Raw genomic sequence first — 72,089 nt, forward strand, 5'->3', positions numbered from 1 at the left:
AATATGCTATTAGGCCACATGTCCTAGCTTCTGCATTATTGAGTAATATTGATCCATGAAACAATGTAATTATAGGTTGGAGCTACTGATCTAAAGTTGATTGCGGTATTGACAAGTAGTAAGTGACCATGCCAGAGAAAAGTTCAAAAAGATCCCAGACAACCATTTACTCCACTTTTTAACATCTTTTATATGAGTAGAAAACAGTCATGATAGTTAAAAGTTGACTGATGTTAAATATTTCAGTGCATTCTGATGCTGATAAGTTTTAATGCATGCCCAGTGCTCAATTTTCTGTGAAGTAACATAGAGCCAGTAGTATAACTTAACCATGATAGCTCCTACTGCTCTAAAGCAGGTACCGGTGGCAAGCCTTAACCTACAACATGAAGACAGCATTACATTTCTTAAACATGGACCAGTTGATAGTTAATTTACCTACAACCTAGGAAGAACAATTTGTCTCAGAGAATATATTGCATAATGAGCGTTATTCTATCTCAATGTGAAATTATCTCACAATTTTGCAACTGAAGAAATAATGATTATTATTTTTTGAGCTTCTGTTTTCACAAGGTCGATTTATATTACCGTTCCAGCAGGTTGGCATTCATTTTGAATCTAGATTATCCAAATGAATAGAAGCTTCCAAATTTTATGCTGAACGTTGCCTTATTTACTAATACACTATTAGTTTCACTCATGGCCTAGCCACTGTGAGTTTCATTGATATTTAATAATTTTATACACTTACATCTTAAGACATAAAGAATTGTGAAATGAAACATTACATTTTCTCTCAAACTCAGCTCCCTCCAACTGAGCATGTATAATTTGAAATTATTAAATTCAGTTAGTCTTTTTAGTCATTAGAATGAGGGGAATTTATCCTTTCCCAATCTCTAATCCTCTGTTCTGTTTCCTTTCTGGATTCATTGTTTTCTTTTTGGATTCATTGTTTTCTTTCTGGATTCATTGTTCTGTGTGCTTTTGAAGGAGCATGGCTATTTGGATTCATTTTTTTGTCCCCAAGTTCAAACAGCAAAATTTGCACAGTAAGTGGTTGTCTGGGATCTTTTTGAACTTTTCTCTGGCATGGTCATAATTTCTATGAGCTAAAAATCTTGTTTGAAAACTTCTAAATGGTACCGGTATGGTATTGGGATCAATTGGTGACCCTTCCATGCAGCAAGAGATCAAGACATGAGCAAGATGCAATGGTGGTGATGTTGGTGGTGGAGTGGGGGCTGGAGTAGGGGTGGGGAGGCATGGTAGTGTAGTGGGCAGAAGAGAAGGAGGAAAGTAAGTGGCATGGGAGGAAGATAAAAACAAAAAACTACTGCGGATGCTGGAAATCCAAAACAAAAACAGAATTACCTGGAAAAACTCAAGATAGTCTGGCAGCATCGGCGGAGAAGAAAAAAGTTGATGTTTTGAGTCCTCATGACCCTTCGGCAGAACTGAGTGAAGTTAGGAGAGGGGTGAAATATAAGCTGGTTTAAGGTTGGTGGGGGGGGTGTGGGGTGGGGGGAGAGAGAAGTTGGGGGGGGGTGGTTGTAGGGACAAGCAAGCAGTGATAGGAGCAGATAATCAAAAGTTGTCACAGACAAAAGGAACAAAGGGGTGTTAAAGGTGGTGATATTATCTAAGAAAATGTGCTAATTAAGAATGGATGGCAGGACACTCAAGGTACAGCTCTAGTGGGGGTGGGGTGGAAAGACTGACGACAGGGTATTACAGTTATAGATTTAAAAATAATGAAAATAGGTGGGAAAAGAAAAATCTATATAAATTATTGGAAAAAACAAAGGGGAGGGGGAAGAAACGGGAAGTGGGTGGGGATGGGGGAGGGAGTTTCAGATCTAAAGTTGTTGAATTCAATATTCAGCCTGGAAGGCTGTAAAGTGCCTAGTCAGAAGATGAGGTGCTGACCTCATGAGGTGCAGACCGATCGTGTCAGCCTGTTCCTGCCCCACGGAACTCATTTCTCGTTATCTTGATCCCTTCTCTCTCCCCTTGTCCAGTCCCTTCCCACCGACATCCATGATTCCTCTGACACCTTACGTCACATCAACAATTTCCAGTTCCCTGGCCCCAACCGCTTCCTCTTCACCATGGACATCCAATCCCTCTACACCTCCATCCCCCACCAGGATGGTCTGAGGGCCCTTGGCTTCTTCCTTGAACAGAGGCCCGAACAATCCCCATCCACCACTACTCTCCTCCGTCTGGCTGAACTTGTTCTCACGTTGAACAATTTCTCCTTTAACTCTTCTCACTTCCTCCAAATAAAAGGTGTGGCTATGGGTACCCGCATGAGCCCCAGCTATGCCTGTCTCTTTATGGGGTAAGTGGAACATTCCTTGTTCCAGTCCTACTCCGGCCCCCTCCCACAACTCTTTCTCCGGTACATCGATGATTACTTCGGTGCGGCTTCATGCTCTCGTCGGGACCTGGAAAAATTTTATTAATTTTGCTTCCAATCTCCACCCCTCCATCATTTTCACATGGTCCATCTCTGACACTTCCCTTCCCTTCCTTGACCTCTCTGTCTCAATTTCTGATGACAGACTGTCCACCAATATCCATTACAAGCCTACCGACTCCCACAGCTACCTCGACTACAGCTCCTGACACCCCGCTTCCTGTAAGGACTCCATCCCATTCTCTCAGTTCCTTCACCTCCGTCGCATCTGTTCTGATGATGCTACCTTCAAAAACAGTTCCTCTGACATGTCCTCCTTCTTCCTTAAACGAGGTTTTCCACCCACGGTCGTTGACAGGGCCCTCAACCGTGTCCGGCCCATCTCCCGCACATCCGCCCTCACGCCTTCTCCTCCCTCCCAGAAACATGATAGGGTCCCCCTTATCACCCCACCAGCCTCCGCATTCAAAGGATCATCCTCCGCCATTTCTGCCAACTCCAACATGATGCCACCACTAAACACATCTTCCTTTCACCCCCCCGGTGGCATTCCGTAGGGATCGTTCCCTCCGGGACACCCTGGTCCACTCCTCCATCACCCCCTACTCCTCAACCCCCACCTATGGCACCTCCCCATGCCCACGCAGAAGATGCAACACCTGCCCCTTCACTTCCTCTCTCCTCACCGTCCAAGGGCCCAAACACTCCTTTCAAGTGAAGCAGCATTTCACTTGCATTTCCCCTAACTTAGTTTACTGCATTCATTGCTCCCAATGCGGTCTCCTCTACATTGGAGAGACCAAACGCAAACTGGGCGACCGCTTTGCAGAACACCTGCGGTCTGTCTGCAAGAAAGACCCAAACCTCCCTGTCGCTTGCCATTTTAATACGCCACTCTGCTCTCTTGCCCACATGTCTGTCCTTGGCTTGCTGCATTGTTCCAGTGAAGCCCAACGCAAACTGGAGGAACAGCACCTCATCTTCCGACTAGGCACTTTACAGCCTTCCGGGCTGAATATTGAATTCAACAACTTTAGATCTTAAACTCCCTCCCCCATCCCCACCCCCTTCCCGTTTCTTCCCCCTCCCCTTTGTTTTTTCCAATAATTTATATAGATTTTTCTTTTCCCACCTATTTCCATTATTTTTAAATCTATAACTGTAATACCCTGTCGTCAGTCTTTCCACCCCACCCCCACTAGAGCTGTACCTTGAGTGTCCTGCCATCCATTCTTAATTAGCACATTTTCTTAGATAATATCACCACCTTTAACACCCCTTTGTTCCTTTTGTCTGTGACATATTTTGATTACCTGCTCCTATCACTGCTTGCTTGTCCCTACAACCACCCCCCACCCCCAACTTCTCTCTCCCCCCCACCCCACACCTCCCCCCCCGCCCCTAACCTTAAACCAGCTTATATTTCACCCCTCTCCTAACTTCACTCAGTTCTGCCGAAGGGTCATGAGGACTCGAAACGTCAACTTTTTTCTTCTCCGCCGATGCTGCCAGACTTGCTGAGTTTTTCCAGGTAATTCTGTTTTTGTTTTGGGAGGAAGATACATGGATTCCTCACTTAACATTGATTCGGTCAATGTTGCTGAGACAGTAGGGAACATGTATCCTTTTAATGTTGTGACCTTTTGCTCTCCTTTTGTTCTCATGTCAGAAGAAGTGGTAGGCCTGACAGGATGCATCACCCACCAGAAATCCTGTCAATTCTGCCCTCCTGAAAATCCATGGAAAATGTACCTGCAAGGTGCAGGTGTGCTTATAAGATTATGGAGAGGGCATTCCACAATCATAACCTCATAGAAACTTTAAACCTTATATCTCATAAACTTTGGCCTCCATTAGGCCAGATGGTCCCTACACCAACCCAACCCCACCAAACTACTGAGCAGAAAAGTGCCAATTTAGAATTACCCCTTTATGTTAATAGCCCTGTCCCAGATACTTGGGATGGATTCAGGACCAAGCCTGACTGGTGGTCAGAAGTCCCGCCCACCACGCTTTAGTGTGCCTTCAGGAATTTTAGGCCCCTAAATTGAAGATAAAACTTAGCTAGCAGATCTATTTTAGCCACAACTTACAGCTATCTTCGATGCTGCCAATAGCAACATTCAGCTGGCAAGCTAGATAAAAAAGCTGCAAATGCCTTTTCAGCAGTTTTGTGTTCAAATCTTGTTTTATCTGATACAATCTTCAAATCAGAATGGAAGTTAACTCATTTTGTTGACATTCTGCAGTTTCAGTCCTCCCCGATGATAACCTGTGGTGCTGATGCACTTGTCAGGGAAAGGATGAAAGTAGAGTTGCACAGAAGCACCAAGCATGGTTCAGATTCTAAGAGATCACTGAGTAAAACAAAATAGATGTTACTCTGTTATCAGCTATTAAATCTATTAACTGCCCTTTATAATAGTAATTAATATTTTTGTGCTTGTGACTTTAATCTATTATTTTCCCTTCACTTCCATTCACACCAGCCTTGAACCCTCCCCACATTAGCACTCTCGCTTATCGCACCATCTCCATGGAATATTATCTGAATAAGGAATCACTAACTTCAAAGGGAGAGGATCAAACCATTGGGAAAAATAACTAGCTTTAATCTCGCTTATTGTTAACCCATCCTTGTTCTTTTTTGCTCTACTGTTGAAAGAAAAAAAAAATCATCAGCCCTTACAAACTTTAACTAATAACAGAAATTGCTGGAATTACACAATTATGCAAAGTAACTATCAGAACCAGAACTTGAATGTTTTTTCTATCCTGTACCCAGAGGTATTGAAGTTATTTGTGGTGTTCCAATGCTATTCTCTAGCTCAGCATGATTTGAGTTAAATTGTGGATTTTGAGGGATCCCATAGCTCTTTTTCTGTGCTTTCCTATCCTTATTTACTATGAACAGTCATCATAGAAAATGCATGACGTTGAATGGGGGAGTGTCCCTTCTTTGTAAACAACAGCAGTATTGCTGAGGTGACCCTTTCTCTGGCAGTCTGAATGGAGCTCTTCATCTTAAACACGTCTGCAGAGCTTTGCTTAGGCTCAGGATTGTGTGAAACCATCAGTTTCATTTTGTGCTCCTGCCATTTTAAATTAGGTGACAACTATTAATTGAATTTGATAATAACTGATCTTCATAGAGGATAATTGTAAGATCAAATTAAGAAGATTATTACATAGTTGTCCAAGGACATGGGTAAAGTATTTGACCCTGAATTTTTTTTTAGAGATACTCCATGTTCACCTGCCATAACTTTTTAAAGCTGCTGTTTCTTAGATGGGGGGAGGAGAGTGATCAGGGGTGCCTGACATCCCACCAAAGTGGGAGACGAAGAGGATCCTGTGAAGAACTTCAGGGCTTATATCCAAGACATACAAATTGGGAAAATTTCTGCCGGGTACAGAATTATACAAACATTTGAAATAGGAGCAGAAGTAGGCCATTCGGCTCCTCGAGCCTGCTCCGCCATTCAATAAGATCATGGCTGACCTGTTTCTGTTCTGAATTCCACATTCCCATCCACCTCTGATAAGCTCTGATTCCCTTGCTTAACAAGAATCTATCTTCTTCTGCCTTAAAACTATTCAATAGCCCCGCCTCCGCCCCTTTTGAAGGCAAAGAGTTCCAAAGCCACACAACTCTCAGAGAAAAAAATTCTCCTCATCTCCTTCCTAACAGGGCAACCCCTAATTTTAAAACAGTGCCCCCTAGTTCTGGACTCACCCACCAGAGGAAACATCCTTTTCACATCCACCTTGCCAATACCATTCAGGATCTTATATGTTTCAATCAAGTCACCCCTCACCCTTCTAAACTCCAGTGGAAATAAGCCCGGCCTAACATTTCCTCATAAGACAACCCACTCATTCCAGGTATCAACTAGTAAACCTTCTCTGAACCGCCTCCAACACATTTACATCCTTCCTTAAATAAGGAGACCAAAACTGCACAGAATATTCAAGATGTGGTCTCACCAATGCCCTATATAACTGACGCATAACATCCTTACTTTTATGTTCAATTCCTCTCGTAATAAAGGATAACATTCCATTAGCCTGCTTAATTACTTGCTGTACCTGCATACTAACATTTTGTGATTCATGCACGAGGACACCTAGATCGTTCTGCACCTCGGAATTCTGCAGACGTTCTCCATTTAAGTAATACTCTGCTCTTTTATTCTTCCTGCCAAAGTTAACATCTTCACATTTTCCCACATTATACTCCATCTGCCAGATTTTTGCCCACTCAACCTCCGTCTGCAACCTCCTTATGTCCTCTTCACAACATATTTTCCTACATATCTTTCTGGCATCTGCAAATTTAGCTAGCATGCCTTCACTCCCCTCAGCTAAGTCATTGGCATAAATTGTAAAAAGTTGAGGCTCCAGACTCTACTCGTCACATCCTGCCAATCAGAAAAAGACCCATTTATGCATACTCTCTGTTTTCTGCCAGCTAGCCAATCTTCTATCCATGCTAATATGTTACCCCCTACATCATGAGTTTTTATTTTCTGCAATAACCTTTGACGTGGCACCTTATCAAATGCCTTCCTTAAATCCAAGTACAGCATGTCTACTGGCTCCCCCTTATCCACAGCGCATGTTACTCCTTCAAAGAACTCCAATAAATTTATTAAACATAATTTCCCTTTTACAAAACCATGCTGACTCTTCCCAATTACCTTGAGTTTTTCTAAGTGCCCAGCTATAGCCTCCTTAATGACTGATTCTAACACCTTCCCCACAACGGGCGTCAAGCTAACTGGCCTATAGTTTCCTGTTTTTTTGCCCTCCCTCCCTTCTTGAATAGAGGGGTTATTTTTGTTACTTTCCAGTCTGATGGAACCTTTCCCAAATCTAGCGAATTTTGGAAAATTAATACCAATGCATCTATTACCTCATTAGCCACCTCTTTTAGGGCCCTAGGACGAAGTCCACCAGGATCTAGAGACTTGTCAGCCCGCAGCTCCCTCAGTTTGCTCTGTACCACTTCCCTAGTGATTATAATTTCACCAAGTTCCCCTCTCCCTTCCACTTTCTGATTTACAGCAATTACATTATGTCAGCTGGAGAAACAGTAGGGACATGCCAATTAACTGCAGCAGTCCTGCATAAGGAGAAAAAAATTGGCCAGGAGCCTTACAGTTGATATCTATATGATGGTCTCTGCTGTAACTGTACATCTGTGAACACTGGGTAAGGATAAGATTGGGCTTGGTTGTAATGCCCTCCATTGGTTGGATAGCATGTTGGCTGTCACTATGTAGACTTTTGCATGAATATTGGCTGGTTGGACAAGGAACTGGAGGACAAATGGCACCTTTGAAACCAAATACCAGTGAAGAGGCATTCAATAAATCCAGGCAAGGAGAAAATCGGGGATGTTCTTAAAAATCCTAATAACCTGTGGAGTCTTGAATCTTGTTTTGTTGATAGTTATACTGAATACAGGGACAAGGCACACAATAGTCATGGCTAATTAATAATGCCCTACCTTGGACCAAGTGATATTTTATGAAGCCCATTAGGAGCTGAAAGTGCTATTATCTTTTTATTAACATTCAAAATATGAAGATGGTCAAACAGGCCTTTTGAAGTCAGCTTTGAAGTCTGAAAAAGTAGGGCTTTTCACTGCCTTATAGTATAACTGCAATTATGGAAAAGCCAAGTACTGATATTGCTTCAGATAAAGATTTGGAACCTGTGAATTGTTGCCCATAGTTTGCATTGCACTACTGGTTCTTATTATGCTCATTGGAGGCTCAAAAGGATCGAAGCCCATTTTTGTTTTGCAGTCCCTGTGATTATAAACTCTGAGCCCACGAAAGTTTGGTCCTTGGATGTTACCCGAGTAGTAGAATTTGTCTCTCTGTTGCTGCGTCCCACCAAGATTAATTCGGCAGCCTTCTTTGCCAACCCTGCTTCCTCCACCCAATCCACCCCGCAAATTAGATCAGTGAACAGGGGAATATTTTTGCCTTCGAATCATACACCATATTGACTCCGACATACATTGTTGTTCCTGCTTTGTCACGGGTTCAATATCCTGCACATCTTCCCTAAGGCTATTGGGGGAGAACCATCACCACAACAACTGCAGTAAGAGGGCAGGGAAACTAGGGGAGGGTCATAAATGCAGCTGTGCCAGCAATGCCTAAATCCTGAGATCAAATTAATGAAGGTCAAGAGAGGATGTTACAGTTTCCTTTCTGGGTTATGCAACCTTGCAAGCGACTGCAGACCAATATGTGTCAACTCCCATAAAACATGCTCAGGTCACTTAAGATATGGACTGAAGCCACTGAAATTCAGAAGGTGTCTCTTGGCAGGCCTGAATTTGTAACAGACAAGGTTATGGCTTTTCCTGTGTACATTTACCAGAAACATCATATTCCATCTCTGTTTTGCACAGGTGTTAACTCACCTGCTTTCTATTATCCAGAAATATCTGATCAATGTGCGGAAAAAACTTCAAGGTAGGGTGGTAGAGACAAGTAATCAACAATGCTCTATCCAGGTAGCTGAGGCAGAATGGTCATAATTCCGTGCTCCTCCTTTAACATGTCTCTCCCTGGTATTCACGTCCCTTGCCAAGCAATAATATGACACCACAGTTATCCAGCACTTGCTGCTTTAATGCAATGCGAAAGCCATATCCAGAGAAACTGCAGTGAGACCAGCCCCCTCGGCCTGTGTATTCCCTCTGTTCGCATTTGTACTTTAGTAATTGGGTTCCTTCTCGCCTCTTCAAGCCCCAGCTCTCCTCGGAGCTATTAACCAGGTCAAACAGGCTTGTCCCACTCCCGCAGTTCGCTTAATTGCCTTTTTAAAGTATATTATCGGACGCTTTATTATCCTGTCATATTTCGCTCTCGGGCTCTCTGGGGGGAACAAAACTGAATAAAATTCAACGTTTGCAGCTCCGTCCACCTGCCAGTCTGGCGGAAGCAGTGTTTGCTATGGGTGCTCAGCCATTTAGGGGGATTCAAACTGGTTGTGCAAAAGGCCCTAGGCTTCCTTTCTGCTTTAAATCGATGGCGTTTTTTTAAAAATAATATTCAACAACATTAATAGTTAACCGGCAATATTAATGGTAAGAAACACAAGCTCTCAGCTGGTGGTGCCAGACCGTTTTCACTGGCTGAAATTGTTGAGTTGAGCACAGTTTCCAACTGACTACCTCACTCACAACAGAGGGAACCTCGCAGTAAATCAGGCCTTTGATAAACCTGAGAAGGAAGCATTTAGTGCAAACGGGTTTACAGTAACCAGCTACTTAGCTCATCCGCACAAAGTAAGAAAGGCGTAGGATCTCTCTCAAATGTATTTGCATAAAGTACCCCCCTCCCCAAAAAAAAAGACCCAGGCTCCCAAGATAAAAGCAAAATATTGCGGATGCTGGAAATCTGAAACAACTGCAAAAACTGCTGGAAAACCTCAGCAGGTCTGACAGCATCTGTGGAGAGAGAGAGAGAGAGACAGGGTTAACGTTTCCAGTCCGTTTGACTGGACCCAGATTCCTGCTGTTTGTCAGGTAAAGGTGGATATTTCCCCAGGGGACGCAATGTCCTTTAAATGCACCGCAATTTCTGAAAGAATGATCGTTTTGAACAGATTGGAAGATATAGTTCCCGCCTGTCCTCGCCGCTAGAAGCAATTTTTTTTTCTCCCAATGCCTCTCGACAGAAGGTTTCTCAGCTGGTTAAAGATGCAGGATTAGAAGGGGATTTCCTCCACCCACCCCCTCCCTTTACACTGGTCGAAGTTTACAGAAAGTGCGTCTCATTGACTGGACCAGGCGTCTAAATGAGGGAGGTAGTGAACCACGTATAAAGGTGAGAGCCGAGAGCAGAGTGAAAGTTGGGTACGGATCAGGAGGAAAAGCTTGCGCACGTATTGAATGTTTCTCCACCCTGGCTCTGCTCTGTTGTGTGTGAAGATTAGCTGAGGGACAAGCAGGTGAGCATTGAACACAGTACGCGATAAAATCCATTCAAACGTTGCGATTATCTGCTGTCTTGTGCCTTCGTCAAGCTTCCATTGGTTTAAAATAGCCTCTTTCAGAAGAAATTATTGCAAATAAGCGACTTCAAAAGGGTTACCAGCAGATTTCAGTTTTCTGTACATGTTTTAAAAATACTTGCATTTATATGGCACATTTCACGGCGTTAGGACAAACCAAAGCTCTTTGCAGCCAATGTAGTACTTCTGAAGTGTATTCTGTTGTAATGTAGCCAATTTGCACTCGGCTAACACCAATGTAATGAAGACCAGAAAGACATTTCAATACACTGCTAACCAGAATTAATGGACACACTTTGAAACAATTTATAGGAAAGGTTATGCTATAAAAACAGAATGCTGGAAATACTCATTGGGGCAGGCAACATTTGTGGAAGAACAGAATGAATGCTTCAGGAGTATGGCAGATGGTCAGAATCCAGAGGTTGCCTGACCAGCTGAGTATTTGCAGCATTTTCTGTTTTTATTTCAGATTTCCAGTAGCTGCAGTATTTTGCTACTATATTAATAGTGCATTCACACTCCAAGTTCAGCATTGGTGCCAAGCTACTACTTAGCGAATAACTTGGAAGCTAAGGCCTGCACTGACTGATGTATAACAAACCAAATCTCAATCTCCCCCTTTAGCCTGACACAGGATACAGACTGTATTCACAATGGCCCAGATCTTCCGGTCAGCAAAGATGTCTGCAACCCAACCTTTTTGCACATTTTCAGCTGGGACTTCTGATCCAACGGTGGTATCAAACCAGGTGCAAGAAATGCTCAGGCACTCTTTTGACATGCAGCTAATTAGAACTAATTCAAATTCCTTCCCAACTTTTTAAATTCATTATCAGTTTCAACGTCCCATTCACACAGGCATCACCAAAATCTAACCTGAATCCCTTTGGAATTAGTTGCATTGTGTTGTGATCAGAGTGCTTACTGCAACATCAATTTAGTTGATTAGTTTTAATTGTTTAAATTCTTTCAAACTCTATGCACACGATGGACAGCCAAGTGTCGAAAGATGTATTTCTTAATGACCCTGTTAAACTTTGCCTTTTGAAGTCTACACTGCAGAAGGCTGTTTATGCCGTGGCCCATGACCATCATGTCAGGTGTGGAACCATTTGGTGTTAGGGTTTGGTCTGCAGATTAATTGGGTCTGCCATTAACCCTAATCATACACCAACAAACGCTAATACATGTGTGTAAACATCCCTAGTAGTTTAGATGTGGACCTTACCACCAGACCTGTGCAATCATTTCAAACCTAACTCCTGAGTAGTTTCAACAGCCTGTATAAATATAAACAGACCTGTTCTGATGAATTGTACTTTCTGCACAGATGCTGCACTTTTGTTGTGCATTTCTGGCATTATGTTTATATAAGAGTATAAACAAACCCGTGGGTAAACCCATAGTGCCGCTGCCTGTCTCTGAACGTATTGCAAAGGTACCAACTTTAATGCTGCAGTAAAGCGCTTTCTAAATTGACACTCAAATTAGTGTGTAAATATCAATTCACCCTGCAATCTCATGCCCAAAGGACAGTATTCGAACAGTACTAGTGAAAGGTCCATCACACCCAAGATTTCACAGCCGGACTACAGATGTCACAAAAAGCATGAATGCAGTCTTCTGAAATTTGAGGACAAAAGTGCAGTGGGTCGATTCCTGGAACACCATGACACCAGTCACACATGAATGCCAATTGATTTCATGTGGATTTCAAAATTCAGGAAGTTATCCCAGGTTTGGAAGAGCCCACATAAATCAACAGCAGCACTTTATATTTACATAGTGCCTTTAGCTGAATGAAATGTCCTAAGGCGCTTCACAGGAGTATCATAAAACAAAGTATGGCAGGAGCAGCATAAGGAGATATTAGGTCAAATGGCCAAAATCTTGGTTAAAGAGGCAGGTTTTGAGGATTGTCTCAAAGGAAGAAAGCAAGGTGGAGAGGTGTAGAGAAGGAATTCCAGAGCTTGGGCTGGAGGCGACTGAAGGCACGGCCACCAATGGTGGAGCCATTATAATTGAGAACGCACAAGAGGCTAGAATTAAGGGTGTACCGATATCTTGGAGAGTTATGAAGCTGTAGGAGATTACAGCCATTGAGGGGAGCGAGGTTATGGGGGATTTGAAAACAAGTCGAGAATTTAGCTTTTAGTTTGCTTTGTGAAGTGTAAATGTAACCTTGTATCTAAAATGTGCAAAATGTCATATAACAACAAAACCCACTATGTCAGATATTTGCTGAAGCTCTATCTTCAATTTATTTGTCCTTCTAAAGTCTGTAATACTCACACTACAGTGCCAGAATCGGCACACACAAAAGCAAACTCTAAGAAAACCGAATTTCAGCTGCAGTGTAGCAGGGACTCCAAGGGCAATCTAATCATTTTTTCAGGAACAAACAATAACACAGTCATATCGCAGAACAACTTCAGTGACTGCATCTTCATCTTTGGCAAGGGAAAAGAGCAAATAAATGTCTCATCTCAAAGCACCGAGATAGGGTAAGATTGAATCTTATCCCAGTAAACTCGTGTCTTGCAGGATAAATAAAGCCATGCGTCACAAGTCCTATATTTAACCATCTGGCCTAGTTATTTCACCAGATGCCAGCAAATCTTGAATCTGTAATGGACAATAACTGCGACATTTGGCCATTTGGACCTTGCACGGTCTGTGCACAAACACATTTCTAGGTCCTGTTGCAGAGATCCAGCAGTCATTGACCTTGGCAGACGGATGCTGACTATCTGATGCTGCTGCTTACCAAGAGACAGGGTTGATTTCATTACCCGCTCATGTTAGCTATTAAATGCACCAGGGGCTTTTTTTTTATGCCTTTAGGAAGTCGCTTCCAGCCAGATGTGCCGCCAAAGCCATTGCTTTACATCAGCTGCAGCATGCTGTGCGATAACATTAGCAAACGTGAGACCCTTAACTCGTCACATGGAAGTGTGCCTTCCCCCTTTTCTGTCGCGTCCCGCGCAATCTTTATTCAATTCTAGCAGAAGGTCCTCCGCTACACCTACATTTTCCGTTTCAAAGTCGAGATCTTTGAACAAAAAGCTGAATTCCCAACAAGGTTTCAAAAACGCAAAAAAAAGGTCAACGGCCTTGTGTTTCTCCACACCACAGATGCTTCGTGACCCGCTGATAGTCCCCAACATTTTCTGTTTCTATATCGAGGTAGTTGGACTCGGATTCACTGCGGGAGAAATGAGCCGAAGAAAACACCAGCTTTCAGTGTAATGTGCCTTGCAGGAATTGCCTGTCCCGCCTGATAAACACATTGCAAACTAATAGCTGGTATGTGTCACGCCATGATTAATCGTTAATCAGAGGTGTAGGAATATAACCAGTGCAGTGAGGTTGCATTGCCATTACACGGGTGGGTGTCAGGAAGGATTTATGCAACACAACACCAAGTTAACATTGGTGCGAAGCAGAAATTGAGTTCTACCAAGGCTGGGTGTAAATGCAATAAAAACAGAAAGTGCTGGGGCAGATCAGCCATGATCTTATTGAATGACGGGGCAGGCTTGAGGGGCCGAATGGTCTACCCCTATTTCTTATGTTTTTCTCTGTGGAGAGAGAAACAGAGTTAACGTTTTGAGTCTGTATGACTCTTTTCATCTGAAGAAGCGTTAACTCAGTTTCTCTCTCCACAGATGCTGTTAGACTTGCTGAGTTTTTTTAAACCAGCATTTCCTGTTTTTATTTCAGATTTCCAGCCTCCGCAGTATTTTGCTTTTATCTGGGTGTAAATGCAACCTGGAGACAAATTCGGTGGCGGAGAGGCAATCTCATAATCGCCCACCTCGCATGTCCTGGTGTGTAAATTCAGCGTTTGCAAACCCGGTGTAATAAGTATCTCGGGCATTGTGCACTTGCTTTAAAGCAGAGCGGCATTCAATTCCCTAAAGTACTTAGATTGCGCTGCATCTGTAATGTCTTAACGATTAACATGTAACTACTGAGAGAGGAGTTTTGGATCTATGCGTAAACCGTACACAATAGGAACTTTTAAAAGGGGATTGGATAAACACTATACCAGAGCGTTATATCAGACAGCAGCGTCAGCCGGACGCTGTACCCAGTGTGAGATTAGTCGGCGTTCTGTGAATTTTTATTCTGAGATTCGCCGATTGTAAACGCGGAAACTTGTGTTCAAATTCCATGCAGAATGATTATGATCCATATTGATGCTTTCCCCATATTGAACAACCTTTCCTTATGTACCGAGTCAAGGAATATTAAAGAACACCTGCACAAAATTGCGCTTTAGAGAAGTTGAAGGTCGGAACCTTAAATTATTTTCACATTTGTTTCGTTTTCTTCTTAAAAGCAAAACACTTGATCCCAGTCCTATCCAGAGAATGTGGTTCATTTTTGCTCCGCTTCAGTGTTTTGAAGTTCAGCGCAATGTTAGAGTCAGTCACTTCCCAAGCCCAGCCCTTGTAATTTAAAGAACCGTTCGGCCAAGGCTTTCCAGTGATAGTATTGGCTTAGAAGTGTCAACCCGTAAGGTTGGACAAGGAGCCTGTGGGCGATCAGGGAAGCTTTCTCTGGTTATTACTGTCGTTTACTATGAAGTCTCGAGGTGACGAGCTAAAGCTGGGCTCCAGTAACCAACATCTAAAGTAGAGTTGTCCATTTAAAAGGTGATATGTACCTTATTTACACTTGTAGCTAAAGCAGCTCAGTACTTTTGTCCATATCTGCTACCGCATGCTGGATCTACAGATGACACAAATGTGATTCTCAAATACAGCAGTGACTTATGCGGCGTGGAACAATGATGTGATTGACAGTTGCAGTTTAAAAGCTGTGAAGAAAAAAAAATGCAACTTAAATTGAAACAAATGCAAGTAAGCGTGACTAAGTCGTATTAAAATTCGCCCGCTCGACGTTTGGGTCGCATTAAAAATAACCTTGGTAAATCACCCTCAGAGCAGCGCTTGAGACGACAAGATTCTCAGCTTTAGGTTATTATTTGACTGTTTGATTTGCCTCACGTTTATGGACCAGTTCAGTCAAAAAAAGTGACCATTTTGTAGATTGGTAAGAGTGATGAGTCTGAAACATATGTGTTCCTTGTTGTTTGTAGGTACAGTAATTATGCAAGATGCATGGGAGAGGGCAGGGCTGCTCGGATCGCTATGTGTAGCAATATAGAAATTGCACTATTTTAGATTAATTGAGGATGTCGCTATCCAAAACAAGATCATTTTTTGACTTTGAAGTGCATTAAAACTGGCATTGTTTCATAAAGTAGTTACAATAATTGATTATTTTATTGGAAGCGGTTTATGCGTTGAACTATTTGAACAATATGCAATATAAAGTTATCGCATTGCACAATACTGCGATGCCTACATTACTCTCAAACTTTTAGATTGAGAATGCTTTTTCCAAAAAGTTTAGCAGGCATTTAAGTGAGGGGCTGCATCCCCATGTGATGAATAAAGTTTGGTTTCATACCAGAGTTTTCAGTGCTTACAGTCAGATTGTAAAGCGACTGATTTTTTTTTACACACATTTTGCTTCCAGTTAAGCATCTTAATGACAGGCAAAGGCAGATTTGCTTTAACGTTAGGTGATGTCTCAGTACAGTTACCTGGATTTTAAGCAAGTTTAGTCATTGGGTAAATCATTTTGACAAGATTTTAGCAAAGCTCGATTAACAAAAAAATATTACAAGTATGATGAACAATGCTTCCTGTTCAAGTTTCATTTTTATTGTCCCTGTTGAAATATTTATTTTTGAATTTATCTAACCTCAGTGAGACATCTCTACATCATTGAAATCCTTTTAGAATCAATGAAGAACCTGTCAGTACAATTAATTGCACTGAACTGTTATCAGTCAGAATTTAATGCAGGGAAAATCTATAACACCATAAAATCTTACAAGAAAAATAATCATCTCCTCACCTGCATTCGGTCTTTATTTTGGATATCAGTACAAAAGGAAAATTCCTCATAAAACATTAGATTATATTGGAGAAAGTTTAGTGAGCAGTAAAGAGCAGAACTCCGATCATGCACAGCCAGTTTTTGGAACACTTACTCTAGGGCATGGTAGGACACTAATAGAAACTATAACTAGAAATTTGCTGCAGAAATCAAAATACAAATAGGTCCAAATATTTCACAAATCAAAGAGATAGAATTGAAATCCTTAAATATCTTACTGGGAAATTGAGCATAACTAGACACATAAAGGGAAAATGACAGCCCTCCAACCTAAAACTCTTGTTAGTTCTATTTACCTCTTCACAGATGCTCCCTAGCCTGCCAAGTATTCCCAATGCATTCTGTTTCAATTTCAGTTTCCAGCCTTTGTATTAGTGCTTAAGTCAAATGAAAGACTCAATTTTCACCTGCCTACTCATAATTTCCAGTGCATTGTAGTTGGCAATGCATTATTATGAAGTCTAAAAACTAAACAAATGTTGAATGGAAATCATTGCATTTTAAAAAGGATGTGCTTTCATTAAGACTAGAAGAAACTCATGCAATTTGTAATTAATTACAGGAGACTTACACTGTGGCTTGTGACCATGAGAAGTAATGTGGTAGTTAATTCAATATAAGTTGCATAATATGAATTTGAGAGATCGGATCAGATTCTGTCAACTAATGTGAAACCGCCTCCAGCAGCTGATGTCTCACTGGTTCAGTTTCTCAGCCACTTTTACATAACTAACAAGCATGACACCAACTTCAAAAGGATTTATTGACCCATCTAGACATTTTGAGCTTAATTTTTATATTGTTTAATATTGGAGTGTGTAAAGATGCCATCAAATGTAAAAAATAATGTAAAAAACAAAAAACTGCGGATGCTGGAAATCCAAAACAAGAACAGAAATACCTGAAAAAACTCAGCAGGTCTGGCAGCATCGGCGGCGAAGAGCAAAGTTGACGTTTCGAGTCCTCATGACCCTTGTTGAAGCTGAGTTTTTCCAGGTATTTCTGTTTTTGTTGTAAAAAAAGAATGTAACTATAATCTGGACACTCTGAAGAATGGTTATGTGCATGTACACATATGCATGTGCACCTGAAAGGAATTCAGTTTTACCAGGGAACAAGTCAATGAAGAACCTGTATGGCTTAGGTCTGCTGTCTTGCATGTTTAAGCAGACACTTATTTAAGCCAGTCAGCTGTGGCAGAACAGTTATCAGTTCATGGACTAATCATTCTAGAAACATATTAGTTCAACCAAATATAAATATAGAGTGCTCAAATATTTAGTAGTGTTGGCTATAAATTTTGAATATATGCTCAATTTCTACTTTGCCAATCACTGAAAAATACAGCCATTAGGAATTCTGATGTGATTTTATTTAGCAAAATGAGCTCTGTATTTTTATTAGAGGTTGTTATCACGTAATGGAAGTTCTATTTTCTCAGGTAATTTCCGTCAAATAAGTGGAACACATCTGGAGTGAAAATAGCAAATTCCATTGTTTGTAAACTTGGAAGTAAGGCTAAATGAAGACTATCCTCCTTTACTAAGTTTAAAAATGAGAGCCTGGGATGAGGATCGAGGTGGCAAGGGAATACAGCACTTTGCCAGAAAAGAAGTGTCATTTGCAGTTACTGTAAAGTGGCAAACTAAGTGGGCCATTCTGTTACCAGGAAGGCAACAGATACAAGCTTTCACTAATTTGTCTGTCAAGGTGTAAAGATTGTTAACGTTTTGATTTCCTGACTGTTGTGAAGAAATCATTTGAATTTCAAAACAAAATATCCTCATAATCCCAATTTTTTTTTGTGGTCTTCAGCATTTGCCATGTGTCTGTAAAAAGGTGATTATAGCTCTGTAAAGGTGGTATTTCTAAGAACTTGTTGAGTGGAACTATCAAAACTATGGACACATTCTTAAACAATCAATCCAGCTTGCTTATATCATACTGAGTAGTTTCTTTTTCCAATTTATAAGCATCCGTATACAATTTTATCTGTGAATAAATATGGACCATAGTTTTAACCTGTATGCTAGGTTGATCGATGTAATATTTTTCACTTTCTGAGGAGACATGGAATGTCGTTGGTACTTATGTGCTCCCTAGCAAGTCATTTACCATGCTTTAAAGTTAATTATTAGACCTAGACAGTGCTGATTCATACATTGTAGATGATAAAAACAGCAATTTAATTACTTAAGCTTTCTAATCTGCTAATAGAAAAGGTTGATATTCGACTGTATAGTTAAAATCTCTGATGCAAATAGTTGAATGTTAAATAAGGCAAATGAACAATGAGGCTCTGGTGACCTATATAATGGAGTGATCCAAGCTCATTTTTGATAGGCGAATATAGCCCCAAATACGCAAAAAGGTACTCAAGTCTGGCAAGATATCAGATGCAGTGAATTCTCTGTCAACTATTTGAAGGTTTGGGGATTTAGAAGACTTGGATGTTGCACAATTTAAGGAAGATCGTGAGAAAAAAAGCATTGATATTGCTGTAAAGTAGGAACAAGTACAAAACTTATATTCATTTAACATCTTTAACATAATAAAACACCCCAAAGTGCTTCACACAAGCATTATAAAATAACATTTGATGCTGAATCACAGGAGTTAGTAGCGGTTAGTTAAACAAAACCTTGGTCAAAGAGGTAGGTTTTAAGGAGCATCTTAAAGGAGGAAAGAGAGGCAGAGTGGTGAAGAGGTTCAAGGAGAAAATTCCAGAGCTTAAGGCCAATGGTGGAGTGATAAAAATTGGGCTGAAGTCCAGAATTAGAGGAGAACAGATATCTTGGAGGGTTGTGGGGCTGGAGGAGATTAGAGTTAGGGATGGGCAATCTCTGGAGGGATTTCAAAACAAGGATAAGATTTTTAAAATTGAGGTGTTGAACTGCAAGCCAATATAGATAAGTGAGCATGGGGTGATTTGTGAATGGGGGAAAAAACAATCAAAATCAAAGGCAGTTATTGTAAAAGATGTATATAAAAAGTTCCTTATTGTCACAAGGAAATAAGAGCAAGGATTTAATAAGAAAGGTGCAGAAGTGAAAGTATCATTAAATGTGCCATGATAGGAGAGAGAATGTACTAGAGACAGGAATTTCAAAGAACCAAATCACAGGAACTGTAAATTTAAAGATAAAATTGGCATGTAACAGGACAGCGTAGTGTGGAACAAATTGATGTATACCATAACCTGAAGCAAATAAGAAAGATATATTATAGATTTGTTCAAAGGGTAAGATTAGAAGGGGCTACTATAATGAAAATTATAGGAGAGTACAGAACAATGTAAATTATATATACTATACTTTGCAAGACTTATTACCAGAACATCTATACAGATTGTTAGCAAGTCCATTAAAAACAGATTATGGTAATGCAATACAAAAATGAACAAGTGTTTAGTATCTTTCTGCTCTTTTACAGGACAATGAGAACAAAAATGATCCATTAGCTATGGCTGAAGTACACCACACAACAGAATGCGAACTGTCACCATTCCCATTTGAAGCAGACGCCACCAGAAATACAGTGATTATGGATTGATAACAAGTGACATTCATAAAAAGTATGGGCTTAGACACTGGGGAGGAATACAAGTCTGATGATGGTTGGTGAGAAGCCATGTGGTACAGGGGGAAGATGATGAAATATAATACCTGTTCTGGGTTGTATGGAGATACAGACCTAAGTTGATCTAGTTACAAAAGGATGGTGGAATTCAACATCCAGAAATTTACTCCTATTTCCTACATAAGTAAAGTCAAAAATCAGTTAGCTGTATTGTGATCTGCTATTAGCAAAAAGAAACATCAATGTTGTCAGCCAACAGCTCAGTTTTAGTATCACCAATGCACAATATCTCAGCTGATTTGGATGTATTGGGGTTGAAGCTCTCATATGTAGTGATTGCCAGTTTCAGCTTAGTTGATGAGAAGAAAACGTGAAACAGATGGGCACTATTCAATTCTTACATAGACCATTTGGCTGTCCAGCTGTCTGCCCATGCAACTCTCTCAACTAGAGAAATGCTGGTTAGACCAAACCAAACAAAAGTTCACAACTAAAGAGCAAACCTGAAGAAATGTAGCCAACTAGTCAATAAAACAAATTTTCTTTTAATATGCACTTCAGCCTGTCATTATTCACTCTGCAGAAAGCTAGACAAAGTGTCTGACTCCTGTAATGCTCTCTGTGGAAACCTGGAAGATCCCTCTGATATAAAAGTTGAGGGTATTAGTAACTCACTGCATAGAGTGTGGATGGTTGATTATCCCTGAAATTCCTGGTTAATGAACTGACATCTCAACCTGATGATTCTGAACCTCCTTATATTCACAGAATTGTTACGGTGTAGAAGGAGGCCATTCGGCCTATCGTGTCTGCACCGGCTCTCTAAGCATTTCAAATTAGTGCCAATCTCCAGCCTTTTCCCCGTAACCCTGCACATTGTTTCTATTTAAATAATCATCCAATGTCCTCTTGAATGCCTCATTTGAACCTGCCTCCACCACACTTCCAGGCAGTGCATTCCAAACCCTAGCTACTTGCTGTATGAAAAAGTTTTTCTCACCTCGCATTTGTTTCTTTTGCAAAACACTTTAAAAATGTGCCTTCTGGTTTTCGAACGGGAACAGTTTCTCTACTCTGTCCGCACCCCTCATGACTTTGGAATCTTCTATCAAGTCTCCTCTTAGCCTTCTCCTCTCCAATTAGCACCCCTTTGTCCTTTTGTCCATGACATCTCTGGCAATCTCTCCTTTGCCTCTACCTATCACTAGCCTTCTATCCAGCTTCACCTGCCCCACCCTGCTTAAGTAGTATAAATGTCATCACATTTTACTTCTCTTTAGCTCTAAAGAAGAGTCACATGGACTCGAAACATTAACTCTGTTTTCTTTCTCTCCAAAGATGCTGTTAGACCTGCTGAGTTTTTCCAGCATTTTCTGTCCTTTATACTGTCACTCCATGTTCCCTGTACCAATGTATCACCTCACACTTCTCCACATTGAACTTCATGTACCACTTATCTGCCCAATCCACCAATGTGTCAATGTCCTTTTGAAGTTTTACACTGCCCTCCTCACAGTTTACAGTTCTCCCAAGTTTTGTGTCATTCACAAGCTTTGAAATTGTCCCCTGCACACCAAGATCTAGATCATTTATATATATCAGGAAGAACAAGGGTCCCAATACCAACCCTTGGGGAACTCCACTACAAACCTTCTCCCAGCCTGAATAATACCCATTAACCATTACTGTTTCCTATCCCTCAGCCAATTTTGTATCCATGTTGCTGCTACTCCTTTTATTCCATGACCTATAACTGTCCTCACAAGTCTGTTGTGTGGCACTGTATTGAACGCCTTTTGGAAGTCCATATACACCACATCAACAGCCTTGCCCTCATCAACCATCTCTGAGACCTCTTCAAAAAACTCTAGCAAATTAGTTAGACATGATTTTCCTTTATTAAATCCATACTGACTCTTCTAAATCAATCCACATTTTTCCTTATGACTATTAATTCTATCCCGAATAATTGTTCCTAGCAGTTTCCCCACCACTGAAGTTAAACTGACTGGTCTGTAATTGCAGGGCAGATCTTTACAACCTTTTTGAACAAGGACATAATGTTTGCAATTCTCCAGTCCTCCGGCACCTCGCCCAAACCCAGGGGATATTGAAAGGTTCATTTTTATGTGTCGGTTGTGGCTTAGTGGGCAGCACTCTTGCCTTTGAGTCACGAGGTTCTGAGTCGAAGTCCCACTCTAGGCCTTGAACACAAATCAATGCTGACACTCCCAGTGAGGGAGTGCTGCGCTGTTGAAGGTACCAACTTTCAAATGAGATGTTATTCCAAATCCCTGTCTACCTTCTTAGATGTATGTAAAAGCTCTCATGGCCCTAGTTTGAAGAAGAGCAGGGGGAGTCATCTCTGGTGTGCTCTCCAATTTTTATCCCTCAATCAATGTCAAAAGGCAAATTATCTGGTCATCATTACATTGCTGTCCGTGGGAGTTTGCTGCACCCAAATTGGCTGCTGTGTTTTCAACATCATAACAGTGACTAAACTTAAAAGGCACTTCATTGGCTGTAAATTGCTTTGAGACATTTGGTGGTTATGAAAAGCACTATATAAATGCAAGTATTTCTTTCTTTCAAAATCTTGTCTATATACCAGAATCTGTTGTGGAAATCTCACTTCCTGGGTAAGTGCAAGCAGCAATTATGCCTCTTCTGTCATCGGCATTGCAGCCCTGTGTAATTCTCCACTTCCATTGCAATGTACAAACTCATACAGCTACACCTTGCTCTTACACCAAATTTATTTCACTGTTGTGAAGAATACTTTTAATGTTTCTCTTTTTGGTCCTGGAATTGCAGAATTTTGCTCATATTTATTATCATTATTGACCTTCAATATTATATAAAAAGTTAAAGAGCAAGCAAAAATTATACTTTTTTCCTCACTATTGATGAAATTTAGGGTTTTTTTTGCTGAATTGGGGTGGACTGTCATAGCTAAACATGGGCACAATGTCTCCTGGTGCTTTTCCTCAACATTACGCCACTTTTAATTCATATCTACTTAATATTAGAATTATTTTAAAAATCAATTCATGGGATTTAAGTGTCACCAGCAAGGCCAGCATCTGTTGTCCATCCCTAATTACCCTTGAGAAGGCATTCTTAAACTCTTGCCATCCATGTGGTGTAGGCTCATTCACAGTGCTGCTTTTCTCTCGTGGTTTGATACGACTGAGTGACCATTTCAGAGGGCAGTTAACAATCAACAACAGTGCTGTGGTTCCAGAGTCACATGCAGGCCAGACTGGGTAAGGGCAACGGATTTCCTTCCCTACAGGGGCATTAGTGAACCAGATGGGTTTTTATTGCAATCCAGCCGTTTAATGGCCACTATTACTGGTTTATCGAATTAATTGAATTTAAATTTCACCAGCTGCTATGGTGGGAATCGTGCCTCTGTAGCATTAGTTCAGGCGTCTGGCTGCTCGGTAACTTTACCACTAACCTACGGCTCCCTTAAACTCGAATTAACGTCATGGAGTCATTATGGCACAGAAGGAGGCCAATCGATGCATGGTGTCCCTGTCGGTTAACTAAGAGAGGAATGTTTGGCCCGATATGAAGCCAATATTAACTTTCTTTTCGAACATACTTTTGCATATTTCCAAAGATATCATTTTAACAAAAGCACCTACAAGTGAACATGAATCCTTGTTCTCCCTGAGCCATTCAGACGAACTGCCTACAAACGTATTGAACGTGCCTTCACGCCGCATTTCATCCGGTGTCAAGCATAAGTTTGGTTATAGCACAGCTGCAGTTATCCGCTCGAGTGCGTTATTGCAAATAATCATGGCGTCACTGCATTTGGAATGAAAATCGCCAACCTTATAGGTTGCACGGCGGTTTTCGAGTCAATGTATTCGAAACCACTTTGCACCAATGCTAAAGGAGCACTAAGCTACAATTACTGTTCTGTTTTGCACAGGCAGCTGAGTTCAAACCCAATGACACCAAAATAATTTGTTTAGTGTCAAAAAGAATGGCTATTTTCTCCACAGTGAAGGCCCTGCTGATTTACCTACACACCTTTCCTACATAACAACAGTGACTACACTTCCAAAAGCAGCTCATTTGATGCGACGTGATGTGAGACGTCCTGTGGATGTGGAAGAAGTGCTTAATAAAGACAAATTCATGCTGCCGTGTCCAATGCTGTCCAATTACGTTTGTAGGTCAGGTAGCCTGCCAAGGAAGCAGACCTCTGAAATTCTACTTAAACCCTTTCATCAAGGGCACGAACTCGAATATGTTAATCTAACTTCAACGGTGGACAAAGTTTCACAAATAGAAATTCTGGGATATAGTAATCATGTCGTTGAAATGCAATCTGCCTTGCCGTGGGCCAGTTAAGTCTGGCTAACGTTTTATGTTCACATGCACAAAACAGAAGCATTGACAAATGTTTTTAGGCTTTTCTATAATGAATAGATATTACTGCAAAATGTTATTAATTACATTTTTAAAAATATATACTTAGAGAAGCACTTGAAGCGCATTTAATTTAACGTCTTCTTAATGTCAGAATATACAATTATATTGTGAAATCAGACTGTATACTAACAGTTTGTTTTACATTTAAACATGCACTTGTCAATTATTTTGACTTTCAATCGTAATTACTATCAACTGAAAATGTGCCACACGTGTTCGAAGCTTTCCCACTGAATTTATATCTGACAAAGTCCATGTTTGTAACGCAAATCCTCAAGTCCAATTTCAGTTAGTTCTCCAGTTTTCTCAAGTGCTGGGATCTGTTTTGTTCCATACTTACAGATATCTGCAGATCTGCAATGAAGGGACATTGGAAACACTCTTGATTGAAGGAATTCGTTGTAATTGTGACCCACTTTTCCCTTTCCACTCGAGTGCCCGTTTATAAATCATCCCGTAATTTCACTTCATAGGGAATATCCTTTGACTCCCCAATATTTAGTATATTTGCCTGTTTTAAATCTGTAAAATTCAGTTTTGAACCCTTAACACTGCAAACCCAGGGTACAATCGAAACACCAGTGTGCGGAGTTGCTGTCACTGGTGTGAGAAGATCTGGTGTCTTACGCTTGGCGAATACATCGGAATTGAGGTAAAACGGGAGGACGCTACCCTCTGGTTTCATCAGCCAGAACTGACACACCACTTAACATTGTTCAATCGGCTGCCTACAAAAATACGAAAGGGAAGATGTAAATGCTGTAAAGAACTCAAAATTAAAAATAAAATGAATATAATGTGAAATAACATGAAATAATGGTTATAAGGTTTATTAAAGAAGGCTTGAAATAACTGATAAAGTTAACTATCCTCATTCAGATCACGGCATTAAACCGTATGAATTCAAATTGTCTGTAAACATATTGTCCCCTCTAGTCGTGGCTTGCGAGCTGCAAATGTATCATGCCAAATATAATATAATGTATATATATATATATATCATGTTTAATATGGGACACTTCCCGTACGGGGTAGGTATGGCTCAGAGCCAAGTATATTCCAACGAAAAGGATCCGTCCACTATTCGCCGTGTAAGACTAATGGAATGCGTTAGATCCCTACTTGGCAAAATGCGAATTCCATTGGGATAATTGAGTTGATCAGTGGGACCAAACTAACCACCTCCATTTCAAGCCGGTCCCTGGGAGAAATGCGAGGAAAGGGGGGTGAAATACTGCGGGTGGTTTCAAATCACTTCCTACAGCCCGAGAACCAGTTAAAGCGCTCTGATCAGAAACGAAAGAAAGGAAGTGTTGTTTGAATTTATTTTGGGAGAGTTCTGAAACCTGCTGCATCAAAAGGCAAATGTGAGTAAGATTTTGCAACTTTGCCTTCACAATTCCGGCAACGATGATCAGCAGAAGAACTAAACGAATGGGCTTTTCACCAGAGTTAAATGGATAACCGCACCGGACTTGGCATTTATTTGGAAAGGTTAGAATTAAACAAGGCTCCTTTAAACAGTCTGCTCTTTTTAATCACTGAAAGATTCTCAATCTATTTTCATGTTGAATACAGGAGCGGACATTTCGTGTCTTTTAACTATTGGACATTCATTGTGAAAAAAAAACAGTTTGGAATGTGCATTTTTAAAATGTGCGTGAAATGTATTTGCTGCCGGGTGATGACTCGTTTCAGTTTTTTGGCTATTTACAAAGACTACTCCTCTGAATGGGATAATATATGATCATTAATTTGTTAATACTACATCGAAAAGTACTTAATTCAATGACCGCGACTGTTCACAATTCTGCATTTTATTGTCACGGGTGAATATTGCATTCAGTGCCAAGAGACTTGATTTCAGCAACATCTGAATTCGGCCTTGAAACAGATAGAAAATCCCGGCGGCAAAACGAATTTGTCTCCGCATTGTATTCTCTGGAAGCTAAAAACATGTTTAGGTAAGTGATGGCTGTGAATAGTGGTGGAATGCTTTCTCCATAGGACATATTTGGCTCATTCCGATCAGAATAAGGAATCTAGGAAGGAACGTGTGGAATATTCCCTGGCTAACACTATCCAGGTACAACTTCATGATTTCTCTCCGTCATAAGATAAACACGTGAAGTAGGTTTAATTCACAAACTAGTTATCTTGATCAATAATACAAGAGCCCCATTGTGGTAAAGCGATTCATGTTTGAGAAAACCTTCAATATAGGATAAGATCTTCATTCACTGTGACTTTGATTACATTATACTTTAATGTTGTTTGTGAAAATATTAATGCAAGTGCTAACAGAGCATGCGATTCCTCACGATGCAGTAAACTGAAACAATGTTATGGGTAGGACGGGAATCGGGCGCCCCTCCCACCTGAATACATACAACCTTTCTGGTTGATAGATGAATGTGCTGGGTTTGGAGACGTAGTTGGCAAAGCAATGGCTTGCGTTGTCAATTGTATGACACGTCGCCTTTCATTCGTCCCCTTAGGCTCTCCACAACAGAACTGGCATCATTCCGGCTGAAGGGAACCAACTGGGACCTTAGCGGTTCAGACTGGGGTAAAATCTGCGCAGAGAGAAGAGAGCTCCGAGACAGGACTGGCGTCTTCCCATCGTTTGCTGTTTTCCACCTTGCAGCGAGGGAGTCCGGTTTAGGATGCGGGAGGAAAGGTTGTAGACTCCAACTTGAAGAGCTGTCATGATCCACGGAAAAGACTGGAAAGAAAGGTACACTTTCAGTAAGATTTGGAGATAGCAGTTTGGGGTCCCTTTCCCCCCAACCCCTCTCCTTCACGGCGCAGATTAAAATTACTTTCCTTTTTGCACAAGAGAATATCCCAAGAACCAAGTAGCGATGGCGACGCTTATAAAAAGCAAGCTTTCAAATGTTGCCACTTCCGTCTCGAACAAATCTCAGGCTAAAGTTAGCGGAGTGTTCGCCAGGATGGGGTTTCAAGCGGCGACCGATGAAGAAGCCGTTGGGTTTGCGCAGTGTGATGACCTGGACTATGAACATCGGCAGGGTTTGCAGATGGACATTTTGAAACCCGAAGAGGCGACCGGCGAGGCAGAGCCAGCGACTGAGGGCGATAGTCACTACCAGAGAGACGGCACTGGACTGCCTCCTTCGACCTCCAAAGATGGGGAGCCGTGTGTGGAGTTAGCAGCTCAGGGAAAGCCCAAAATTACCGCCTGGGAAGCGGGCTGGAATGTGACCAACGCGATCCAGGTAAACCAGACATCTTTCATCATTACTTTACTTTAAAAATCATCATTACTTTAAAAATCACATTCCTCCTCGGTTGTTGCAACTTTGGTTCATAATTGATGCTGGAATAAAGATAAAGTGGATATAGAATGCAACTGATCTCTCTATTGCTCTCCGCAAAAACATCATTATGTAAATAGAATATTTGTCTCTTTAATTGAAGATGGCTGGTAACTGGAGCAGAGTCTAAATTTAGCTTTATAAAACGATGCATTTTATTGCACCCGATGGCGAACAAGCATAACATGGAAACGAAATGCAGAATAATAAATGCCATGGAAAAGTAGCAATATGCATTTAATTAGCTGTTGAAGATAAATCATCTGTACATTGAACAGCAAGTAACCTATATAATGTGAATTATTGGCTGCAGACATAACACTGCATGTCCATATGTACATTTGAACTGTAAGATCTGCTCTTCACGCTTTTTAAATACTTTCTGTTGTAATGATAACTTGAAAAACTGTGTGCCCACATTGCGTTGTATCTGTTTTTCAGGGTATGTTCGTCCTGGGCTTGCCCTATGCGATCCTCCATGGAGGATATCTCGGACTATTTTTAATCATTTTCGCTGCTGTTGTGTGTTGCTATACGGGGAAGATCCTGATTGCTTGTCTGTATGAGGAAAACGAAGACGGCGAGCTGGTGAGAGTAAGAGACTCCTATGTAGACGTTGCCAATGCCTGCTGCGCCCCTCGCTTTCCGAAGCTGGGTGGCAGGGTCGTGAATGTAGCCCAAATCATTGAGTTAATAATGACCTGCGTTTTGTATGTGGTTGTAAGCGGCAACCTTATGTATAACAGTTTCCCAAATCTGCCCATCTCTCAAAAATCGTGGTCTATTTTGGCCACTGCAATATTATTACCTTGCGCGTTCCTGAAAAATCTCAAAGCGGTGTCCAAGTTTAGCTTGCTCTGCACTCTGGCACATTTTGTAATTAACGTCTTAGTGATCGCCTACTGTCTGTCTAGAGCCCGGGACTGGGCCTGGGATAAAGTCAAATTCTACATTGACGTCAAAAAATTCCCAATATCCATCGGCATTATCGTTTTTAGCTACACTTCACAGATCTTCTTGCCGTCGCTGGAGGGCAACATGAAAAGCCCCAAAGAATTCCACAGCATGATGAACTGGACACATATAGCGGCGTGTATCCTAAAGGGACTATTTGCCTTGGTAGCTTACCTGACCTGGGCAGATGAGACAAAAGAGGTAATCACAGATAACCTCCCCTCTACTATCAGAGCAGTGGTCAACGTGTTTCTAGTGGCTAAAGCCTTGCTCTCCTACCCGCTACCATTCTTCGCAGCTGTAGAAGTCTTCGAGAAATCCTTTTTCCAAGAGGGGAGGATTCCAATGTTTGCTAATTGTTATGGGATAGATGGTAAACTCAAAGCATGGGGGTTAGCTTTACGGTGCATCCTAGTGGTCTTGACTTTGCTTATGGCCATGTATATTCCCCACTTCGCCCTGTTAATGGGCCTGACTGGGAGCCTAACGGGTGCTGGCCTCTGTTTTCTGCTCCCAAGCCTTTTCCATCTCAAACTTTTGTGGCGAAAACTGCAGTGGCATCATGTCTTTTTCGATGTATCCATATTTGTCATAGGCTCTATATGCAGCGTGTCCGGGTTCATCCATTCGCTGGAGGGACTAATTGAGGCTTTCGACTCCAACACAAGCGACTGAGGGTGTCCTCGGGCATGTATCACATTTCCTCTAGATCCACAAAACATTTCAGATAGGCGCCCACTTTAATTTTGCGCAGAATTCAAATTGTTACCTTAAATGGTCAAGTACAGAAATAATTCCATTAGTGTAAAAATCTACAATTAACTTCTTACTGCATTGCGGCAGCCGATGCAATTACAATTCAACGTGATTTAAGTAAAGGTGACAGGGCCAACCTTCAAAAACACCTTGATGTACTTCCAGAGTATTTCAAATATGCAGTACTGGCGGGGTCTGCTGTAATCAACTCGCTTCCCAACATTATAGGGTTTCAACAATAAGCCTCTGGACTGGGAGCATTTTAAAATCCATGTTTATTATATGGAGAGGAATATATGTGCTATCTAAGCGATTATTTCATGAACATGTGGAAATGTTTTAAACCGTATGTGTGGTGTGGTTATACATGGCGGAATGTATAATGCAAAGTTTATCTTGAAGTATACATTGTGTAATATAAATATATATACATATATGGCATAATAAATGAGAGTATATAATACATTTTGGTGGTGTTATTTATAACGCTGAATGCAGTGGAATTACATGTCTTTTAATTAGTGAACAATCATTGTGCAAAACGGCAACAAAAATAATCAAGGAGTGCCACATTTGGTTAATTTATTTTGACATGTTTAAAGAATAGTGACGTTTGCGTTCTATATGTTAACAGTGGAGCCCAAGGCAGGAGCCCCACGCATGCAATATATTCCATCCATCACAATTTAAATATGCTTCACTTATACGGTCTAATCCGACCATTGTTTCCAGACTTTCTTTAAAAAGTAAACTAGAGAAGTCAATTTATTTTATTTTGGGGCGGTTGAGGTTGAGGAAATCGCAGTAACATATTCCTGGATTAACAGCACACGATTAATCGATAAAATGAGAATTCTTAGCCAACTGATGCATCGCATTCGTCCATATTATTAAATGTTCCTCCCTGCAACGGTTATTTTATTCTAATATTATGTAACTAATAATGTTTGATTTCACAACACATTTGAAGTTCTATAATGATAGTGAGATCTACGTGTTTAGTTTTCGGTAGTGCGATATTGCTGAATTAAGTATCAAAGCTTTTTTTAAGCAAATAACAAATACGTTCTTAAATGCAGATTCTCAATTTATATTATAAATATTATATCTGTGTGTGTCTGCACGATCGGCGTTTCACTACCGGATTTAGTGTCACAAGTGCCAGACTTGCTCTAAATACATGCACATTTTTTTTTATACAGAGTGATTATTTCAATGACAACCAACCCAGCCATCGGAATGGGGAAATAACTTGAAGAACGGGATTTTACAGAATGGGTACAGAAGGATCGGATTTACAAATTAGGGATGCAATAAGGCATATTGAATCACGTAGCTATTTCCAACCAATCACGCGCATATTTTATAGGCATTTAATATTTTCACATTTACTTTGCTTTGAGGTTTTAATACAAGTAATCTTGATTTGAATTTAGGACAGCTGGGTTATTGGTAGATAAAAGATAAAACCAAATGGGGGGAAAGCAACCTTGCAGGAAATTGGTCGCTGCTCGTTGGAAGATAAGCCAGCTTCGCGTTCTCCTTCAACTCAGCATTTTCCCCAAAGGTTTCATGGGCAAATACCTGATAACCTTACCTCTGACTCTGATGACCTCACACGATTAAGATTTTTCCTGCATTTAAAGGCTAAAATTTCAAATAAATGAGCGCCAAGAGCAATGTGTGAGTGCTCTCTAATGCTTAAGTCAAATCATTTATGTACGTTTCGGAAAACGTTTGAAGATTTCAGACACAATTGTTACAGGTAACTTACTTTCGCTCTGATACATGTTATTTCTGGCAAACCAGTTGAAGGTCATCCTAAATACAGATAGCAATCGATTATCATTTCACCGCCTTCTCATTAGGGAGTGGGACTAGCTAAATTGCTCTAGCGGAGAGCCTGCACGGACTTGACGGGCTGAATACCCGCCTTCTGTCTTTGAGCCATTCTATGATTCAGTCATAACCCATTAAACAGGGGAATGCAATTCACAACAACCTATACCGTTGAAGGTCACCGTGCCTGCAGAAATATTTAAGTACAAATTGCTTAAGGTTATTCAGTACGATTTTCATCTCTGTGTCTCATTATGGTAATATTCTAATATTGCTTATAGCTTCAGTCTGGTAAACAGGGAAATTTGAAGATTGCATTTCAGTATTATCTAAACTGGTATTAGGCTCGTATTTTTTAAGTCACGAGTATTTATCAGTCAGAAAAGAAAACTTCTACGAGAAACAATAAACAACTCGATGGTATAAAAAGGCTATAGGCAAAGTATTTGCATACTGACTAAACAAACCTGTAATATCTCAGGCAGTGGTGCTATATTTGGGGAGTAATGAGTAACGGACAACCTTGCTTTAACCAGGTGCAGTTAGTCTGTTAAACGCTTTGCTATCTGGCAAACTAATTTTCATTTGGCTGCTAAAATAAGTAATCGAGACTAACTTTTATTTGAAACCTACAATTTAATTAATCTTGTCGCTGATAAATATCATTCTGTTTTTTAACCATTTTCGTATCGTATTTGTTCTCCTAATCCTGGCAAACAGTAACAACTACTTCACAAACATCGAGCTTTCTTTGTGAAAAAAATCTACTCCCTGTGTCTGAGCTTCCAATGCAAAACACTTAATTTCCGTCAAATGCAACTTCGGATAGGCCTTGTTTTTGTTTTTACAGAATTCAAAAGATCTTCATCTTGATTACAAGGGAACCATTGTTGGAATATAAATTTACCATTAAAATACGACGCGTATGCAGTGTGACAATTGGACTTGTTTCTATATAAGAAACGAAACAGCCCACTGTACATCACATTGCAGCATAAATTGATGCCAAATGATTTCATTATTTGTAAATTGAACGCAAGACAGATAATTGAATTCGAAGCATTCATTCTAATGCGCGAGATTAACGAGACAATTCAAGCACTGCTTGTTGAATTTCTTTTGTCCGCAAACGGAGGGAGAACTGACCAAGTGTTTTAAGTTAAAATCCCAGACAGGGGTTCAGAAAGTTTGTTATTGCCCCTTCAGTGCTTTGTGGGAATTGTCAGTTTTGATCTGAAAGTGCGAATTGTAACGCTTGCCAAAATGTCTCCAGCAATTTTTGTAGGAATGCATTCCATGCGCGGTAGTGGTGGGGGCGGTGGTGTGGTTGGGGCTGGGGGGGGGGGGCACATCCCTGCAATGCGGTAAAACAGGAAAGCAAGTAGAGCGCTCCCAAGAGGCGATTTGCTCAACTACATCATCATCATTATGCCGTTTTCCAGAGAGTCGTTAGCGGAATGCAAACGGTGGAGCAAGAACAAAATGTTTGCCCGTAATATCAAAGGAAGGTTTATGTATATATACATACACACGCATACACACTTACATATATAGTCGGCATTGTACATTTTCCTGAGTTCTGATCACGTTAATCTGTCTTTCTGTTTCTGATGCTGACTGCCCAGTTGTGTATTCTCAGCAGTTGGCTTTCATTTCAGGTGTCCGGACTTTGTTCCTGCAGTAGACTGTCTAATCGTTTCGATAAGGCGCTGCATAAGACATAGGGACAGATACTGAAGGAATGTGGGCTGAGATTTGCTTGCACTATTTTCAATTGGTCATCTTCAGTTTTCTGTCACACTAACGATTGAGGTGTTGTAAAGGGTAAATTCAGCACAGCAACCAGTTGGAAATTAAATTCGTACTTTAGCAAAACATTTGTTGGAAAATATTATTGACACCAAGGCACTTAGAAAGATGTACGTTTTCAAACACAAGAAATTAAGCAAAGCCAGAAATAAAAATAACGGTATCAATTTAACTAACTGTCAAAAAGACTTAAAGAAACAAACGCCGATTGCATTCGATTTCTTTGGAAATGAAACATTGCTGAATAAAATGGTCTTTATATATACATATATATATATATTCATATCAAAATGTCTCAAAGCTCTTCGTAGAATGAATTTCTTTCACAGTGCGGTGACTGTTGTTTAACCTATTTTAATAAAACATGCTTGACTCTAACGTCTAAACTGTTAGATTTGGCTATTCATCAGAATTAAGTTTTAATATGCATTTTGAGTTTTCCTACTGTTGTACAGCAGAATAAATATTTCACCAATGAAGTGGAAGCACCCTGGCTAATAAAAGTGAGAATAGACAAAGGGATACAAACGAAGGCCACTGAATATTGTTAGTAGTCAGCTAGTGTCTTCAAATCCAGTAATTCAAAAAAAAATCTTTGTAATTATGCTGCACTGCCAGTTAATTTATAGGGTGAGTGAGCAAGGCCATTTTTGCCATCTTAATTCATCCATACAGAATCACCCTATTTTTTTCCTATTATACAACCCAAGCACTTAAATGATTCCATGATTTTTACCTCCACTGCTGGGAATTAGTTTGATTTGTTTATCACTCTGTGTAAAGACAAATTTTCAAACATCAATACAAAAATTACCTTTTACTAGGCTGAATCTACAGCTTGTATTACACTCAAAATTTACTTTAAGTGACATTATAGATGCTCCATTTCCATCTGCAAGACCACCTCTCAGACACATCCTTTCCAGGTTGAAACCCTTGGGGCCAGAATTTTTAGGATGGCGGGGCTTCCTGTCCTGCCATCCGAAGAGTCGGTGGGGAACACATCCCCACTGACACTGAGTGGAATTTTATGGTCCCATCACGGTGGGTGGTGGGGGCCATAAAATGCCGTGAACCATTCAAAAGTCCATTGGTTTCAGCGGAACCATAAAATCCTGCCATCCTGCCAGTGTAAAATTCTGCCCTGTCATGATTTCACACTCCAACGAATGTTAATCTGCTGCAGATAGGTCTTCCGCCCCTTACTGGGGGTGGGGGGCAATCTGATTGGTTGGCAGCTCTCTAGTCCCCGCGATGCTAGAAGCTGCAGTGATCAGAGTCTAAGCCCTGGGAATCCAGGAAGAGGTAAGTTTTGGGGGTCTCGGGATAGGAAGGGTCGGAGAGCCTGGTGGGGGGGTGTGGTGGTGGATGCTAGGGGTTGGGGTGGTGGGGGAGAGGGAGGTACTGAGGTTACCAAACCTTGGGGGGTGGTGAGGAGGTGCCTGAAATTAAAAGGAGTCTCCTGATGGAGGCAGCCAACCCTTCCTTCCCACCCAAGGCTGAGGCTTGAACCTGATTATTTTAGGGCTTTCCCATACCCAGCCCATCCTCCTACCAGCCTAAAAGTTGAGGCTGGGCGAGAAACAGCCCTTAAATGGTCAATAATTGGCCACTTAAGGGCCTTGATTGAGGCAAGGTTGGACAGCCTGTCCGAGGCCTCACCTGACTCTGTGTAAAATTGCAGAGAGGCCAGGGTGGTTGGGAACTCAGCGGGAAGGCCATCCGAGGAACTTTACACTCACCCCCGTCTACAAACCCATCGGCGGGAGATTGTAAAATTCAGGCCACAATTTCTTCAGTCTTTCCTCAAGCACGAGGGGTTAATCTTTTGGATCTTCTCTGCAAAGTTGAGCGCTTGAATATCTCTCTACGGTCAGTGACCAGAACTGGATGCAGATCTCAAGGTGTGTTTTGGCAAGGCCTGGTCTACACAATTTGAATATTATCCCCTTTGATTTATATCAACTGTTTTGACTATGTGGTTCAACTTTCTAAAAGTTATTGTTCCACCAACTGTAACTACATCACCTAAGTGAGGTTGTGGTTGCAAATGTTTAAATCAATGAATGCCAAAATAAATTAAAGTTTATCTTTTCATCAGGAACTGCACAAAGAGAATTGATTTTAGCTTGCAAGAATTTAGACCATCAGGAGATTTATTTAAAAAGAAGTCCTGAATACCTTTCAAAACCTATGCATGGTGAGTCTGCATCTGATCTATTAAAAACAATGCAATCAATACTATTGACAGTTATTCTTTTTCACTGACTGACAGCCTTTTCTTATCCTTGAGTTCAATATTTCACTCCTGACGGACCTGCAAGTACCAACTTGACACAGGTGGTAGCTTTCTTGCCTATACGCTGGACATTAGTGGCTTTAAGTCCTGGTTCATGTTGATGGATCTTTGAACTGTTAGGGATTTTTCCTTTTCAGTGACATTTTAAATTCAATCTCCTGTGTTTTAGAGGTTCAATTGTACGTAAAATTATCAAGAGCAGATTTATTGGTTATTCATTTCAGTGTTGTGTTTGGGACTTCAATGTGTGCAGAATGGCTATTGCCTTTACCAGGTGATATAAAGAACTGCACAATGTAATTCGCCATATGCAAAATACTTTAGGACATTTCTGGGAACATTATAAGGTGCTTTTATTAATGAGTTTTCTGATCTTGTAGATGGTTTTTGGAAACAAAATATAAAGGTGGCAGGGTGATGGTGTGCATTGAAGCAATGGGAGGATTTGGTTTTCAACTCCCATTCCACTGGATCCTCGATCTGAGTTCTGTTGGACAGAGTGCCTCCCTGCAGGAGGACAGAAAATCACACAGTGTCATATAAAAGTATCCGTACAACTCCTACCTGCCTATTTTCTTTGTGGCAGGGTATGAGATTCAGGTTGAAGAGTAAGTATGGTCAATAAACTGTTTCATAAAAACTCTATGTCAACATTGAGCTTTGTATTAAGTTATTTTAGAACTGAACTTGATATTGATTAAAAAAAAACATTGATGTACATTTCGTTCAGAGTTATTTCTTCAATTGTGGAAATAATTTTTCATTTCAAATTAACCTTTGGTGCCATTTCTATAGGTCTAGATTTGACAATGCACATTTACATCAACATAGGTGCAACCAACACATTATTCCTCTCACCCATAGCTCTTCTTAGGCAGATTTATCAGTGTCAGATCATTGCCATAAATATTAAGAGTCTTGAGCTGAGGAACAGCCAGTGAATATGTGCATGTAAGTGAGGACAGGAACCAGAAAGCTGCAATGAGATTTAACAACACGTTGAAGCTTCATAGAGAAGTGGCAGCAAATACAGTATTGGAAAAATATTCTATTAGAGAGACTCTAACAATAAGTAATATATAGAAGAAGGCCAGTGTTGCATGGCAAGCAGGGAAATATATCAACTTTTGCCCTTACTGTTACCAAGATCTGGCAAGTGTTAATCTGACAATCACCAGATCAACAATGCACAATAGAAAAAACTGTCTAGAACAGTAAAGGCAAGTACTTCATCCATTCCAATAAAGGTCATGCAATTTACATCTGGTACATTGTCACCTTGACAAAGTCAATGTCTCACAGTGGAATTGCTAGCCTGGATTTGCTTACTCCGTAAGCTTCTGTGCCACTATTCTCTTGAACCCTACCTGAATAATACAATATTGCAAGCCCACCATCTGCATTCCGCTTAGACAGCATCTGTGAATCTTCTAACGGACACAGTTACTAGTTTTGGCCTATGCATGCTGCCCCTTTCTTTCATAATACTTTGATGAGCTGAGTGAACTGTTATGTTTTGCAATAAAAACAACAAGTGCTGGAAAAACTCAACAGGTTTGGCAGCATCTGTGGAGAGAGAAGCAGAGTTAATATTTTGAGTCTAATATGACTCTTCAGTAATTTTGCTGAGTTTTTCCAGCATTTCTTGTTTTTATTTCAGATCTCCAGCATCTGCAGTATTTTGCTTTTATTGTTATTTTTTGTTTTTGTTTTTCAGGAGAAGGTCATCATGCCAAAGGAAGAAAGATCATGAGAGGGTTGGCAGACAGAGTGGAAATATATCTAGTGTTGCTGAAAAAAGAGACATACTATCGAAGCTTTTAATTTTGTACTCATCAGGACAGATTCACAAGAATACCAAATCTCGAAGGGAACAACAATTTACATTGCATGAGAAGAGGGTGCTGATTGGTTGGCAAGTGGACTCTGATTGGAAGAGGCATTGCTATGGATAATGCACCTAGGAACTGTTAACTTCCAAGCTTACCCAGGGTGATCCATCCCCTTCACCATATTCAGCCTAGTTGAGCTTGTAAAAGCCAAAGGTGTAGGAAATGGAAAGAATAGTCAGCAGGTGGCACAACCAGGTTTGCCCATGGATGAATTAATTGTGCTTACTGAGTCTTACATAGTCACAATTAGCACATAGTCTTCAGCCAACTCAATTCACTTGGTGTAATATCAAGAAACGGCTGAAGGCATTGGATACTGCAAAAGTTATGGGCCCTGGCGATATTCTGGCATTAGTACTGAAGATTTGTGCAGAACCAGCAGTGCCCCTCACCAAGCTGTTCCAGTACAGCTACAACTCTGGCATCTACCTGGCAACATGGGAAATTGCCCAAGTATGTTCTGTACACAAAAAGCAGGACAAATCCAACCCGGCCAACTACCGTCCCGTCAGCCTATTTTCGGTCATCAGTAAAGTGATGGAAGGGGTCATCAACCGTGCTATCAAGCAGCACTTGCTTAGTAATAACCTGCTCACTAATGCTCAGTTTGGGTTCCGCAAGGACCATTCAGCTCCTGACATAATTACAGCATTGGTCAAAGTGGGCAGAAGAGCTGAACACCAGAGGTGAGGTGAAAGTGACTGCCCTTGACATCAATGCAGCATTTGACCGAGGGTGGCATCAAGGAGTCCTAGTAAAACTGGAGTCAATGGGAATCAGGGGGAAAACTCTCTACTGGTTGAAGTCACACCTAGCACAAAGGAAGATGGCTGCAATTGTTGGAAGTCAATCATCTCAGTTCCAGGGCATCACTGCAGGAGTTCCTCAGGGTGGTGCCCTAGGCCCAACCATCTTCAGCTGTTTCATCAATCACCTTCCTTCCATCATAAGGTCAGAAATGGGGATGTTCACTGATGATTGCACAATGTTCAGCACCATTCACAACTCCCCAGATACTGAAGCAGTTTATGTGCAAATGCAGCAAGACCTGGACAATATCCAGGCTTGGATGACAAGTTGCAAGCAACATTCACGCCACAAAAGCGTCAGGCAATCACCATCTTCAACAGGAGAGAATCTAACCATCACTCCTTGATATTCAATGGCATTGCCATCACTGAATTCTGCCCCCCCGCCCCCCATCAAATCAACATTCTTGGGGTTACCATTGACCAGAAACTGAACTGGATTAGCCAACAAGCCATATGAATACTATAGCTACAAGAGTAATTCAGAAGCTAGGAATCCTGCAGTGAGTAACTCACCTCCTAACTCAAAGCCTGTCCACCATCTACAAGGCACAAGTCAGGAGTGTGATGGAATACTCCCCACTTGCCTGGGTGAGTGTAGCTCCCACAACACTCAAGAGCTCAACACCATCCAGAACAAAGCAGCCCGCTTGATTGGCACCCCATCCACAAGCATTCACTCCCTCCACCACCGATGCATAGTGGCAGCAGTGTGTACCATCTACAAGATGCACTGCAGGAGCTCACCAAGGCTTCTTAGACAGTACCTTCCAAACCCATAACTGCTACCATCTGGAAGGACAAGGGCAGTGGACACATGGGAACACCACCACCTTCAAGTTCCCCTCCAAGCCACCCACCAACCTGGAAATATATTGGCTGTTCCTTCACTGTCGCTGGGTCAAAATCCTGGAAAATCCTCCCTAACAGTACTATGGGTGCACCTACACTACATGGACTGTAGCGGTTCAAGAACACAGCTCACCATCACCTTCTTGACATGTGTACAGGAGAACTTTTTAGGTCAATGTGTAGAGGGTTCAACAAGGAACAGTGCAGTGCTGGACCTAATTCTGAGGAATGAAGCCAGACAGGTGGCTGAGGTGGTGGTGGGGGACCATTTTAGTGATAGCGACCACAATCTGGTACAGTTTAAGCTTGTTATGGACAAAGAAATAGACAAGTTGCAAAAAAATGTTTTGGATTGGGGGAGAGCGGATTTTAGTAAAATAAGGCAGGATCTGGCCAAGGTAGACTGGGAACAGTTACTTGTGGGGAAATCTAGAGAGGAGCAGTGGGGGGGGGGGGGGTCGTTCAAAAAGGAAATGGGGAGGGTACAGGCTCAACATGTTCCCTCTAGGGTGATAGGAAGGAGTAACAAGCCCAGAGAACCATGGATGACCAGAGATATTCAGGATACGATGAGAAGGAAAAGAGAGGCTCTTAGCAGGTACGAGGGAAGCAAATCAACGGAGGCATTAGTGGAGTACAGAAATTGCAGGGTGGAGCTTAAGAAAGCAATTAGGAGAGCAAAGAGGGGATGTGAGAAAGCTCCGGCTGGTAAAAGTAGGGAAAATCCCAAGATATTCTATAAGTGTATCAATGGGAAGAGGATAACCAGGGAAGGAGTGGGGCCCATTAGGGATCACGGGAGCAATCTATGGGTGGAGCCAGAGGACATCGGTAGAGTGTTGAACGAATACTTCACATCCGTCTTCACCCAAGAGAATGAGGATGAAGGTTTCAAACTCGTGGAGAGAGACTGCAAGGTCCTTGAACAAATTGAAATAGGGAGTGACAAGGTATTGGAGCTGTTGGCAGGCTTAAAAGTGGACAAACCTCCAGGTCCAGATGATTTGTGTCCCAGACCGCTGAGGGAGGCAAGGGAGGTGATTGCAGGGGCTCTGACCCAAATTTTTAATTCCTCTCTGGCCATGGGGGAGGTGCCAGAGGACTGGAGAACTGCTAATGTGGTTCCGCTATTTAAGAAGGGTTGTAGAGATAAGCCATAGATGTGTCCATAGATCTCTGAAGGCGGAGGGGCATGTTAGTGGGGTGGTGAAAAAGGCAAGGGACACTTGCCTTTATCAATTGAGGCATAGATTACAAAAGTAGGGAGGTCATGTTGGAGTTGTATAGAACCTTGGTGAGGCCACAGCTGGAGTACTTTGTGCAATTTTGGTCACCACATTATAGGAAGGATGTGATTGCACTGGAGGGGGTGCAGAGGGGATTCACCAGGATGCTGCCTGGGATGAAACGTTCAAGTTATGAAGAGAGATTGGTTAGACTTGAGTTGTTTTCGTTGGAGCAGAGAAGACTGAGGGGCGACCTGATCGAGGTGTACAAGATTATGAGGGGCATGGACTGGGTGGATAGGGAGCAGCTGTTCCCCTTAGTTGAGGGGTCCGTCATGAGGGGATATAAGTTCAAGATGAGGGATAGGAGGTTTAGGGGGGATGTGAGGAAAAACTTTTTTACCCAGAGGGTGGTGACGGTCGAGAATGCGCTGCCTGGGAGAGTGGTGGAGGCGGGTTGCCTCACATCCTTTAAAAAGTACTTGGATGAGCACTTGGCACGTCATAACATTTAAGGCTAAGGGCCAAGTGCTGGTAAATGGGATTAGGTAGATAGGTCAGGTGTTTCTCACGTGTCGGTGCAGACTCGATGGGCCAAAGGGCCTCTTCTGCACTGTGTGATTCTGAAGGGCAATTAGGGATGGGGAATAAATGCTGGCCTAGCCAGTGATGCCCATGTCCCGTGAACGAATAAAAAAATATACTGCAACAATATTATTGCAGCATTAGGTATGAATGGGTAGTTATTAATGAGAAGGCTCATACTAATTTTTATTATTCTATACTCTCAGTAGGTGAGAGGCTTCCATTTTCAGATAATGAAATGGAGGAAGATGAGTCCTGTCATACCAGCTGTAATCTTGCAAGACACCTTTACTCAGGCCGGCATTCATTCCCTCATTTCACAGTGCCAGCCAGGATACCAACCCTTTGGGCACAAGACTAGCGATAGGGGAAGGTTAGTGCATTGGGTGAAATACAGCTTACAAGTGGCCAGAAGGAAGGAAGGATGGAGAGGTGAGATGGTGACATCTGTAAGTGGAGTGCGCAGAGAAGCCAGACTGTAGGTATGGAACTTTAAGTGCTATGATTTCACGGGTCCTGCTTTCAGACTAAAGGTGATAGTGGAAAATAGAGCCGGTGTGCAGGCATTGCACGGTGTCTCCAAAAATATGTTTAAGACAGCTGGCTTTCTCAAGGAGCCTGTCACTGGCCTGTGAACTACAATCAAGGAGGGTTTTCTGGAGAGAGAGGCACCACAGCGAAGATCTACAGAGAATGCCACTGGTAATGAAACGTTTGCTGTAGTTCACCTTCCTGAGAGGAAGGTCATAATGCTATCATGGAGGCTGTGGGTTTCTACCAAAGGATATATAAACATTTTACAGCACTGGTGTGACCGCCAGCTGATCATTGACCTAACACCAGCAGCTTGGCAAGCATGGTTTCACATGAAGTTTTTCCTAAAATCTCATTCCATTAAGACAATTATTCAGATCTCCCCAATGTCTGAATATGCTGTTTCGCAGCTGCAGAACTTGGTTTCCTCATCATCAAATTTCAAGGTTTAACATTCAATGATCTCTTTCAAGATGGGAGACAGCAACCGCCTCAGTTCCATGAAGTTATGATGAATTGGGAGTAACAAACATCCCCTCAGAGAGCAATTAAATGTTGTTCATGCCTAGCTAGTTATTAAAGAACCGAGAATGACACAAGGGAGGAAGTGATGATTGAATATATTTTGCAGTATTATTCATACATCATTGTAATAAATTGGTATAACTTTTTTGTCTTTTATTCATATATAATGGCTTGTGAAAAAGGGAGGTGTTTTGAGTGCTGACTAAGAGATTCCCACAAAAGTTGCATTATAGTGGAAATATGTAGATGTTTTAAAACATTTCTAATTTCTCTCAACTCAGGCTCTAAGAAAGTCTTTAGATTCTCTGCATTAATGTTAAAACTCCACTACTAGACTCCTCCTCGCTCTTTGAGAGTTCCTTCTCCTCCATTCCCCCCACCACCCACCCCTCATCCTCCTTTCCTTTATACTCCAGGAGCTGAAATCCTCTTTCCAATGCGAATGTTTAGAGTATCTAGCAGGGTATCATGACCCTGGATACACAAGCTGCAGCATATTGAAGAGTGCCACCGAAGCTGCTAAAGTACTGGAATCTAGATTTCATCTCTCCAAAAATGTCCTCAGTGATACCCTGATGGATGAGTTGGCCATCCTTTCACCGACATCTTTAAAAAGTGCATACTGAAGGCTAATTCATCATGAAGGCATCGTGGCAACTTTGATTAATTTTTTTCTTGTGAATACAAACCAATTGTATGTTGAGTGAGTATAATCCTTTCCTATTAATGTATGCAATTCTGTTATCAACTAAGGTTTTGATGGTAATTTAAGTTCAATCTACAGCCTCTAGCATTCTCAAAAGGCCTGCCGCTCTGCAGAAGCTAAAAATCGTCTCTTGTTGGAAGGTTGCCTCCACTGGGAGTGACATGAATTCCCCAGTTCAAATGAACAATGTGCTATCACTTGTTTGATGCATCTGTGTACAACATACTGAGATGGGTTTGAGAGATCATTTACACTGAACTGAAATAATGCTAAAGCTTAAAAGTTGTGACCTTCGCCTGTATAGACAGAGCAGTGCTATTCCTAGAAGATGTTCTCCCAGTAAGGTTCCAGTGTTCTACAGAGGTCACAGAGCATATTTTACAGGAAAAAAGCACTCTTCATGCATTATTTTCCAATATTGTATCCTCCTCAGTTTCCTTTGATACAGTTGTATGCTTTACTGTTTCAGAGCCTCTTCTTCCACAACAAGGAATGTCAAATCTAATGGTATGCTCATTAGTAATGTCATTTTCTCAAACTTCCCAGAGGAATATCCCTTTAAGAAGAAATTTAGATCCTTTTAGATCCCTGCCTAGTAGGATCCACAGCTTCAATGTTCAGAAAACAAACAGATTGAAATTCACTAAGTCCAAATAGCAGTAGAATCAGATAATACATGGTGATAACTCCATATTATCCAATTCCAGCAAATCTCACTTTACTGCAGTTCAGTCTGGGACCCAATGGTTAATCTGTCATGTTTTACTTATAGCCTGCGTGTTTTGTTTTAGTGGACCCTACGTCTGATGCATTTAGGGGCTTGGTGACAGGTAACGCAATGGGTGATTTCATCCTTGCATCATTTTTACAGCCACACCACATGGCTGAAGGAGTTGTGCTATTTTTCTAACTAGGGGTGGGGGAGGGAGGTGGCGAGTGGGTAGAAGGAGGTATGAGGTAGGTGGGAAAGAAGGCAGGGTGCAGGAGTGCGAGGGTGTAAAATTGGATAAATTGATATGTCATGGGTAAAGACGCGATGGAGTGTTATTTTCTATCCATCTTAGCCAGTCTCATGCAGATTTTTGAGTTGATGATGGCTGGAATATTCAGGTTACAATGCATTTAACCTGCCAACCCTACATGACACAGGAACTGATTAGGTGCTGCTGTTGTTGGTAAATCAATTAAGATACTTCAGTTTTGACCAAGCCCTGCAGCTAATCTCACTGTTCAGCCAGTTAAGGCTGTTTCTTCAGCCTGATGCCCTTCACAAAGGTTCATTTTGGCTCTATATGGACAATAATGTATTGAACAGACTTGATAGCAATGTTCCTTAAATCCCTTACCACTGACAATTTGCTGTTTTGCTATTGGCAGTTTGATAAACTTGGGCAAAAAAATAATAATCTCACTCTTTATCAATAGACCATCACCTTCATCAGATAACGGACTCATCCGTTCCTCCATTGGGATTATCTTCTTCTGGGCAATGATGAACCATGAGCCATCTGGAGAACATGTTGGCAAGCAGACTTTGTGATTGGTGCCATGCTGCTACATTGCAATCTCCCCTTCTAATGTCAGGCTGTTCACTTCCCTGCGTGTTTACAGGCAAGAGAGTAATAAACGACAAATCCCGAAACTGGTCTCAACATTATTTTCATGTCAACGACACAGTAAGATATAATAATATAACCCTTAAAGCATAAGCAAATATCAAATTATAACTTAATATGAATGCAGTTTAAAAATAATGCAGAGAATATTTTGAGATCTGTGAACGGTTTATGAAAAGCAAGCAACAACTGAGTTGTCCACTGGGGTCAAACTGATATAGTGGGCACCATATCCTATAGAAGCCTATTAATATGTGTCATGTGATTACAGCTTTACAACAAATTCATTAGGAGGCTTCAAAATAAAGCAAAGGTAATGGATTGAAAAAGGTGGTCAATAAAGTCTGATATTACCATGCAAAGTAAAAAGCCCAGCAAATGCAGGGTCCTTTAAAATGAATCTTATTCAGGGGTATGCTTTGGAATATGGATTGAGCCTGTGGATAGATAATGGAGCTTCTAAATAGCATTTAGTCGACCAGGTGGAGATTGTGAAGTCTGGGGAAAGGCTGTATTTGGAGATCCGGATACTTAAAGGCTTCTCAACATCTATTGTGCTGCTCAAGGAGGGATGGGTCAAATTGATGGAGACAACATTATTGATAAGTTTGATATTTTTTATTGTGTTTGCTATGTGATACCTTTTATTTTGGCATACATAGTGGGATGGGTGAAGAACTGTCATAGTGGCTATTTCTCAGAAAATATTTTCTTGCTGGAATGCGATTGCTTATACTTTTTTAGTGGAATGTGGCTTGGAAAAAAATTAAAATTAGGCAGAAATTTTTTGTCTAATTGATGAATAGCTAAAGTAGAAGTATCCAAAATAGATATTTAGAAATGAAAAAAATACTGACAACAAGGAGGAAAATTAACTGTCAGATTCATAGTCATAATGTGAAAAATGATCACATTTATTATAAATAGTACTATTTATTCTCATTAGTCCCCAAAATGGTGACAGAAACAACAATAATTTATATTTATTTAGTGCCTTTAACATAGTGAAATGTCCCAAGGCATTTCACAGGAGCATATCAAAACAATGTGTGGCACTGAGCCACGTAAGGAGAATTAGGCCAGATGACAAAAAGCTTGGTCAAAGAGATAGGTTTTAAGCAATGTCTGAAAGAAGGGAAGTGAGGCAGAGAGAGGCAGTGGTGTAAGGAGGGTATTCTAGAGCTTGGAGCCCAGGCAACTGAAGTTGTGGCTGCCAATGATGGAGCGATTATAATTGGAGATTTGCACAGGAAGCCAGAATTAGAGGAAAGCAGGTATTTCAGAGGGTTATGGGGCTTGAGGAGATTAGAGAGATCGGGGTGGGGTGGGGGGAGTGGGGGGAGGGGTGGGTGGGGAGGTGGGCGAAGCCATGGAGGGATTGAAAACAAGGATGAGAATATTCAAATTTAAGTTGCATGACCAGGCGTCAATGTAGGTCAGTGAGTACAGGGGTGATAAGGGAACGGGACTTGCTGTGAGTTAAGACCACAGGTAGCAAAGTTTTGGATGACATCAAGTTAAGGGAGGCTGGACTTTGGAAGATCAGTGAGGAGAGAATTGGAATAGTCAAGTCTGGAGGTGACAAAGGCATGAATGAGGGTTTCAGCAACAGATGATCTGAGACACGAGCAATGTCAGGTGATGTTATGGAGGTGGAAATAGGTGGCCTTAGTCATGAATATGAAGTCAGAAGCTCATCTCAGAATCAAAAACAACAACAAGGTTGTGAACAGACAGACTTAATCTCAGACTATTGCAAGCAAGAGGGATGGAGTCGATAGCTATGGAACAGAGTTTGGAACAGGGACTGAAACAATGGTTCTAGTCTTCCCAATATTTAATTGGAGGATATTTCTGCTCATCCAGTATGGGATGTCGGATAAGCATTCTTATAATTTAGCAACAACGGAGGAGTTGAGGGAGGCGGTGGTGAGGTAGAGCTGGGTTTTGTCAGCGTACATGTGAAGACTAATGCTTTGCCTCTGGATGATGTTGCCAAGGGGTAAAATGTGGTTCAGAAATAGGAGGGGGCCAAGCAAAAACCCTTGCAAGTTGCCAGAGGTAATGATGGAGCAGGAAGAGAAGTCATTGCAAGTGATAGGAAATAGGAAATCATTACCTCTTTTGAGCCCCACAACCCTCTGAGATACCCGCTTTCCTCTAATTCTGGCCTCCTGAGCATCCGCAATTTAATTGCTCCACCGATGGTGGCCATGTCTTCAGTTGCCTAGGCCCCAAGCTCTGGAATGCCCTCCTAACACCCCTTGAAATTTGAATGTAAAGAAGAAATTTTCTCACTTGAAATAAACAGACTGTATAGAATTTCTACTATATGGACAGTCATAGATTCTACTCAATGCGTTGAATCTTCTGAGGTTGCTGAACATATAAAACTTCCAAGAAGACATTTCCAGTGGGATCAATGAATATGAAATTTCAGGGTATCATAAAAATAGTTGAATGCTGGTTTAGATCAGAGATTTCTGTTGTTTTAGTTTGAAACATCAGATCCTAAATAACCTCTTGTGATGCTGCTCTTGATAATCTGTTACAATTCACGAATTTGAATATGAAAGGTCTTTAGGGGACAATTAAAATAATTTAACTTCAGGCTTTTTTTTTCAGTCTTACTGATGAAAAACCTTGTGTTAAATTCCATGTGGCAGATCTTTTCTTTCTAACAAGTGTCCTTTAACTATTGTTGTGAACTAGTTAATTTTCTATCTTTCTCTGAGATAGTCTATTCACAATAATAGGATCCTTGTTGCAAAGAAACTTAGAAATGTGAACATGACTTTTGTCCAAGCTGTCAGTTTGGACGTTCTCACTGAGAATCTAGTATTCTAGTATTACATTTATTAGCTACATGTCCATTTTACCCACACCATTTGCACCCATATAAAAAAGTGTCAACATTTAACATTTGAAAAAATAACTGCTTGTATAAACAACAAAGTGATGGAAGGTGTCTCAACAGTGCTATCAAGCAGCACTTACACAGCAATAACTTGCTCACTGGTGCTCAGTTCGGATTCTCCCAGGTCAACTCAGCTCCTGACCGCATTACAGCTTTAGTCCAAACATGCACAAAAGAGCTGAACACAAGAGGTGAAATTAGAGTGACTGCCCTTGACATCAAGGCCGCTTTTGACCAAGTGTGGCATCAAGGAGCCCTAACAAAACTGAAGTCAAGGGAATCAGGGGGAAAACTCTCCACTGGTTGGAGTCAAACCTAGCACAAAGGAAGATGGCTGTGATTGGTGAAGGTCAATCTTCTCAGTCCAAGGACATCACTGCAGGTGTTCCTCAGGGTAATGTCCTAGGCCCAACCATCTTCAGCTGCTTCATCAATGACCTCCCATCATAAGGTCAGAGGTGGGGATGTTCTCTGATGATTGCACAATGTTCAGCACCATTTGTAACTCCTCAGATACTGAAGCAGTCTGTGTCCATATACAGCAAGATCTGGACAACACTGAGGCTTAGGCTGATAAGTGACAAGTAACATTTTTTTAATATCCAATCAGGGGATGTGGGTTTCACTGGCTGGGCCAACATTTATTGCCCATCCTTAGTTGCCCTTGAGAAGGTGGTGGTGAGCTGCCTTCTTGAACCGCTGCAGTCCATGTGGTGTAGGCACACCCACAGTGCTGTTAGGGAGGGAGTTCCAGGAATTTGACCCAGCGACAGTGAAGGATTGGCCAATATATTTCCAAGTCAGGATGGTGAGTGACTTGGAGGGGAACTTCCAGCTGGTGGTGTTCCCATCTACCTGCTGCCCTTGTCCTTCTAGATGGTAATAGTTGTGGGTTTGGAAGGTGCTGGCTAAGATGCCTTGGTGAGTCTCTGCAGTGAATCACGTAGATGGTACACACTGCTGCTACTGTGCATCGGTGGTGGGGGGAGTGAATATTTGTGGAAGGGGTGCCGATCAAGTGGGCTGCTTTACCCTGGATGGTGTCAAGCTTCTTGAGTGTTGTGGGAGCTGCACTCATCCAGGCAAGTGGAGAGTATTCCATCACACTCCTGACTTGTGCCTTGTAGATGATGGATAGGCTTTGGGGAGTCAGGAGGTGAGTTACTCGTTGCACAATTCCTAGCCTCTGACCTGCTCTTGTAGCCACAGTTTTTATCTGCGCTAGACATGTGTCAGGCAATGACCATCTCCAGCAGAAGAGAATCTAACCATCTCCCCTTAACATTTAATGTCATTACCTTTGCTGAATCATCCTCTATTAATATCCTGGAGGTTATCATTGACCAGAAATGGAACTGGACCATCCATATAAATACCGTGGCAGCAAGAGTAGGCCAGAGGCTAGGAACTCCATGGCAAGTAACTCACCTCCTGACTCCCCAAAGCCTGCCCACAAGTTATAAGTCAGGAGGGTGATGGAATCCCCTCCACTTGCCTGGATGAGTGCAACTCCAACAACAGTGAAGAAGCACGGCACCATCTAGCACAAAGCACCCTGCTTGATTGGCATGGAGTCCACTACCTTCAACATTCATTCCCTCTACCACCAATGCACAGTGGCAGCAGTGTGCACTATCTACATAATGCAGCAACTCACCAAGTACTCTTTGATAACACCTTTAAATCTGCAGCCTCTACCATCTAGAAGGACAAGGGCAGCAGATGCTTGGGAACACACTACCTGCAAGTTCCCCTCCAGCCACCCACCATCCTGACTTGGAACTATATTGCTGCTCCTTCACTGTTGCTGGGTCAAAATCCTAGAACTCACTACCAGCTTCTCAAGGGCAATTATTGATGGACAATGAATGCTGGCCTAGCCAGCGATGCCCATATCCCGTGAAAGAATAAATAAACACCACGGCAATAAAAATGCAACTTCCATAAATCAAGCTCAATTTCACATAACGAAAAAAACACTTTAATCACTCATCCAGAAAATGAAAATAAAATGGTGTAATATAAAATATCAATAATAGATGTTGCTATGCATTGTAGATTTCCAATATTTTCAGTGGAGGAACTATTAACAAGTTTATTTCACTTCTGAAGTTTACATATTGTACCATGTTTCATAGCTTTGTCTATTTTAAGCTTGTAAGGTTCCCCCTTAATATTTTGCCAATAGTTTGCACTTTTTGTTTAAAGGAGATGTTTCATTTTACATTTCTGCAGCAGGTCATGTCATTCTAGACATTCTAGAAGATGTGCTTTACATGTATTCTGCTGTCAAGAAGTGGTGTGCCCTGAGAAGTTAATAAATATACGGAGTTGCAGTAATTTGCTAAATAGATAGTGCAGCACAGCACTATCATATTCATTTTAGAATTGTAGATAATAAATTCAGTCAGGCAGAAGATAATAATTAGCCTATTTATTTACAATTGCAATGAGATGTGAAGCCAAAACATTCAGTAAAATACTAAGTGTATTAAATAAGTACAATAAGAAATGTCTTTAACAGATTAATCACTTTTTATAAGAGCTGCTTTTTAAGGACTGAAATAGTTGTTTCAAACAGCTGATGAGTAAATTTATTAGTTTTATCTTATTCTACTTTTCTTACTGACTATTATAAATTGAGAAGTCCTTCCTAAGTAGGTAGTTGAAAGTGACCTTTGCACCTACTCAAAATAATCAAACTATAGGACAACATTACATTCATGATTTTATCCATTTTATTTTAGTTTGGGATCACAAATAAACATTTCATCCATAAGTATAATATGACAATGCAAGAAACAGAAATAGCTGAATAAATATTTATCATGCATATGCTGTTGTGAACCAAATTCACTCATATATTCATTTCTGTCTTTGCAGCTTCCATTCCTGTCATACATTTCCAAATAAATTTATAAGCTAAATCTAACAAGAGATTCTCAGTGGACTAAAAATCAACCATTTCAAAATTCAAGAATCTGTTATTATCATCGAATGTAGACATTAGCCATTTAAATCAACAAATTAATCTTGATCTACGATCAAAGGTCCCAAGATAATCTCTTGATCAATAATTGTCTTTCCTTAATTAGGAATTAAATTAGTAAAGTCTGTATGGTCCTAACACCAGTTTATTGAAAAAAGACTGAAGGAAAATTGTTCCACATTTACCAAGTTTGAAATGATCACTGTAAAGGATAAGTATATTAATGAAAAATAATGAAAAGTGAATGCCTATTATACTTGTATTTATTTCTAAGCAGCTATACCAATATGTCAGATAGGGTAGTTGAGCCATAAAGGCAGGAAGGCCCCATACTTAATTCAGCATGTATTAATTTTTGTTCATCTCAGCTGTGTTGCCATTAGGTTATTATAATTGCCTTCAATGCCAATTGGCTAGGCAGAAAAAAATCAGAATCCAGGAACTCATATTTGAAGTATTCTAGGTGGGAAGTGCCACAAGAAACAAGTTTGGTGGTTCGAATTGCCTGTTAACATTCTAGGGACATAAAAGAAGAAAGGATGGCCTTTGAGTGAATTATTGAAGGAAATCAATTCCTCACATCATGCTACTGAATAAACACGCTGAGCCACAGGACAGTCTAATTCTGGTTACCATTTGTCGAAATATTTTGAGAAACTTTATTTTCTACTCAATAGTCCCAGTTGCCATACTTATGAGCCCTTGATGTGTGGTTAATTGATTTTCATCTTATGTACCTCTTTTAATGTAAGTCGGGATTTTGTGTGGAAGTCAGGACTGCTGCCGTCCTGTGCATCCATAAAATCTGGCGTAATGATGTTGGGTCACGAACCCAATGGCAACACGCAGTGGTCCATAATACAGTTGTCAGGCAGGCGCCGAAAGTGGCAGCCCACCTGCCATTTTAGAACAACTTATTAATGGGCAATTCAGCTTGTAAGCAAGCAAATTAACCTGAATATTATGCTGCCCATGCCATAATACAGTTGACAGGGGAAGGTGGGCAAGGGTGGCAGGCTGCTTTTTCACCAACTCTGGTGAAAAAGCAGGAAGGAAGGGGATGCCCTGTGCAAATCAAGGTCACCCTCCAATATGGTACCCCCTCTCCTTTGTGCCTCCCCTCTCCCCGCTGCCTCCAAAGCCTGAGCCCCACACCTCTCCCCTCCCTCCCCGCCCAAAAAGCCCAGCCTTACCTCACTCCGATATCCATACTGTATTCTTTGTGGAACTCCTTGCAGTCCCAGCAGTGCTGATGGCAGCTCTTGAGAGTAGGACTTCCTTCCATTGAGGGGCAGAAGCCCCACTTTCAGCTTGTTAAGGTCACCCACAGCGTATTATCGCCGAGAGATGGCCATTTTTATCTTCCGAGGAAGGGCGGGTGAGTACTATGGCATCCCAAATAAAATCACCCCATAGTTATTTTAATATTTAAATATCATTCTGTAAATAGTTTTGATGCTGATATACCATTAATGTTGTACATGGCCAGCATGAGAAAGCCATTCACAGGTCTATCTAAACATTTACCCCCAATATTTCAGTAGGATTCCATACTTTGACCTTTTCTTATTTTAATGTGAGAACTCGCTTCCCTACCAAATTCAATTTTGGGGAAAAATAATCAGCTGTTGTTTGACTGTGCAGTTCAAAGCTAGATTCCTTCAACTCCATGTTAAACACATGCTGCACCCATTGTGCTGGGTATAGGTTTGAATTCTCCATTGTGGGAAAGTCACCATTTCTTTTGTATGTTTTCATTATAAAATAAGCATTGGATTGGAATATGGGTATATCGTAGCTCTGATATGTGAATTCAAATCATGGTCATTTGAACAGTACAATTCAAGATACGAAAAAAATGATTAAAACGCAGATTTGTTGGATCAAATATACATGTATTAAAATGTAGTTGCATAATATTCTTTAGATTTTTAAGAGGTGCAGTTAATAAGGGGAAATCAAACCTTGATTTTCTTTAGTTATAAAAAAACTTGCCCTTAGATAATGCCTCATCATGTCCTAAGGCTGCATCAAAGCACATCCTGTCCAATTAATTATCTTTGAATTGCAGTCACTAATGTCATATGGGCAAACATGGTGCATAATAAAGCCTCACTCTGAGGAAGAATGTTGGCCAGGGAGAAAACTCTCCCACTGGTTGGAGTCATACCTAGTACAAAGGAGGATGCTTGTGGTTGTTGGAGGTCAACCATCTCAGTTCCAGGATGTCACTGTAGGAGTTCCTCCGTGTGGTGTCTGAGGCCCAACCATTTTCAACTGCTTCACCAATGATCTTTCCTCCAACATAAGATCAGAAGTGGGGATGTTCGCAGATGATTGCACAATGTTCAGCGACATTTGCAACTCCTCAGATACTGAAGCAGTCGCTGTCCATATGCAGCAAGGCCTGGACAATATCCAGGCTTAGACTGAGAAGTGGCAAGTTACATTTGTACAACACAAGTGCCAGACAAATGACTGTCTTCAACAAGACAGAATCCAACCATCTCCCCATGACATTCAATGGCATTACCATTGCTGAATTCCCCGTTATCAATATCCTGGGGGTCCATTGACCAGAAGCTGAACTGAACCAGCCATATAAATACAATGGCTACAAGAGCAGGTCAGAGGCTGGGAATTGTGTGATGAGTGACACACCTCCTCACTCCCCAAAGCCTGTCCACCATCTACAATGCACAAGTCAGGAGTGTGATGGAATACTCTTTACTTGCCTGGATGAATGCAGCTCCAACAACACTCAAGAAGATCGAAAGCATCCAGGACAAAGCAGCCCACTGGATTGGAACTCCAATGACCACCTTCAACATTCAGTCCCCCTACCACTGATGCACAGTGGCAGCAGTGTATGCAAACTGCAAGATGCACAGCAGCAACTCACAAAGGCTCCTTTTCCAGCTCCTTCGAAACCTGCGACCTCTACTACCGAGAAGGACAGAGGATGCATGAGAACACCACCGCTTGTAAGTTCCCCTGCAAGTCACTCGCCATCCTGACTTGGAACCATATCATTGTTCCTCCACTGTAGCTGGGTCAAAATCCTGGAACTCCCTTTTTCAAAGCACTGTGGGTGTACCTACATCACATGGACTGCAGCAGCTCAAGAAGGCAGCTCACCACCACATTCTCAAGGGCAATTATGGATGGGCAATAAAAATGCTGGCTTAGCCACTGATGCCCACATCCTGTGAAAATTTTTAAAAAAAAACTATTTGGTGCATGGGATCTTTTATACCTACAACCAAAAGATAAGGCATTAAACTGAGTTCCTGTTTGCCTAACAAGTACATGTAAAAGATCCTTTGACAATGCAGCCCTCCCTCACTACTGCATTGAAGGTCAACATAATTATGTGGTCAAATCCTGGAGTGGGGCTTGATCCTACAACATTCAACATTTAAGGAAAACATTCCACCGACTGAGCCAAGCTGACAATTAAAGTACCAAAGGTTTAAGCAGACTGGTGAATTTCTGTTCACACTTAAGTCCTTGAATGGTATTTAGATCTGCCAAACAATTGCATTTTCTACATAAATGGCTGTAAGCAGATAATCACCTTCCTGCAGTTGAATTAAAGCTAAAGCTGTAATGCCAATATTCAATCACTGTAAATATATTTTATGTGCCTACATGTGTTATAGCATTTCACCATGAATCAACCATTTCAGGGAATATTCAATGCATAATGACATAATACTTTCTGTGTGAATTAATATTTATGAGATTTTCACTGCTGCTCCCCAATATAGCAAGAAACAATATTTTTTTCAGATTTGCTAAATTTTATTTGAAGTTGTGCAGGTAGTGTGATTATTGAACCTCTTAAATAGAGTTATTTAAATGCAAAACTGGCATAGATAATTGATATTTCATCTACTAATGAACCACAAATATGAGAAACTCATACCTTCATTACTGTATATAGCAAGTTCACATTTTGTGTTATTTATGAGTCACAAAGAATATAAAGCTTCATTATATCTGAAGAGATCAATACCAAGTTGAATGTGCCTCAAATATGAGAAATATTGCTCATATCTGAGCCATGGGGCTGGAGCTGTCAAACACAGGAAGATCAATGAACCATGGCATAGTAATTTTTTATAATATGTCTGCAGATAAGCAATAGTCCTTCATCTTACATCAAGGAATAAAGAATGTTTTGCACGGCAATTTTGCCAATGCCACTGCAACTACGTTTTTCATTTCAAAGTTGTCAAAATGTTATTACCATTTCATAGAACCCCAAAGTCCTATTTTAGGAAGAGCCAACCTAGTTGGATCAGCACCAAAAATAAAGCCTGATTTAGATTAATAATTTCATACAAATATTTTTATTTATCAATTTAACAAGTATGTGATTTTTCCTTTTGAAAAACAATAATAACATTAGTTAAACTGAAGCGATTAGGCAAATGTTCAAAAAGTCAAATCAAGGGCATGAATAATATTTCAGATTGCCAACAGAGTCACTAATGAATTGAGGGATCACCAAGGACTGGATTTATTCCAAGATGTTATCAAATCTCCAACACTAATACAACCAAATTAAAACTTCTGCTCGGAGAAGCAAATATCAACTGGTAATCATTGGTACTCATGGAATTCAAGTTTAGGATTTGACCAGCTGGATTGAAGGAATTGAGTTATGAAACACCAGCAGCATCTTTTACAACTGGGATTAGTTGGGTCCCTTTTGTGGTGGCTAGCCTTCTGGAGTACTTGTTTCCTCTTCCACTAAAAAGTCCAATTGATCTGATTGAACCAGAGCTGTCAAAAGAATTGAAAATTCCTGTAAGACAAACCTACGGATGCAAAATGGCATGCACAAATATTTCACATATTTTTGGGAGAGAGATCATTTCAGAGCCTTAATGGATATGCAGGAAAAAAGCACCGACCAGAAAATCAATAAATATAATTTTGGAGAAGGTTGATGGTTATCTATTCATTGGCAAGCTGCAGATAATATTCTTGTATAAGCTTGAAAAATGTTCTTCAATTTGGGAACTAAGGCTTTCAGGAGAGCAGTTTCCTCAGCTTCCAATAACGATTGTGAAAAAAAATGAGTTTGCAGAAGTAATCAGGTAATGTTGGATCAGTGGAAAAGAATAAAGTGAGAAACATCATTTGCCCAATAAAGTTCATCTTTACAATACCTTAATATTCCCATTATAGCTGTTGTGTTTCAAATGTTTACAGCTTGCAGATATTTCCAGTTAAACATAAATTGGTGGGCAGAATGAAGGCACTAATATATTGAAAACATATTCATGCCAAAATACCTTTAGATACTTCAGATTATTATGAGGATGGTTTTAGATCATTTCACAAGCAGAATTTTTACAATTTGCTTATTTTGCACGTTAGTAAAATTCCAAGCCTATAGGCAAAAGGAAAATCATTTCAATATGGCTTGAAGATTTAATAATGCGTGGACACAAACATCAGACTAGCTTGATATATAATAAACTCAGTGATAGTACTACAAAAGTTTTTTATATTTATCTTTTCATGAGATGTGTGCAATACTGGTAAAGCCAGCACTTATTGCCCATCCCTAATTGCTGTTGAACTGAGTGGCTTTCTAGGTCATTTCAGAGGGCAGTTAAGAGTTAATTACATTGTTGTGATGTGTAGGCCAGACCAGGTAAGGATGGTAGATTTCCTCCCCTAAAGGACATTAGTGAGTCAGATGGGGTTTTACAATCTTCTTCTTTTGTGTGGCTGGGTATAGAGCAACAACTACAATTTTATATTAAGGTGGTCAAGTCAGTATGTTACTTCAGGATTGGTGATGTATGACTGTAATACCTCCATCGTATTTATGAGTTGAGCATTGAGTCATTATGTGTTCCATGGTCTGTTCTAGGTGACCACAATCGCACACGGGAGAGTTTTAAATTTCCATTTGTGCATCAAGTATCCACACCTGCCATGGTTTGTTCAGACGTAGCTTAGAGATGCCCATGAGTTTTGTGGGAGGTTGAAACCAGGGACCTTCTGTGTTGAGTCTTTCATGTGGTGTTTGTTCGTGACTTTGGGTGAGGACCATTCATTTTCCCAAGCTTCTTCAGGGTTGAGGTTTTACAATAACCAATGATAGGTTCATGATCGCCATTACTGAGACCAGCCTTATATGCCAGGTTTACTAATTGACTGCCATGGTGGGAGTGTGTCCCCAGAGCATTTACCTGGGCCCCTGATTTTTAGTCTGGTGACATTGCCGTCATGCCACCATCTCCCCTATAAGTATCATTTAGTTGTAAGCCTGGGAACAATTGGAGTGAAAGCAAAAAATGGAAAGTCCACTTTTATCCTTTTGATCAAAGCCATCTGTGTTACTTCAAACCGTTCCAAGCCAGGATTGAAAGTTACTGTTAGGCTGTTAAAAGATGTTTTAAATGGTTAAGTTATATTCAAGCACCCTTTCTCTTAGTATTTCTAATGTTAGAGTGAATGTGGAAGAAGTGGGAAATTGAATCTTTTCCCGATGCATGAACAGAATGATAATCACCTAGCTCAAGAAAAAAAAGTCATACGCTGTTAAGAGGCAGGTTGCCATACAGCACAGTAAAAAATAAAGATTGCCGTACGCACTTACTGTATTACAAACAAATATTGTGGAACAGAGGTAAAGGCTGAAAAGATTATAGGCTGGGTACACACCTAAAAATATGACATCAGCTAATCATGCGACTGCGCATTACGTAGGCACACGTCAAGGTTATGTTGTGCTTTAATAGAATCTGTTTTCTCCCCAAGGCACAGCATTCTTGGGTTAGCCACGAGGTACGTAGCCAATGGGGGTAGAAAACAGAACTGAATGCTTCACACCTTGGAAAACCAAGCTGTGTTCTCTTGATTGGGGTGAGGTGGGTGGGGTGTCAGAGCATTCTCTGGGTCAGTCAGAAGGCCAGAGACGTAGGGCAGAATCTCCTGTGCCCACTTGTGTCGGGCATGTTCAGCGGCATGAGCAGACAACATGGTGAGAAGGCCAGAAATTGTTTTCACGACATTGTGAAACCAGTTTGCAATCGTCTGCTCGGTGGGCTGCATTTCCCACCATCGGACATCGGGAACCTCAATGTAATTTATCTGCACATCATTATAAGGCCAACCCGCCGGAATCATCCCCCCCCCGCCAGCTGGATTATCTGCCCTTGGTGGCAGGAAAACACGCCACTGCAGAACACACCTTGACGACAGTGACATGCAGAGGCTTCCCACCAAGTCCTTGCTCACATTGCAAACATCCGAGGAGCAGAAGATACTGGGGCCTGACAGCAATAGCATACTGGATGGATTCTCATGGACATGGCTCCACTGTGAAGGAGATCACTGAAGTTGGAAATTCATCATTGAGGGTCTGCTCATAACAGATGATGGCTGAGGGGTTGGAGAGGAAGGTTCAGCTGTGTTTGGGAGAGGAAGATGTACCGGGGTGGGGGAGAGGAAGGCTTAGGTTTGACCTGAAGAGGAAGAAGTGTCAGGGAGTGAGGCTGGGAGCGGGGGGGAACAAAGGTGTCATGGGGTGAGATTGGGAGGGGAGAATGAAGGTGTTGGGGGAGGTGAGGTTGGGAGGGGGAGGGAGTACGGGGAGAGGAGGGGGAAACAGGGGAAAAGACAGCAACTGCGGAGGTAGGTGTAACTGGGGTGGAAGGTGTAAGAGGAGTTTGGAGAGGGGAAGGCGTGCTGAGAGGGGAAGGAGTAAGGGTTGAGGAAGAAGTAAGGGTGGAGGAAAGAGTCAGGAGGGGGGAAGGAGTAAGGATGGCAGAAGAATTAAGAGTGTCTGAAAGAGTCAGGAAGAAGGAAGGACTAAGTGGGTGACATGGCAGGGGGAATCCAAGGGTGGGCGAAGGACTAAGTGGGGGGTGAGGTTGGGGCAGGTGATGAAGTTCCGTGGAGCCGGCGGGGGGGAAGGGCTTCCAGGGGGGAAAGGAGTTACAGGGGGGATGGAGTTCCAAGGCGGGAAGGGGTTCCAAGGAGGGGAAGGGGTTCCAAGGGGGGAAAGAGACTGGAAGGGGGGGAATGGGTCCAGAGCGGGAGATATCCAGGTGAACGTGCAAGGGAGGGCTCCGATGGGTCCATGACTGCCTCCTGGGGAGAGAAATGATGGTGTGTGTGGTTGGAGGGAATGGTTAGAATGACCGAGGGCAGAGTGAAGCAGTAGGGTGGGAGGGCAAGGGTTCAATGGTATCGGTAGAAGGGGTGGCGAAGGCGGTTGGTGGGGACTTGGAGGTAGACACGGACCATGGGGGGTGGGGAGGAGGAGGTTGGGGAGGTTAATGTGAATGGGGGTGGGTTTTTGGGGAAGGAAGGGAGCATCCCCAAAAGAAAATGGTAGTGGCTGGTAGGTCACAAAGGAGAGGTGGAAGGTGGTGCCAAGGGAGTCAAGAGTGATGGGAGAAAGGAAATGTGTGACTGGGGAATGGAAAAGGGTGGGGGGAACAAATGAAATACTGTATCACCACCATGCTGTCTAAATCGAAAGCGAAATAAGAGTTGTGCTGGGCGAGATCAGTTGCTGCACGGGAGTGTGAACAATGGGTGGGCGGAGATGCAGATCAGCTCAGACTGACGGCTGAAAGTGAACCGGAGCAGGTAGCATTGAAAACACTCAGGACATTAAAGTGAGTGTGATATGGGAAGGATCCGCGTGTGTGGGAGAGTGCTTGCACGAGGCTCTGAAAGGCTCTGCCACACACACACTTCTCCTTCCAGAATCGCTAGTTGGCCAGCTGTTCCCTCTGCGGTGACAGAGGACGAGGTTGAGGGGCTCACAGACAAAGGGGACTCGGAAGGAGAAAACAACCTCTGAGATTACTGAGTGGATGACCTAGAGGCATCCAGCTGTTGCTCCTCCTCCCTTTGGGTGCCCGACTCCTGACTCCTTGAGGGGAAGGAGCACATGGAAGGATGTCGAGGTGCCCAGTTGCCTCTCATGTTGCCACTGCAGGAATTCACCCATGGCTCCCGGGATGGAGTGCAGGTCTGCATACATCTCTGCATTCTGCTGTACCAGGGAATCCATGGCGTTCGCCATCCTTCCCATGGGGACTTCACATATGGGCACCACTTCATCAGAGAGTAGGCAGATGTACTCCTCCGACTTGCAAGCCACTCTGTTGAGGGCTTCCAATAGCTCTGTATGATGTTTCCCCGCCTTCTGCTGACTCTCCAGGATGAGTTGGAAGGCCAAATCCAGAAGTTCATTATCTGACTTGGCCCTCACAGATGCCTCCTCCCCAGCAGTCCTCCCAGTGCTGGGGAGCTTGGCCACATCTGCCTCCTTCTGCTGCAGACATGTGTCCATATGGTGACCACCAGATTGTGAACCTGAGCCTGCTCAAGAGCTAGGTCCCACTGAGGTGTGAGTCTCTGCGCTGGTGGAGGGTGTGGGTAAGCACCGTGATGGGTCTTCCAAGCTGCTTATTTCCAGCTCTCCAATGGAGGAGGTGGCTGGAGGACTGGATGGAGCTGAGGGACTGGCTGGCTGAGGGTTTCAGTCACTTGGCAGAGCTCCCTGTGAATGAAAGTAGAGATAATTAGTGCATGGCAGCGGAGTCAAAAGTAGGAGAGAGAGCACTCACAGTTGTGTTGAGAGAGGGATGATGTGGTGCAGGGTCCTCACGAGGGTGTTCGCCACCGACCTCACCCTCACCGCAGGCACAGTCCATGTTCTCACCAGTCAGCGGAAAGGCACACTCCTCAAATTGAGTGAGGGGCCTAGTGTGGGCCACTCCACTCCTGGTCTGGGCCCTCTCCGTGCTGATGTGAGCAGGTTCTCCTGCATAATAACAGATGGAGAGAGTGTGAGCAGGACACATGACACTTCGTGGAATGTTTGTGTGGTGAGCGGAGCCATGGATGGGATGAGGACATGAGCTTGAGAGGGTATGAGCCTGATGGAGATGTGAGGATGTGTGTGAGATTTAGTGGTGTTATCCCTTTAGGTGTGAGATCCCTGTGGATGTGTGATTGGTTTGTGAGCGGGTAAGTTGAGAATGATGAGAAGAGTGACCAGATGAGACCATTCATCTTGTTGTGGCATTGGGTAGCTGTCCTCTTTTGCAGGGCATTGACACTGACCACTGCTGTCCCCACCTCCCATGCTGGATTGGTGATGCTGCTGCCCATTCGCTGCCAGAGTGGGGGTAGAGGATATCACATGGCCCTCCACTGTGTCCAAAAGTCGCTCAAAGGACATGTCACTAAACCAGGGTTGTGGGGGGTGCTGCAGTCTTCCTGCTTTTCGGGGTCACCCTGTCTTCTGTGCAACAGTCCTGGGCTGGAAGCACTGAGAAGTGTGCATGCGGCTGCACTTTAAATGTGGCACCCAGCGCGATGAAGTGTTGCAGTGATAGCGTGATGGGTGAATGAGAGCGTGCCCACCATTGAAAGGGTGTGTTTCCCGGGAATGCATAATTAATACAGTGGGTTTGGGATGATATGGTGTGAGAAGCCACCCTTGACGTCGGCGGGTAAAATATCATTTTCCCACCCGCTACTGCACTTAGTGCAAAACTGGGACGATTCCACCCATAGAGACAGCCAGGAGCCAAAAGTGATCACTTTGGACCTGAGAACCAGTCTATATTAGTTGCATGTCATCTTGTCATTTAATAGAACAGTTTCAATCTCTCTTTTATTAGCAACATACATCTCTCCCAGTCTTTCTCTGTATTATTGATAAAAGTTTGTCCGCATTTAAAAAGAATACAATACAGTCATGTTTTTTCCGTCAATTTCTTTGTGGCACCGTTCTCTTCTCCCCTCCCGCAGCAGCAGATCTCATCTTCTTCTCTCTACCTTGTGTTAAGACTTCTTATGGACTTGCAACTGGTAAGCATTAATTGTTGTTTCAGAGTAGTATGAAAGATTCTTCCACTTTGACATAAGTCCTGTAGCTTAATTTGCCATAAGGTCCCCTTGGTAAAACAAAACTAGAAAAAGCATTATCTCTTTGTTACTGTTATAATGTGGCAGACAACGTGTGCTAGGCGGGCCAAATCCACAAGGGAAACTTGGTCGCGCTATCACAATGGCTTTGCAGTTTGTATTTATTACGATAAGATGCGTGCATTGAATTCAGAAGCAATAAATCCAAGACCTTTAGAGATTTAAAAAATTTAATTAAAATATTTATTAACAAAATAAAGATTTCAAGCACGTACATAAAACTACTACTACAATAACTCCTAAAATTCATAATTAACCTGACTGCAGTTACACCCACTTCCAGGCAAAAGTCCAAAATAGATTTTATATTCAAAACAGAACCAGCAAGTTAACACAATACCCACTTGACAGTAGAATTCCAAATGGCTTTTCCCCAGCTTCAGTTTTGTTACATAGCAGAGTCATGCACACATGGCTGGAGGCTTCATTAAGTTTATTTCACACAATCATGTTACATCTTTCATGGCCTTCTTCCACACATTCTTTCATTCTCCTTTATATATGTTTCTCTCTTTTTAACATGTAAATTCTATTGTTCCATTCTATTGTCTTTGAAACAATATCTTCCTCATAATATAAAAATTTTCATGTCGCCAATATTGTCAGTAACCTTTGGGAAAAATAAACACACTCTTTAGCCTTGCTTATCTGGCTAGTTGTAAACAGACTAAGATCCTTTTGAAATCCAAATCCCTTAATTTATCTAAAAATGCAAATTCCCTTCACACCTTACATGCTAAGCCAGCATCCATGTTTACTCATTAGCATATCAAGCACTTAGCTTCTTTTGATGATTTCAACCTTGCAGTCTACTTGACTCCAAATGTAACTAAATCACACAGACAGACCCAACTATACACACACCCCATAAACCTACTTCACAATAAACCAGAAAAATATTATGAAAATTATTATACTTCCATCACAGTTTCAATAAAAGGAAATTATCATTGATAGCAAGATCTCAGAGGAGCCCCAGTGGCAACTTGTCAGCCACCTAATGGATGTAAAATCCGATTGGGGGTCCCAGAAATGGCTGAAGCAGGATTGCCCCCAGCTTTCTGGCCCATCATGGGGGCCACCGTTGGCCCAACAAAATCCTGGCCAGTAACTCTGTCTCTTCACAGATGCTGCCACATGTGCTGAGTATTTGCAGCATTTTCTGTTTTTATTTCAGATTTCTAGCATTTACAAAGCTTTGCTTTTGTCCTGCAAATATAATTCAGGAAACTCACTAACCCACCTCCTTCTCCCTTGCAGGTGAAGGTGGTGCATAAGAGGAAGCAACAGGAAAGAAGCGGAGGATGACAAGCACTCCTGCACCTTTTAACCCCCATGGAGGAAATGCTTGTTAACATGAGAAGGGGAATTGTTGAAGCTGTGGCCACTGGCAGCACTGGAAGGATCAATGATGAGGGCATCAGCATATCTAATCCTCCTCCTCTCTTTCCATGTCTCCCTCATTCCATACTCTTTTCTGACTTACAAGTTGCAGATGGTGTAAGAGCACACTTCTTAATTCCTCCTTTTTTCTCTCTATAAGCCAACCTTTCATCAGCCTTTTTCATTTCAGAAACCCATGAACTGGATCCCTCCTGAGTGAACAAGAAAGAAAATAGTGAAGATGAAGAGATAGACACTCGATCTTACACTTGAGGCTGCCTGCTCAGGGACTGACACTGCACATATATAGAGGCTAGGATAGAGGAATGATCTACGCATTTGAGAAACTGCACAAGAAGCGGGGCAGGGTGAACAGATAGTGCCAGTGTCAACTCGCCGAAACAGGGTTGCACACTAGATATACTGCAGAGGAGTCAGGCATTCTAGTGTACACCCATCAGCCTGGACCATCAATGGTCCAGGCTGATGGGTGTACACTAGAATGCCTACCAGAAATCCTGTTCATATGTCAAGGAACATGAAGGAGTTCAGCTCCACCTTTGACAAAGGGTTTGCGCAAAGTACGGAGCCCATCCTTTTGAACATGGAATCAGCAGTCACCACCATCAGCACACTAGCGGACCCCACCATGATGCAGCATAAACTACTTTCATAAAATGTCAGAGTGCTGCAGTGGCATTTCAAACTGCAGCCTAGCAAGCTCAGACTGCTGCTGTTGCAGCTGTGCATCAGTGTTCAAAGGGGCCTCTCAGGCATCACACCAGTTCATCAATCTGCCCTGTAACAGATCAACAAGGTTGCTGAGGTCTCTTCTCAGGAAAGTAGCAGTGACTCCATAGGACTGGAGCCTGCTGCTTTCTCTGAGGATGACAGCATTCTTGCTCTCACCCTCTGCTCTCTGTGAGCTGCCATTGAACTATCTGTTCACCCTACCCTGTGCCTTGTGCAGTTTCTCAAATATATAGGTTGTTCCTCTATCCCAGCCTCTATGATACATGCAGTATCAATCTCTGAGCTGGTGGCCGCAAGTGTAAGATCAAGTGCCTATCTCTTCATCTTCAGTATTTTCATCCTTATTCACTTGGGAAGGATCCATTTCATGGGTATTTGAATGAAAAAGGGATGAGGATTGGCTTGTAGTTGGCTTTTGAAGCAGCCTGTCAGATCAGACTGCTGCAGTCCAGGCCAAGATGGCTCAATTTGAAGCTAGGCCCTCTTGACTGAAATTTGCTTGAGGTTGGACCTCAGTTGGCAGTCAGCAGCCTTCCACTACTTGTACTGCAGCCACTGGGGAAGCATCTGATAGGAACACTAGGATAGGCAAAATCATGTGGAAGGTAGACTCTAATGGATGCACAAGTATTATTAATATACTATTTATTGCATTATTTAACAGCTGAATTTATAAGATTGGATTTGAATTTGCTTTTTCTGGTGTTCTTTATGTTTGGGTTGTCTGAAAGGGGACAATGTGATGGTCAGTGGTAGGGGAAAGGTAAGGTGTGTAGGACTGTTGGTGAATGGGGAGGTGTGATTGAGGTCGCTCATGAATAACGTGATCACGTAAAGCTTTAGCAGAAAGGGGCTTTCTATGTTGTAGCCTCCCTTCCACTTCTTCCACTTCCTCCTACACTTGTTCCTGCTCCTCAGCTTCTCACCTAATGGAAGATGGCAAAGGTTGTTTCCTCAGAATGACCAGCATCCTGCCACAAATCTTAATACCCACTCAGCTGAATGCTGCAGAGCTCCCCCAGAGTAGTTGCGATGTTGCTTGAGGATGTTGAAGGTGTGTTTCTGTACTGTTCCTTGAGATGGCATGGCTCACATTGTAGGCTGCTGCATACATGTGCATGGATTCCTGATCCTGTCTCCCAGCTGCCACTTTTTCACTTGTCATGGCAGTTCAAATTCAATTAGAATAGAGGACTGTCACAGAATGTAAGAATTACAACTGCTTCATGATGTGCTTGATGAGGCGTAGGCAAGGCAATGTGCAAGCAGTCAATGTCACCCTGCACCATAGGGTGGCTTGCAATCTGTACATAACTACATATTCATTTCGCTTGAGTCTGGCAAGAAGGATGGAGCTGAATGCGTTTTTCCGTATGTAGAGAGCTTCAGTCATGTCCCTTATAATTCACCATACGCTGACCCATAATCAGATCAACTTCCTGATTTGCTAACGTGAAGTCAAATTCACATAAAGGGAGAATATTCCATGTAAACTAGTTGCAACAACGGTGCACTACAATAAAAAAAACAGCTAAAGCAAGTGTGCACTGCAAACTGTGAGATGTTGCTTATATATCCAGAAGCAACTTGAAAGTAACCATATGCATAAAAATTAAAAGCTGTGGCCACCTTGAGAAACATAGGCAATGATACCCTTGTCTTGCTTTGATGCTTCAGTTGTGCTGTAGCAGTTGACTGATTGTACTCAAGACCTTTTTAATGCAAGGATGTTTTAAATTGGGTCTTGTTGAAGTTGAGGAAAGTGAATTGCTCCCTAAAGACCTTTGGCATAGGCAGTAGCCTGGTGACTACTATCCTCTTTCTTCTTCTAGCAACTTGTCTTGCTCTGCATGGCTTCTCTTCATTCTGTCAGACATGCTCAATCCCCAGAGCAAGTTGACAAGGCTACCCATGTTTGGAAGTAACTTCTTTCAGTACAATATTTTATGCGACAAAAAAGTACTGCAACACTAGCCTGACCACTCCCTGTTGAACATCCAAACATTAGCCAAGTAGAGGGAACTTCCAAAAAAATGCATACAATTGCACCAGCAGCCAGAAAAAGTAATCTGTAAGCATTTCATGGTCCCTTTAAATATCGCTGGTGGAGGGAATCCTTCCTTCTATTTAATATCACGTTCAACTGTGTGAGGTTCAGATAGGGTGTTGGCTGGAGAGAGGAATTGTAAAACGGCAGTGGTGCCATAAAATCAGAGTTATACATCATTCGTGTCATCATTTCATTCCTCTGCATCCTGCTGATGGTCATTATGCAATCGTGCACAAGTTGTATTGCCAAGATGATGCCCTGTGCACTTTGCATTGGAGGTGAGAGCACATACCTAGACTCCAGTTTCGAGTCTTAGTCATAAGTGCATAGCACCTACAAATACAGGTGGTACATGGCCCAAATTAGCATCCATTGACTATCCTTGAGAAAAAGGCAAGGGTTATGGTGGCTTCAGGATAATCTACTTGATAGGTGATCAGAAGCACATTCACCCTCAGTTGCAAACATATTGGGCTGGATTCTGTGGTCAGCCGAAAAGCAACGGGGCTCATTGTTTTTATCATAATGGAGAAATTTGACATGAACTTTTCCAGATTAGCAAGAATAATTTTAAAGTTTATGCCCCATTAAGTACCCAGTTATACCCCATTGAACAAGGTGTATCTTTTTCAAAGGTTTTTGCAGTGACACTAAGCACACAAGTGGAAGTTCTCATTAATTCATAGATTCCCCATTGATTGAAGGCTGGATGCTGTCTCAACAGCACACCCTCTGGAAAAGTGCGGAACCGCTGACAACAGCTTCTGGATTCCCATGTTATTCTGTGCATGTATGGACTCCAGAAGTTGCTGCCAATTTCAGTGGTGTAATAACAATGAATGCTTGCAGTTTTGCTATCATTACCACCACATAATCCAGGCCAATAATTTACTACTTGAATTGTGCAATCTGCATATCCCACTACACAGCTGAAGATTTATTTTTAAAAATTCTTTAATGGAATGTGAGCATCACTGACAAGGCCAGCATTTGTAGCCCATCCCTAACTGCCCCTGAAATGAGCTATTTAGAGTCAGCCACATTGCTGTGGGCCTGGAATCATATGTAGGCCAGGCTGGGTAAGGGTGACAGATTTCCTTCCTTAAAGGACATTGGTAAACCAGATGCATTTTTGGAACAGCCAATGATAGTTTCATGGTCACCATTACTGAGATTAGCTTTCAATTCCATATTTATTAATTTAAATTCCACCAGCTGCCATGGTGGGATTTGAATCCATATCCCCAGATCATTAGCCTGGGCTCCTGAATTACTAATAATAAAACCAAAAAATGCTCGGAAAACTCAGCAGGTCTGGCAGCATCTGTGGAGAGAGAAACAGAATTAACGTTTTGAGTCCATAAGACTCTTCTTCATGCAGACTCGAAATGTTAACTCTGTTTCTCTCTCCACAGACACTGCCAGACCTGCTGAGTTTTTCCGGCATTTTCTGTTTTTATTTCAGATCTCCAGCATCCGCAGTATTTTGCTTTTACCTCTGGATTACTAGCTCAGTGACATTACCACTACGCCACCATTTTCCCAAGCCAGTGTAAAGTAAATTGGATCACTGGGAGCTGGGATTTTTTTGGTAAATTCCTGAAAATCCATCAAGGCTATACCATATCAGATTGGGTGGTTCTAGCAAAGCATGCAGCAGGAAGCTTCTCAGTTGGCTGTACTCGTGGACTAGTTAAACTTCAGCATTTGACCCATTTGAGGGTGACTAATCTTATTAACCTGTATGTAAATTCCCTAAACTTAGCTAAATAGATGATGAGTATTCAAAAAAATTACTGTGGTAATAATGTGAAATAATAGAGTAATGTTGCTTGGCCTGAATTTTTCGCTTGTCGGGCGTGCGTGATTGGCGGGCCTGGGAACAGACGGGAAACAGGCCCCCGACCACGATTTCACCCTGGCTGGCCAATTAAATGCACAATTAAATCAGCACTGCTGGTGGGAGGCGGAACAGGGCAAGTGCCTTCGTCACTACAGGTGCTGGTAAGCACCTCCAGTGAGCTCCCTGAAGGCAGACAGCTGCCTCAGGGAGCTGTAGACCTCCACAGAATAAACAAAACATCAAAAATGCTGCAAAATACGTCCATGCAGCATAATCAAGCACTTGAAAGCACACCACATAAAAAAAAACAATCCCCAGATACCTCTTTTTATTTTATTTCCCCACAGAAATTTCATCCTGCCCTGGATCATGTGGCAGCTGCTGGACACTGATCCAGAGCGAACACATCTGTCGTATTTGCAGCTCAAGGAGCTTCGGATCCGAATTGAGGAGCTGGAGTCCGAGCTGCAGACATTGCGCCACATCAGGGAGGGGGAAGTTACCTGGACACTTTGCTCCAGGAGGCGGTCACACCCCTCAGATTAGGTCATTCAAATTTGGTCTATGATCAGGGACAGGAGGATGTGACTGCAGGTGAAGCAGGTGTGGGGACCCAGAGGGTAGCGTTCAAGGAGCCTTGGCCCCTGCAATTGTCCATCAGCTACGAGGCTCTTGTAAGCTGTGTGGACGAGAATGGGGACTGCAGGGACGATGAGTGGACTGATCACAGCACCATGGTACAGGGAGCCATTCAAGTGGGGAGAGGAAATAGGCGCGTAGTAATGATGGGGACAGTATGATTAGTGGGGTAGACACTGTTCTCTGCAGCCATGAGCGTGAGTCCTGGAGGCTGTGTTGCCTGCCCAGTGTAAGGTTAAAGGGCATCTCCTCAGGGCTGGAGAACTTGGAGTGGGAGGGGAGGGATCCAGATGTCGTCGTCCACATTGGTACCAATGACATTGATAGGGCTAGAAAGGAGGTTCTGCTGAAAGAATTTGAGCGGGTAGAAGCTAAATTAAAAAGCAGAGCCTCCAGGGTAATAATCCTGGGTTTACCACCTGAGCCACGGGCAAACTGGCGTAGGATAAAGAAAATGAAGTTAAATGTGTTGTTCAGAGATTTGTGTGGGAGGAATGTATTTCAGTCATGGGGCACTGGCATCAGTACTGGGGTAGAAGGGAGCTGTTTCAGTGGGACGGGCTTCACTTGAACCCTGCTGGGATCAGTGTCCTGGCAAATCGAATAGCTATGGCTGTAGAGACGGCTTTAAAGTAAATAGGGGGAGGGAGGGTTCTGGAGAGCAGATACATTGGGTGGAATTTTAACAGTACTGTGGCAATGGGCTCAGAAGTAGGTTGAGGGGCTGGTAAAACAGGGCGAGGAAGCTTGTCAGAGCAGATCTCCAATGTCTTTCCACCACCAGCAAAATTTCTGGAATGTGACAGTTAGGCCATAATTTCCATGTGTCTCTTTGACACACGCTAGACAATTTTTTGTTCTCTTACAGAGTAACCCCACAGTCTACAACAGGTTGCTCAACTTATCAGTTGGTGTTTAAGCATGCTCTCAGGACAAGGTTTAGTTTGCTTAAGTCTGATGTTAATAGCAAAATAAGAGGAATGCAAGACAAAGTGAAGATGAGACATGATACATGAAGCATGAAATTAAATTAAGAGAGTTCAGTACTTCGTACAAAAAGACGAATTAGGAGCAGGAGTAGGCCATTCGGTCCCTCTAGCCTGCTCTTCCATCTAATAACATCATGGCTGATCTGATTGTGGCCTCAACTCTACTATCCTGCTTATCCCCGATACCCTTTGATTTCCTTGTTAGCAAAATTAAAATGAGGAGAAGAGCTGCTGGTGAGGGCTCTGTTGGCAGATTGGAGGGCAGGTGCATGCACTGGGGGTGCTGATTTCATTGACACACAACTGAACCGTGCTTTCCCAAATGAGGAGAGAGGCACAGCTGAGACATATTAGGAACCTTTCAATGATAGTGCAGGGAATCAGGAAAGTAAAGCAAAAATGCCCATTCATGCGAGACTAATCCTGCAGTGTTTTAACCCCTTGTTTGCAGCTTGGAAATTCCCCAGAGTAATAATGAACTCCAGAGCAATTAGGCAAATGAACAAGTTCCAGAAGCCTGTTAGAAAGTTGGTGCTAGACAGATCGCTGAAGAGATGACTCAGAGCCCCCTCAAATAATCTAACTTCCTGGATGAACATTTACCTCTTGTTTACTCCCAAGAGTGTAGTATTAAAGTGCAGTAAATGAGGCTCTGAGCACCTGGGCTGAAAGCAGCACAGCCAAGTGCCTGGCCTCATCTTCATCAACTCATTACTCCATCTCCTTTGAGGTCCTCCTCATCAGAGGAGACATGCAGCTCCTTCATCTTTTCATCTGGTTAGTCCTTCCCTCTTTGCAGCGCCTGGTTGTTCAGGGTGGTGCAAGCCACGATGATCCGTGTCATAGGAGTCGGTCTTGTTGGGGGGGTAACCATGATAGACACCATGAATTGGCCATCATTACAGGGGCAAGTTCACATAATGCAGGAACAAAGCCCTTGAACATGTATTCCCTCATGAATCATTGACAGAAAGAGGACCCTTGGCGACAAAAGCTCTCCTCTACATTGGAGAGACCAAATGTAAACTGGGCGACCGCTTTGCAGAACACCTGCGGTCTGTCCGCAAGAAAGACCTAAACCTCCCTGTCGCTTGCCATTTTAACACTCCACCCTGCTCTCTTGCCCACATGTCTGTCCTTGGCTTGCTGCATTGTTCCAGTGAAGCCCAACGCAAACTGGAGGAACAGCACCTCATCTTCCGTCTAGGCACTTTACAGCCTTCCGGACTGAATATTGAATTCAACAACTTTAGATCTTGAACTCCCTCCTCCATCCCCACCCCCTTCCCGTTTCTTCCCCCTCCCTTTTGTTTTTTTTTCCAATAATTTATATAGATTTTTCTTTTCCTACCTATTTCCATTATTTTTAAATCTATACCTGTAATACCCTGTCAGTCTTTCCACCCCACCCCCACTAGAGCTGTACCTTGAGTGTCCTGCCATCCATTCTTAATTAGCACATTCTCTTAGATAATATCACCACCTTCAACACCTCTTTGTTCTTTTGTCTGTGACATCTTTTGATTATCTGCTCCTATCACTGCTTGCTTGTCCCTACTACCACCCCCACACCCCCAACTTCTCCCCCTGCCCCCACCTTAAACCAGCTTATATTTCACCCCTCTCCTAATTTTACTCAGTTCTGTTGAAGGGTCATGAGGACTCGAAACATCAACTCTTTTCTTCTCCGCCGATGCTGCCAGACCTGCTGAGTTTTTCCACGTAATTCTGTTTTTGTTTTGGATTTCCAGCATCCGCAGTAGTTTTTTGTTTTTAACTCCAATACATAAAGTGGAAAGGCTACCACTCGCTCAATGTATAGCGCATCTGTGACTACAAGAAGCTGAACATGCAGGTTTGCGCCAGATACCCAGGAAGTGTCCACAACTCATACATCTTGAGTACATCGCAGATTCCGGACATCTTCAAGGGACCACACAGGACCCAGGACTGGCTCCTCAGTTACAAAAAGTACCTGCAAAGGACTTGGCTGATGACACCTGTGCAGCAGCCTCAGAATCTTGCAGAGAGAAGGTACAACAAGGCTCATGGAGCATTGGAGGAACACACATTGGGATCCTAACGATACAATTCTGATGAATGGACAGGTCTGGCAGAGCACTCTAATACAGTCCCCAGACGTTCTCACGGATCATCGTGGCTTGCACCACCCTGAACAACCAGGCGCTGCAAAGAGGGAAGGACTTACCAGATGATGAGATGAAGGAGCTGCACATCTCCTCTGATGAGGAGGACCTCAAAGGAGATGGGGGTAATGAGTTGATGAAGATGAGGCTGCAGTGGAAGAGGCCATAGCATGGGCCAGATGAGCAGGCATGTGCGTGAAGTCCTGATAGTGACCAGATTCCACCAGGAGGATGACGAGTTGTAGTGCCTACCCTCTTGGACAAGTGGCCTCCATCATGGGCCAGCATGAGCTCCAGCTTTGCAAATTCCTCTCATTTCACCCATACACCTCAATATGAGAGTGAACAGTTTGGTGAACCCTCGGCAGCAGGTTGTAGAGATGAGGTGCTGACTGGAGGGGGGCATCTGGCATCAGACGTCAGAAGGTGCTGCCTCTTCATGCGTTTTTCCACATCCCAGTTGCAATGGCACCTACAAGAGCCAGGAGCTATTGGTCGATCCTCAGTGGTTTCGTAGCTGTATGCCTTCAATGTAACAAGGCTCCTCAAGGAGATCCATCTGAAGCAACAGAGCTACACACTCTGTGTAACATCGATGGTGAATCAAATAATTCACACACGGGCAAGGCAGCCGATGACGTTCTGCTGCTCTGAATCCAATAATAGATGACTCAGTAGTCTGATGGGCATTCTTCCAAATCACACTGACATCCAGCACTCTCCTTTAGGAATCCTGAGTTGCATTTATCCTCAGCTTGATATGGATGTGGACCACCTAAGCATGACAACATCAAACACCTGCCTGCCAGGCATTAAAATGCCTCCTCTTTAACACAGACATTGTGCCCTCATGGCCACTCTTGGCCCTTGCCAAGACCACAGTGCACACACACCATGAAGTTCTCAAGGCCCCGCATCATTGCGAATAAAAAGCACACTTCAGCTTCAGTACATTCTCACTCCTATCCCATTGACCCCCCTACACATTGTCTAAAGCAACCATGTGTGCTTACAGAGTCTGCTAAAAGCCTCTATTGCCTGCCAGAAATAACCATCTGGAATTAGCATCAGTGACCTCAGTGAGTGCTCAGGTGAGGGGACGCACAGCGCTGCCTCCTGAGTTTGTGATGAGACCCTTGTCCCCGCAAGACACACAACCACAGCGTGAGAGACGCACAAGA

The 72,089-nt window shown here is 42.2% G+C and overlaps 1 protein-coding gene across 1 annotated transcript; it reads left to right on the top strand.

Annotated features, from left to right (window-relative positions):
• The first annotated feature begins 26,984 nt into the window (after nt 1–26,984).
• On the top strand, nt 26,985–29,891 carry slc32a1 (solute carrier family 32 member 1). The gene is made up of 2 exons (XM_078556285.1): nt 26,985–27,714; nt 28,255–29,891. Exons 1-2 carry the CDS (start codon nt 27,340–27,342, stop codon nt 29,440–29,442), a joined length of 1,563 nt encoding a protein of 520 aa, XP_078412411.1. The 5' UTR covers nt 26,985–27,339; the 3' UTR covers nt 29,443–29,891.
• The last annotated feature ends 42,198 nt before the right edge of the window (nt 29,892–72,089 follow it).

Source organism: Cetorhinus maximus, chromosome 13 (genome assembly GCF_964194155.1).
Source record: "Cetorhinus maximus chromosome 13, sCetMax3.hap1.1, whole genome shotgun sequence".
Taxonomy (NCBI): Eukaryota; Metazoa; Chordata; class Chondrichthyes; order Lamniformes; family Cetorhinidae; genus Cetorhinus; species Cetorhinus maximus.

What these genes read in the sequence shown, in the direction of transcription:
- slc32a1 (XM_078556285.1), top strand. Translation starts at nt 27,340, where the DNA reads ATGGCGACGCTTATAAAAAGCAAGCTTTCAAATGTTGCCACTTCCGTC. An exon ending in ATGTGACCAACGCGATCCAG is followed by an intron (nt 27,715 to 28,254) that starts GTAAACCAGACA and finishes TCTGTTTTTCAG; the next exon opens with GGTATGTTCGTCCTGGGCTT.